The sequence below is a fragment of the Odocoileus virginianus genome, chromosome 18 (genome assembly GCF_023699985.2).
Source record: "Odocoileus virginianus isolate 20LAN1187 ecotype Illinois chromosome 18, Ovbor_1.2, whole genome shotgun sequence".
NCBI lineage: Eukaryota > Metazoa > Chordata > Mammalia > Artiodactyla > Cervidae > Odocoileus > Odocoileus virginianus.
Window position 1 is genome coordinate 29,016,040 of NC_069691.1, and position 72,089 is coordinate 29,088,128.

The following is a 72,089-nucleotide window of genomic DNA, read 5'->3' on the forward strand; positions in this document are numbered from 1 at the left end:
AAAAAATTTAGGAAGAGAAAAAGCTAGACTATTCTTATGTGTATCTAAATGGAGCCATTTAAAAATTTTTATTATTATAGCACTCTTAAGAAAGCCCTTGATTACCAAAAGACACATGAGGTCTATGACTGTAACATTAGTGTACTTCTAGAAAGTCCTGTCACATCATTAAATCATATCTAGATATTTTATAAGACTGGAAATTATTTACATTAGACTTGAACCAAATCATCTCAGGGCAGGACAAGGTGTGATCTAGTAAACTATTTTCAGTGTGAAAGACAGGCACCATCTCTTACAAGAACTTCAAATAACTCCTTAAAAATGAACCTATGTAAAGAATACTCTTTTAGACAGGCCTTAGGTGCTGGGAACTGTCCTTACTTCAGATGACCTAGATGGGGCCTAAGCGGTCCTTTTCTGGAGGAGAGATACTAAAGCCTGAAGTACAAAAGCGTATTTGCTGGAAAGTCAAGTTGTTGAATCAGTCTCTCTTCCATCCCAAAACAAAGCAAAACTTTTCTAAATCAGAACTGGTCTCCTAATAGTCTACTGTTCTTTCTTTTTCCTAAAAACTTTTCACAGTCTCCACATGAATGCACTTCAGTTCTATCCTTTAGGGTTTTAGATTAAATATTACTCCTTCAGGGTAGTTTTCTATGGCCCTCAAACTAAAGGAGTGTGTACTTTCATTATTTTCTATCCCAAATACATGTGTTTTAAAGCATTCACATATGTATGGGTCAGCTAACTGAAAGAATTCACAAGCTTCTATAACATATACTAACCTAAGGCTTTAAATAAAGATAAACTGTGTACTGCTGCTAGTGGTAAAGAACTACCTACCAGTGCAGGAGATGTAAGAGACACAGGTTCAATCCCTGAGTCAGGAAGATCCCCTGGAGGAGGGCAAGGAAACACATCAAGTATTCTTGCCTGGAGAATTCCATGAACAGAGGAATTTGGTGGGCTACAGTCTAGGGGTTGCAAAGAGTTGGACATGACTGAAGTAACTGAGCATGCACAAAAAGGATGTTGTATAGCAAGGACAAAGAAAGCAAAGGCAAACATCAATGTAATTTGATATGTTCAGAAGCCATGTCCTGGACCATTTTGTTGCCTTAATCCCCATCCTTTTTATCTTCAGATTATAAACCACCGTGATCCATGCAAGATACTCCTGTTTCAAGAAACAAGTTAACTGTTCTTTTAGTGGTCACTTGGCTAAAGCCAGTTTGTGGAACCCAACTGCCAAATATCAATCTATAAAATTTTAACAAATAATGTACATAATATGTTATAAAATGCCTCCAGAGGAGTCCTGGATTTCATACTGCATACTATAAATCACTATTTGGTACATTGCATTCTTATCCTGGCAAGGTTCAGTGCCAGACTTCTGTCATCCCTAAAGATAAGTATAATGCTACCACATACCAGCTGCAAATTAACCACATCCATACATATCAGCTTTCAATTATCTTGTTATTTTTGGGTCTATATATAAATCCTATTATTTATTGTTTGTAGGACTTATTGTATTATCCATTGTTTGTAAGGCCTAGAACCAGAAAACAAATGAAGGCCTCAGGCTCATGATCTGTCTCATGCTTTTTTCACTTCCAATCCTTTGAATACCAGATCCATGGCCCATTAACATCCTTAGGTCTCAGAGTGTGAACATCATTGGGTGCTGGGTGAACCTCAAAGTACTGATCCAGGGGAGATTCTGAAATAGGCATTGGAAGGAAGCAGTTTAAGGTCATTTTTGTGGGGAGTATTGGAGTCCTAATTATCCACAGTATGATCTCCTTTGTACTAGGCATGTGGTTCCATACACTTGACTCTGTATTTTCCACTGAAGTGGGGGCAGAGCCAAAGGAAGACCTAGGTGTAGTTCTCTAAAAGAATAGGAATTAAAGTAGGGGCCCTAGGTACCCAGGTCTATTACCAATAATATTTGTTTCTTGTGTTTTAATATTATCAGCCTACATAGCAGCCAGGACTATGATAGTTTTTTGGACAATCACGAGTCCTGTGTTTAGCATGTTTTATAGTGGGCACCTAACTAAGGATGAATGGATGCATGGTTGGAAGGATAGATGGATGAATGAATTGACAGCAGCAAAATAACTTCTGAGAATATAAATCTGTTCCAGTCTTGTCATTTTTTAATGTGACATTGGAATAAAGAATATAGTTAGGAATAGAAAAACTATAGATTAACATGTAAACTCAGTTCTTATAAACAAATTGCTATTATTAATAGAGATATTTATGGATTCAAATCAGCTGTATGACTTGAGAAGTTAGTTGTATAATTCATGTCACTGACAAACCTAATGAATTAATGATGTAACTTGAATATTGGAGATACAACTTAGAATTTCACTGCATGTTTTATTTAAAATTCAATGCACTCTGCAAATAAATCTTTAAAATATACTCCTAAATCAAACTGTAAATAAAAATGTAAAGAATAGCAGTCTGTAGGAGTGAGGAGGAAAGATGATTAAATCACCATAGGTATTCAACCTGCATGGAAAAGAGAGGAAGTTTGAAATGAGAAGGACAGAGAAAGACTAACAAGAGAGGAAGCAGGAAGAGAAATCTATCATTATCTCATGTCACCACCATCAATATTTACTATGCTGGGGCACTCTGTATTTTGCATTATCCTAGATGCCGTGAGACACAGTTCTGTCAACTCCAGTGTTGATGAATCATCTGGAGATAGAAGTAGGCCAGATAGGAGAGAACTTGGTTGTCCAGAAAAGTTACTTGGGCTATTTATGATGAACAAAACTAAACCAAAACAAACAAACAACAAAAAAAAAAACTTTCTAGGTGAGGTGCTACTGTAGCAATGATTCAAATGGTTCAGGCTCTAAAAGAAACCTTGTGAATATTGTTCCCTATAGTCTATACCTGTTCATCTCCCTCCAACTTTGACTCTCCTTGGGATATTGCCCCTACTTCTTCCAACTACCTCTTTTGGAAGCCAAAATTTGAACATTCTACAATTAAGATCAACATTTTCTCTACTGATTTCTTTCTTCTGTAATTTGCTCATTCTCATCAATCATAATTTCATTTTCTGTTTAAATCCAACCTCCATTCTGCTATTCCTTATACAGCTCACATTCACCAAAGAGGAGAACAAAGAAGTCTTGAAGACATTCAATAAATCTTTATTATTTTTTCAGGTACTCAGTACAGATATTTCACTCTAAATTTCTTACAAATGCCACAAACCTGATATAATACCCTTAGTGAAATATAATAGTAAGATTTTCCTGGTTTCGGTTTGTTTTCATTTTTCTTTTTCTCACTTAGTTTTCTCTAGTTGGCTTCCTGGATTTAGCTCCAATGTGGAAGGAATATAAGAATTTACCTTCATGAAATATGTTACCTCATTTTTTTGTTAATTTAAACTTATTTGTTAGCAAATAAACTTTTGAAAACACAGAATGAGATTTTTAAATCATTAAAAAGATTGGTTTCCTATTTAGAATGACATAATTTTTCTTAAAAAATATATTACCACTTGTAATCCTAGACACAGCTAGGTAAAATTGAGAGGTCCAACTAAAAGACTCTATTTTCATCTGCCACCATGCTAATGCTTAAAGCCTTTCTTGGTATGCAAGGCTTTAAACCACATACTCCTGGCCTACCCAATTCCACAAGGTCCAACGGATTCATCTCATTGCAAAGCCCATTTCCCCCCTCGGGAAATAACCCTTATTACCCATATCATCATTTATCATCATTTGTCTACTCAATACTGATTACCAATTGACTTCCCTTCTACTCTTGTATTACAAGTGTTTTCAAATGCTGTCCTCACAAATGTATTCTCTCTCCTGCTGTGCTCCATTGCTCAGTCTTGTCAAACACTTTGCGACCCTATGCACTGTAGCCCACCAGACTCCTCTATCCATGGACTTTCCACGCAAGAATACTAGAGTGGCTTGCCATTTCCTGCTCCAGGGGATCTTCCTGACCCAGGGACTGAAACTGTGTCTCTTGAGTCTCCTGCATTGGCAGGTGGATTCCTTACCACTACACTTCCTGGGAAGGCCATTTATTTTTCTTACTATATCATAAGTACTGTTTCATTAACCAGATCATAAGCTATATCTTGGGACCTTACTTCCTATTTTTTAATCCTACATAACAGTGAAAAAAGCCACAAACACAGTGGCAAATCAACTTTTAAATTTTGACATTTTAGTTACCAACACATTTGGAAAATGGTTTATATTTTGAAAATTGACTTTATATAGACTAGCCTATTCAGTCCTTTTTAAAACTTTTTATCAGCCACATATTAGAGATCATTTAAAAAAAAGAATTCTAGGAAGGTTGGGTTACACAATAAGTGAAAAGACAAGAAGCAAATCAAAACAGTAAGACTCCCCGGGCAGTGACCTTTCTGCACTATTTGGGAAAAACACAAGAACTACCTACCTCTGTACTGGGGTTGGATATGAAAGTAACAGCAGGGCTTAATGAAGTTCCGCCAACAATGCACAGGTGTGGGCTTGGTGAGTGGATGAAAATAACACAGTCAGAGAAGGGGCAGCCGCTGTGTCTCTATCATACACTCACTTTGCAAGTTACAGTTGTATCTCTGCTACCTTTAAGGTGATTGTATTAATATTTAGTGATACATATGTAAGACCTAAAATACATAGAATACAAAAAAAAAGAGAGAAAATTCACCAGTGGGGGGGGGGGGGAAATGGGTGACATTTATGGCACATGGTATATATACCCACTCAAATGTTTATTTATTGTCTTGTGTGGATCTCTTCTAAATAGCTATGAGGATGAATACACTCATTATAAAGAAAGGCTGCAGGTATATTTGGAGATGGGAAAGCCATATAAAACCTGCATTATTTATAAAGATGAAAACTAATTTTTCACTGGTGTGTGTTGCAAGATAAAATGGTCATCACTGTTTTTTCTCTGCATGGCACAGGCTAGTGCTGCTTTCTTCATTTATCAGATAATAAAATTGTTATGCCTCAGGTGATAAACAAAACTAATGGCACAAATAGAAAGGAGCCTGGACCATTTAACTGCCAGTCGTCTATTTCTGCTATAAAATAAAATTCCATTTTTGAAAGCAGCATCCTGACTCAAAGGCATCCTGATTACATATACACACTGATGTCTTTCTTTTATGCAAAACTGACTGGTGTCAAGTCAAGCAAATACACCCTAAAAACACTCTGCTGTTCCTTCCGTCTTGATTGATGAAAAGCTATTTCACTAAAGCTAAAAGTTTTCTTATTTTTCTATAATCCAACCTTATGTGTCTGAATAAAAGAAATACAGTGGATGGTGTTTAACACACTGGGGATTTAGCTTTCCCTTGAAAAACAATTACCATATGAAACCACAGAAAGTTCTCCTTTAAAAATGCCTTTGATTAAAGATAATACATAATGATGAATTGATGTTAAATTTCTGCTAAATGTTTCATTAATTCTGTATTGCTATTAAGCTAATACCAGCAATCATGTTAAGGTTCTGCCTGATTATCCATCAAAGTGCTATATACCACTTCTACACTGTTAAGCCCCAGAATCATGCTTTACTAGGTCCATTATAGGTCTTTACAAGGTCCATTCTCTAGTCCATGCTTGGCTTTTCTCTGATAAGTAATTTCTCTAATTTTTAGACTTATTTATTGTATCTATTACCCAGAACATTCATTTGCTTTCTCTAGTCTGTAATTTTCAGTCATCCAGTTGGCTTTAGCTTTATATCCTTATGAGCTCCCCTGGTGGCTCAGATGGTAATGAGTCTGCCTGCAATGCAGGAGACCAGGGTTCGATCTCTGGTTCGGGGAGATCTCCTGGAGAAGGGAATGGCAACCCACTCCAGTATTCTTGCCGGGAGAACTCCACGGAGAGAGAATCCTGGTGGGCTACAGTCATGGGGTCACAAAGAGTTGGACACCTGAGCAGCTAACACTTCACTTGACTTTATATGTTTTTATTATATTTCTAACCCTGCCTTTGCTGTCACGTGAAAGCCATGTGTAAAACTCAAAGCAGAGGTTAAATGACTTTGCATAACAGAGCGCTTAAAGTTCTGCTGTGCTAACTAGATCAATTTAAACTAAGATTTTAAAATAATATGTGTATAATGCACAAAACTACTAAAACACAGAAAAGCAAATAATAAAAATGTCACAAACACCAGAGATAATAATCTGGTACATGGTGTGTCTACAATATGTATTGACAGTCTTTTACTTATATTTGTACATCTTTGGATTTATATAACACATATTATCATATAGTTTTATTTGCTTTTATACACAGCAATTAATTGTTGAATATTTCACATACTATATTATATTTTCCTTTATCACTGATGCAAAGAATTGACTCATTAGAAAAGATCCTGATGCTTGGAAAGATTGAAGGCAGGAGGAGAAGGGGATGACAGAAGATGAGACGGTGTTTGGATGGCATCACAGACTCAACGGACATGAATTTGAGTAAACTCCGGGAGCTGGTGATGGACAGGGAAGCCTGGCGTGCTGCAGTCCATGGGGTCGCAAAGAGTCGGACACAACTGAGTGACTGAACTGAGCTGATTTATCACAGGCTTTGCCTAATTTCAACAAGCATTCTTCTACAGCACTGTATGCGCCAGTATCTTATTGGCTTCTTTGTCATTCCTCCAACATATTTCAGTCTCAGACTTTTGAACTTGCCATTCCTTCAGCCTGAGATTCTATTTTCCATGAATATCATCATCCCTATGGTCTCTTGCTTCTTTCAGGCCTCTGTCAAATATTACATTTCACAAAACCCTTCCTTGGAGAACGCTATCTAAATGATGAACTCCAATATGCTATTCATTCTCACTGCATTCTTCACCATGACACTAGACACTACCTGACATTGTATATTGTTTATTTTCTATTATATGTCATATAATCATTGGTTTATTTCCTACCTCTCTCATCAGAATGTAAGATACACAAAGGTACAGGCTTTGTATGTTTTGTTTACTATTCTTTATCCAGTGCTTAAGACCATTTACAGCACAAAGTAAAACTTAATTTTATACATCAATAAATGAATATATTATTTCAACACACTTTGATAATTAATTTCAATAGTCCAAACACTTACTTTCCTGTAGAATTTCCCAAATTATTTTCTAATGGAAAGTAGGAAAAATTACAGCATCAAATCCCTCCAACAATCTCTCCACTTGAACAGAGTTTAAGTGTTTTATTGTGATTAAAAAGGGTTAAGTTCATCTGTCACAGAAAATGGAAGTTTAGAAACTTTCCCTAGTGTGGCTTATTTTTCCTTGATAACTTGCTGGAGGATGAATAACAACTATACCAATAGTTGTACAGGCTGTTAGCTTCAATTCTAGTTTCCATATATCCCTGTGTTTTATTAAAGATTATTCAATATTTTTGCAAGCACCTTGAGGACAGTTCCTGTAGGGTTTTTCTTTTTTAAATTACTGTTATATTGGCTTATTATTCTTGTTCTTTTTTAGAAAAATGAAAAATCAGAATAATAGTAAATGCTTAACAAATATTTAGTTATTTATCACTTGCTAATTACCCCAACTCTGGTTCCAAAAATTCAGTAAATATAAAAAGTAAAAGAAGGTAGAAGACAATGTATCTCAGCAGAAAATTTCAGGAAATTTTAGTTGAGTTGTAAAAATTATCTTGCTCAGATATACTTCTCCCTATACTAAACTGTAATATTCAATTCAGCAGGAAATAATCCATTATCCATGATACACAGATTTTTAAAATTTATCACTATAAAATAAGTACATGAGGCAGTTTCCTTTAACTACAAAAATGAAGAGTGAGGCCATATAATGTTAAACTCAAGGTTTTTGGATATAGACTCCTTGGGTTCACATTTCTCTGTATCTATTATTCAGAAATAATAATCTTACTTATTCCTGACTTTGAATAAGTTACCCAACAATTATCCTATTTTCTTAGGAAATTTAACAATAATTTAAGTTGTCCCAGTTTCCTCATCCAGAAAATATTAATATCATCATTAATATGAATATTAATAGTACTTGCCTCAGAGGGTCATTGGAAGATGAGTTAAAATATGTAAAATGCTTAGAATAAAATACTACACCTGAGACATAGTGTTTACCAGTACATCAATTAAGTTTAGTTCAGTCACTCAGTCGTGTCTGACTCTTTGCAACCCCATGAATCGCAGCACGCCAGGCCGCCCTGTCCAACACCAACTCCCACAGTTTACTCAAACTCATGCCCATTGAGTCTGTGATGCCGTCCACCCATCTCATCCTCTGTCGTCCCCGTCTCCTCCTGCCCCCAAACCCTCCCAGCATCAGGGTCTTTTCCAATAAGTCAACTCTTCACATCAGGTGGCCAAAGTACTGGAGTTTCAGCTTCAGCATCAGTCCTTCCAATGAACACCCAGGACTGATCTCCTTTAGGATGGACTGGTTGGATCTCCTTGCAGTCCAAGGGACTCTCAAGAGTCTTCTCCAACACCACAGTTCAAAAGCATCAATTTTTCAGCACTCAGCTTTCTTCACAGTCCAACTCTCACATCCACACATGACCACTGGAAAAACCATAGCCTTGACTAGACGGACATTTGTTGGCAAAGTAATGTCTCTGCTTTAAAATATGCTATCTATGTTCATCATAACTTCCCTTCCAAGGAGTAAGCATCTTTTAATTTCATGGCAACAATCACCATCTGCAGTGATTTTGGAGCCCCAAAAATAAAGTCTGCCACTGTTTCCACTGTTTCCCCATCTATTTGCCATGAAGTCATGGGACCAGATGCCATGATCTTAGTTTTCTGAATGTTGAGCTTTAAGCCAAGTTTTTCACTCTCCTCTTTCACTTTCATCAAGAGGCTTTTTAGTTCTTCTTCCCTTTCTGCCATAAGGGTGGTGTCATCTGCATATCTGAGGTTATTGATATCTCTCCCGGCAATGGTAAATGTTTTGTGCCTTGTACCAAGTCATTTCAGTTGTGTCCAACTCTTTGTGACCCTATGGACTGTAACTACCAGGCTCCTCTGTCCATGGGATTCTCCAGGCAAGAATACTGGAGTGGGTTGCCATGCCCTCCTCCCGGGGATCTTCCAGACCCAGGGATAGAACCTGTGTCTCTTATGTCTCCTGGATTGGCAGGCGGGTTCTTTACCATTAATGTTAGCTATTATTTAAAGTTGGCAAGATATATGCCTTGTGTCCTCAAATTAATCTTCCCATTTACAAAAGTTCTAATGTGTTTTATGTATGTAGGTGAAAAATAACTGCTTTGAGAATATTTGTGAATTCTTCCCAATGCCCTTGTATCTTCCTTGTGAAACAGTCAGTTAAAAGCTTAAACCAAAAGAAGATGTCAAATCCACTTAATAGCTATAAGAAAAGGTGGAGAGAAATATATTAAGAACCAAGTGAATAGGGGTTAGAGAAAATGAACTATTGCAGAGAAAGGGCAGTTTGTACTCCGTCTGACAAAGAAGGTCCAGATTGTGTTGGAGAGAAAACTGCATAAAGTTAATTGGGGGTAGAGAGCCAGGAAGCCCAGAAATTTTTGCTAGGATTCTCATCTAGTTTCCTTTTAATGCACTTTCAGAGTCTGAGTAAAGAATGGAATTCTCTCCCTCTCATCTCCTCTCGTTATACATCTTCTCCTATGAATTGTTGTTTTTGCATGACGCACTATCTAGGAATGAAAGAGTCTAACATTTAAATAAAGTCCACCTAAAATATTTATATTTGCTTCAATCAAAGCTCACCCTATTTCTTCCCCTGTTTTCCTAAAAAATGGATGTATCAATATTTATGCTACGTACCTGCATTAATCTCTTTCAGTCCTCTCTACCACTTCTGGCTCTAAGTTCAGTTCAGTTCAGTTGCTCAATCACGTCCGACTCTTTGCAATCCCATGGACTGCAGCACGCCAGGCCTCCCTATCCATCACCAACTCCTGGAATTTACTCAAGCTCATGTCCATTGAGCCAGTGATGCCATCCAACCATCTCATCCTCTGGCTTTTAGCTATATGGAAAAAAATAATAAATATTAAGTTAAAATAAAGAAGCTGCTTTATTTTCTCTATCTTTGTGACTCTATTGTGTTAGAATCCCTGTTATTGTTTATTGGCTGATTTTAGGTGCCAAGAATAAGAACTAATGCTCATTTTCATGGATCCAAAGGCATTGTAGTGACAAAGCTCCACATTAATTGTGGTGTTTTTTTAGATGTTTAGCTGATTATCTCAAGATAATTTCTTGAATTAGACAAAGATTTTCTAATAGGGCTCCACAGAAATCTAGATATCCTTTCCCTTTTTTATGACTGTTAATTTTTTTTTTGCAGTATAATTGCTTTTCAATGTTGTGTGAGTTTATGCTGTACAACACTACGAATCAGTCGTATGTATGCATATATTCCCTCTTCGCAGAGCCTCCTTCCCACCACCTCCATTCCATCCCTCTAAGTCACCACAAGGACCAGGCTAAGCTCCCTATGTTATATAGCATCTTCCCACTAGCTATATATTTACACATGGTAGTGTATATGTGTCAATGCTACTCTTTCATTTCATCCCCTCACTCTGTCCCCTTCCCTGTTTCTAGAAAGTCTACACATCGCTTCCATATTAATCTTTAAAATGTACATTACTGATCAGGTAATGTACATTTTCTTCTCAAAAACTTAAAAGTATTGTAAACAAGACTCATCTCCCAGTTTGAGTATTAAAACGCTGTTCATCTGGCAGTATAAACAGCAATTACTATCCCTAGGGCAAAATATTAGATGAATATCTAGTAATATGGTGTCCTTGCTCTCTTTTTTAATCAAGGAAATTGTGTTTGGCAAAGAAAGACTGAGTTTTTTGTTTTTAATAAACTCAAGTTTAATTTTATAGGCTTAGCAATATCACCTAAATATATCTTAATAACTGATATTAATTACCAGTAGCTTAATTTTATTATACATTTCATTTGATTGCAACCCTAGCTTTTCGTGATGTGAGAATTTTTAGAGTGATTATTATATACATATTAACGAATTTTTCATCACTTTTCATTCCCAAAGAGGAAAGGAACATGACATTTTTATTCTTTTCCTTCATTCTCATTGTGTTCTTAAACCAGACTTTTTCACATCCAAATGCAATTCCTTAAATTCAGGCTTTTGTCTGCCCCAATATGTCAGTCTTGTGTGTGTGTGACTGAGCAAGTGAGAAGGTGATAGAGGTTGTCGCCATCTTATTTTTAGCTTAATGTTGGAACTCCTACTGCAGAACCCTCTAGAAGCTGTGATTTAAATTGAGAGACCAAGCAGATATTTACCTTCTCCCTACAGCCAAGTCTTAATCTTACCATGAGATAAGCACTGAGCTCAAAAGAAATGACTGAGCCTTGATGTCATCAACAGAAGTGAGGACCAAATAGCAGTGTTGCTAGGATTCAGTCAGTACTTTGTAAATTTGACATATTGGAAACAGAGAGCAAAAGAGTGAACAAAAGAGCTCTCTGGGCTTGTTCAGAGATAAGACCTGAGTTCTCTAACAGAAATAATCTTATGTGGTATAATAAGATTCTCTTATACACACTTTGATGCCTCTTCCCCACTACTCACACACACATACATTTCCTGCTCCAGTCACTGCTGCAGGAACAGCTCCAAAGTGTGGATCCGTTTTGCACAGGTGCAAACTGTCAGTTCTTTTGCATCAGGCTCATATCATAGAACACTTCCATCTTGCCCCAGGGTTCATTTCCTCACACTAGCTTAGCAGAGCATCTGCCTAAATGCTCAGGGCTCACATGAGAGTGTGTGCAAGGAAATACTCATGTGCTTCTCTTGACTAATGGAGGTAGGGAAACACTGGAGATAAATGCTTTCCCCTCTCTTCCTCCAGGGAGACAATTCTGAGGTAAATTTCACTGCTGTTGAACTGCTAAGTCATGTCTGACTCTTTGCAACCCCATGGACTGCAGCACACCAGGCTACTCTGTCCTCCACCATCTCCTGGAGTTTGCTGAAATTTGTCCGTTGAGTTGGTGATGCTATCTAACCATCACATCCTCCAGCTGCCCACTTCTCCTTTTGCCTTCAATCTTTCCCAGCATCAGGGTAAAAGTTACACCAGATCAAGGACTAGTTATCCATTGTGTTAGTCAACTTGATAATGTATCATTTCATTGTTTTATTTTTTTCCTTCCCTATTTCTCTTCACCTTATAATTCAACCCTAACCTATGGAAACCTATTCTCACATAAAATACTTATATATTATCCTTTGACACAAGCTCTACTTTGAAGGGAAGCCAGGCTAAGTAAACAGAACAAAAACACCAATGGCTAATTAATCTTTAATGTATTGTCACCATATACTGAGGAAAATATAATGCAAATCATGTTACAGAATATGACCCCATTAGATGAGCACTTTTCTCCTAAAGTAAGAAGGGGAGGAAAGAAGTTAGTTCTTCATCCCCACCCACACATAACTCTGAAGAAAACTAAAGTTTGGTGGAGGTAAAAACCTACTATGGAAAGAGTTAAAAAATATGACTAATTTAAAGTATATAATATTAACCATTTACAATAACAACGTGTATAAGTACTGCAAACATATTCAGGGAAAAGAGCAACTGGCCAGATTCATACTGGGGAAGGCTTTATGATGAAGGGATGCGTGTGTGCTCAGTTGCTAAGTTGTGTCTATGCGACCCCATAGACTGTAGCCCACCAGACTCCTCTGTCCATGGGGGAGTTCCCAGGCAAGAAGACTGGAGTGTGTTGGCATTTGCTTCTCCAGGAGATCTTCCCAACCAAGGGAGCAAACCTGTGTCTCCTGAACTGCTGGCAGATTCTTTACCACTGAGCCATTAGGGAAGCACCATGACAAAGTGCTGGATGTGACCTACTTAATCGGTAGGGTTTTCCCAGTGGTCACATATGGATGTGAGAGTTGGGCTGTGAAGAAAGCTGAGCACTGAAAAATTGATGCTTTTGAACTGTGGTGTTGGAGAAGACTCTTGAGAGTCCCTTGGATTGCAAGGAGATCCAACCAGTCCATCCTAAAGAAGATCAGTCCTGGGTATTCATTGGAAGGACTGATGCTGAAGCTGAAACTCCAGTACTTTGGCCACCTGATGTGAAGAGTTGACTCAATGGAAAAGACCCTGATGCTGGGAGGGATTGGGGGCAGGACGAGAAGGGGACAACAGAGGATGAGATGGCTGGATGGCACCACCGACTCGATGGATATGAGTTTGAGTAAACTGTGGGAGTTGGTGATGGACAGGGAGGCCTGTTGTGCTGTGATTCATGGGGTCGCAAAGAGTTGGACATGACTGAGCGACTGAATTGAACTGATATAAGCAGAGAGGAGACTGGAAGTTATTCTGGGAAAGAGGTCCCGAATGGGAAAACAGAAGCATTTTGTGCAAAGGTGAAGAAATGAATGTACATATACACTGAATGTAGAATGAGAATGAGTCATATAAATAGGAACATTGGTTTGTGCTTCATTCCTGTCCTTTTATAAGCAATTTGTGATTTCTCCCACTTTCCTTCACCAACTATGAACAATGTATGCTAAATCCTTAAGCACTTTTCTTTTTTCTACTTCTGGGTTCTTGATTTTGACTCCCCACTAAGACTTCCTCCCTCAGTTGCTATACCTGGCAAGCTTTGTTCTATCCACTTCTAACTGTGAATTTCTACTGTCTGAGCCAAGCTCTACTGTCCCTTCCTCAGACAAGAGAGGACAGAGTTAGATGAATATAGTAAAGTTGTAGGATATAAAATTAACACACAGAAATCCCTTGCATTCCTATACACTAACAATGAGAAAACAGAAAGAGAAATTAAGGAAATAATACCATTCACCACTGCAACAAGGACAATAAAATACTTAGGAGTATATCTACCTAAAGAAACAGAAGACCTATACATAGAAAACTATAAAACACTGATGAAAGAAATCAAAGAGGACCCAAGTAGATGGAGAAATATACCGTGTTCATGTATTGGAAGAATCAATATTGTGAAAATGAGTATACTACCCAAAGCAATCTGTAGATTCAATGCAATCCTTATCAAGCTACCAACGGTATTCTTCACAGAACTAGAACAAATAATTTCACAATATGTATGGAAAGACAAAAAACCTTGAATAGCCAAAGCAATCTTGAGAAAGAAGAATGGAACTGGAGGAATCAACCTGCCTGACTTCAGACTCTACTACAAAGCCACAGTCATCAAGACAGTATGGTATTGGCACAAAGACAGAAACATAGATCAATGGAACAGAATAGAAAGCCCAGAGATAAATTCATGTACCTATGGACACCTTATCTTTGACAAAGGAGGCAAGAATATACAACGGGAAAAAGGCAACCTCTTTAACAAGTGGTGCTGGGAAAACTGGTCAACCGCTTGTAAAAGAATGAAACTAGAACACTTTCTAACACCATACACAAAAATAAACTCAAAATGGATTAAAGATCTAAATGTAAGACTAGAAAGTATAAAACTCCTAGAGGAGAACATAGGCAAACACTCTCTGACATAAATCACAGCAGGATCCTCTATGACCCACCTCCCAGAATATTGGAAATAAAAGCAAAAATACACAAATGGGACCTAATTAAACTTAAAAGCTTTTGCACAACAAAGGAAACTATAAGCAAGGTGAAAAGACAGCCTTCAGAATGGGAGAAAATAATAGCAAATGAAGCAACAAAGGATTAATCTCAAAAATATACAAGCAACTCCTGCAGCTCAACTCCAGAAAAATAAATGACCCAATCAAAAAATGGGCCAAAGAACTAAACAGACATTTCTCCAAGGAAGACATACAGATGGCTAACAAACACATGAAAAGATGCTCAACATCACTCATTATCAGAGAAATGCAAATCAAAACCACAATGAGGGACCATTACACGCCAGTCAGAATGGCTGCTATTCAAAAGTCTACAAGTAATAAATGCTGGAGAGGGTGTGGAGAAAAGGGAACCCTCTTACACTGTTGGTGGGAAGGCAAACTAGTACAGCCGCTATGGAAAACAGTGTGGAGATTTCTTAAAAAACTGGAAATAGAACTGCCATATGACCCAGCAATCCCACTCCTAGGCACACACACTGAGGAAACCAGAACTAAAAGAGACACGTGTACCCCAATATTCATTGCAGCACTGTTTATAATAACCAGGACATGGAAGCAACCTAGATGCCCATCAGCAGACAAAAGGATAAGAAAGCTCTGGTGCATATACACAATGGAATATTACTCAGCCATTAAAAAGAATACATTTGAATCAGTTCTGATGAGATGGATAAAACTGGAACCCATTATACAGAGTGAAGTAAGCCAGAAAGATAAACACCAATACAGTGAACTAATGCATACATATGGAATTTAGAAATGCATATATATGGAATTCTAAATATAGAATTTAGAATGATAACCCTATATGCAAGACAGAAAAAGAGGCACAGATGTATAGAACAGACTTTTGGACTCTATGGGAGAAGGTGAGGGTGGGATCTGAGAGAATAGCATCGAAACATGTATATTATCAAGTGTGAAACAGATCGTCAGTCCAGGATGGATGCATGAAACAAGTGCTCAGGGCTGGGATGCACTGGGATGATACAGAGGGATGGGATAGGGAGTGAGGTGGGAGGGGGGTTCAGGATGGGGAACACATGTAAATCCATGGCTGATTCATGTCAATGTATGGCAAAAACCACTACAATATTGTAAAGTAATTAGCCTCCAATTAATAAAAATAAATGAAAAGAAATGAATACAATGTGTAACCAGTTTATAGAGGATCTCTAAGGTAAAAAAGAGGAGTCTGAACATTATCCTAAGGACTGATTCAATTTCTGATGAGAAAATTCATAGACTTTTTCCAATTCAATTATCAAATTCAACTCTTTCTTTTACAGAATGACTTCCTAGAGCTTTAATAGATAATAAAAGTTATTAGAGATGCTTCAGGTAGGAATACAAAAAAAAAAAGAGAGAGAGAGAGAGAGAGATTCAAGACCTACTTCTATGGAAGAATAAACACAGATTAGTAAACGATTAGAGGTAGGTGGTGAGGGGAACTGAAAAAGCATGAATCCTAGGTTTCCAATTTTGGCAAGTGGCTATCTTGAAAAGGGAAAGTAGGAGAACATAATATTGAGCTCTGCACGTCAACCTCCAGGGAACTTCAGTTTGGTAACACTTCTATGCTGGGCTCTTTTTTCATTTGTGACCTCTGAATCTACTTATTCTGCATCCTGAGTGTTCTATAATTATGGGCTTATGTTTGTAGCTCAGTTGCGACCCCATGGACTCTATAGCCCGCCTGGCTCCTCTGTTCAAGGATTTATCCAGGTATGATACTGGAGTGAATTGTCATTCCCTTTTCCAGGTGATATTCCTGACTCAGGGATTGAACATGGGTCTCCTGCATTGAAGGCAAATTCTTTATCATCTAGCATTTGTTTAAAGGCACAGATTCTCAAGTCGGCCTAGGTGAAAATCCTGATTTCACACTGTTTGTTTGACCTTCACCAAGATGCTTACTTTCTTTGTGGCTCAGTTTGTTTCTTATCTGTAATTATACACAACTCATAGGGTCTTTGTGAGGAATAAAAGATGACCCACACAGAAAACACTGGAACCAGTGCCTGGCTATGATAAATACTCAGTAAGTGTAAATTATTAGCACCTAGATTCCAAAAAGGGGCTTCTGGTGGGTAAAGAATCTGCCTGCAATGAGGGAGACTTGGGTTTAACCCCTGGGTTTGGAAGATCCCCTGGAGAAGGAAGGGGCTACCCACTCCAATGTTCTTGCCTGGAGAATTCTGGGAACAGAGGAGTCTGGTGGGCTATAATCCACCAGGTCACAAATAGTCAGACATGATTGAGTGTTCCAAAAAACAAAAAAAAATTTATTTGCAAACTCCAAGCCTACAAAACCCAACCCAACCTAGCTACTTAAATTAGTACCAGTCACCCTGTTGACTAGAGGATTAAAACAGATTGAAGAGGACATAATTACTTTTTTATTTTTTTATCTCGAATTTAGTTAACATTTTTAATATATAAAAGTTTCTACCTTTGGGAATTTTGAAGGTCACTTTCCAGCATTAATTCTTTATAACAGAATGCACTGGTTATTATCTGGGCAATAGCTTAGCAATAGGGTTACCTGGATGCCAACTCTAGGAAGCAGCCCCGAGAAGGACCACACAGTGAGTCACACTGGGCCATGCAGCTAAACAAGGAAAACTGGCAATGGATCCATAATGATTTATTTATACAAGGCACCTTCTATCCACATAACATCAGCAGGAACAGAAATCCTTGTTTCTCTTGCTTAACATGATTTACATGTACAATAAGCTAAGTAGGCCCTATTTTCCTTAAGAACCACCATTCCATTGGAATTAGAACCATTGTTACTTTAAGTTTTTTAAAAAACCCACCAATTTGAACATGTTTTTCCTGCACTGAAAGCGTGAATTATTCATTTCTTTGGATTCTTCTGAATTTTTTTAGTGTAACTTTTAGAATATGAATTTATAACTGAATATTGAGATATGAAATCATGATATCAGAAATATTAACAAATCAGTATAAGCAAGAACTGTGAATTGCCAATCATCACAAGACAGGTACAAAGAAATGTGAGGTTATTGTTGTTTTTATCTACTTTTCAAATTGCTTCATAAACAATATGTAAATGTGCTAAAAAAAAATCTTTAAAAGTGTTTTATAAGGAGAAGATATTCCAATGTGGAGTATACAGCTAGAATTTATCTCTTGAAAGTATGAATTTCATACAGCTCAGGGACCATCCTGGCACAGTTTGCACAAATTTTTCTCCCTAATATAGGCTGATTTCTGTCTGAATTTGTAGATTTTATGTCAGCATAACAGAAAAAAAAAAGAGGGGGTGAAGCAGTTATTTATAATCTCCATTGCCTTCTCTGGAGGACAGATTCCAATAATTGGAAGTTCCATTGTTTCTGGGGAATGCAATGAGTGAAGTGATGCCCTTATGAGGGGCATAGGTGATGCAATATATAGATAATTTACATACATTAAAGATTTACATTTTAAAAAGATCTGGAAATATGAAACAAGACCCCTCCCCCAAAATTAGAGATGCAAGACTTTCAGCAGAGCGAAAATACCTAATGGGGATATTTTAAAGCATGTAAACTCTCTTCTTTATCTTCTTCCCCAGAATTTCTGTAAAATAGGACGTGATCACTTCTGCTCTACTAGGCTGAATTTACAGCAATGCACTTGTCCTTCCCGAAGATCAATGGAAAAGAAAAATGTTGCAAACAGTAACAGAGGCTGGGAGAAGACTGCCACATAGAGGTTACACTAACAAAAGACAGACAAAATGAATCTGAACATGGGGGTGGGGAGAAATTAAACAGCTTCTCCCAGTATTGCATATCAGAAAATTCGAATATTTTATAGAATGGACCTTTCTCCCACAACAGATTTCATTTTTTTTTTAAAGATAGGATATCAGTGATTGCTTAAGAACATAATACAATCTGAATGAAACAGAATACATTGTAAATCAATAGCTGTTAGGAAATACCACAGAACACATTGGAAACCAAGGTGTTATATGAAGAGTGAATGAACACACAGCTGGTGTATCTGAACACTTGGCTGTTTTCCTGTGATTACTGTTGGCAGCTAAAGGCAGGGGTAAGCAGGACTCTAGGAAAAAGTGCTAAAATGGCAATTTCTGTTTTTAGTCACAAACCAAAATACTTTGTTTTGTGTGTTTGTTTGATCTAGTTTCACTGGGTACAAATAAAGGTCAACTGGTTAAAACAATGTATTCAAACACCAAAAGGAATTTAAACAGGCCAGCCGCTGGACTCAGGAGAGTCACTAATTGCTGCTGTAAATACTATTCAGGAAGGTCATAAGGAGAGGCTGCAGACGGACACAGGTTGGAGGGATGACCTCTGCCCGCAGGCTGTAGGGCTCCGAGTCCCAGGATGGCTGCAGTGCTGGGGTCGCTGCAATCTGCTGCCAGCCTGGCCCTGTGCGACCCACAGGGGGATGGACTGGGGAGAAGGACAAGCAGAACATGGCTGCTGACCAGATGGCACTCAAACCTGCCTCCTCTGGTGAGAGAAAAGTCTGCCAAAACCAGGTGTTTCACTTTTTTTTTTTTTCCTTTTTTCTCTGGCATTTTTTTTCTGCAGGTCCATTGCAAAGACTCCGACATCAGCACAGCTATCTAGGAATTATCTAAGAAAATGAGTTTTTGATTTTGTTTTTTTTTTTTTGGTGTAAGAGATTTGAGAAACAGCTTTTGGGGGCTACCCCTATGCGGTGCACACCAAGAGTCCTTTCATCAGGTCACTGACAGGCACAGCATAAGCGTGAGAGGGTTTCCCTGGTGGCTCGGAAGGTAAAGAATCTGCCTGCAATGCGCAAGGTCTGAGTTTGATCCCTGGGTTGGGAAGATTCCCTGGAGGAGGGCATGGCAACCCACTCCAGTATTATTACCTGGAGAATCCCATAGACAGAGGAGCCTGGCGAGCTACAGTCCATGGGGTCACAGAGTCAGACATGACTAAGCTAGTAAGGACACACACACACAAGCATGAGAGGAAGTTTCCACCATCTCCCTAATAAGAAAAAGAGGCTCCTCCTTTAGCTGGCTCTGTTAGGAGCCTGAGAACCATCAGATTATTTGTATCAATCATTTTGCATGGATATTCAGCACACATTCTTTGCTCCTTTTTTTTTAAAGGAGGGGGGCTCTTGTCTTTTTATGGAAAGAAGGACCCAGATCTGCTCTCTTCTGATCATGATGCAGTAAAAGATGACAGGGAAACATTATACAGTGACAGGTAGGGAGTGTAGGATGATTCTACACCTATTTTAAAGACCCTCTGCCTTGGCCCAAGGGAAAAGAAAGTACAGATTTCATGATTCAAAATCCAGGGCGTTTATGGAGTCACATTTCACTGGGGTAGGTGCGAGGGCAAAGGAAGAAAACTCCAAATATTCCATACTCCCTCATCTCAGAGAAAGCTGATGTTTCCACCTCTTCTCCATCCCATGCTTCTGGCTAGGTGATTTGATTCAGGGACTTTATGCCTCATCATGTCTCCTTAAGTAGACATGAGCAGGAAGGCATGAGCAGCCAGACTGCCTGGGAGCTAGATGCAGCAAACAAGAGAGTCCCTTGGGGACTTGAACTGTTTCACCAGCAAACCCTGAATTTGGAGTGTCATGAGACACTGACAATATAAAATAATAAAATTTACTTACTCATCCACCAATAGGTTTCAATAGGTTCCAAATGCTGTTCTAATGTTATCATGTTTTGTAGTCCAATTAACCCATGACTTCTTGAACACTGAGTGGCTTCAGATAGACTTAGCCACATAGAAATTACTTTTTTTTTTTGAGAAGTACATGATTTAAATTATGCACAATATTGGGGATTAATAGGCACATAGTCATTGCTAGTTTCCTAGTTTCTGTTCCCTTCACTTTGGAGGGAGAGTGCTACTGGGCAGTGAGCATCCACGTATTGGTGGTGGACAGCAAGCTGGGTTGTGTGGAGGTGACTAAGGCTGATGCAGGGATGGGGAGAGAGATGAGGGCTCCATGTCAGCGTCTTCTGTGCAACCTTGGGCTCTGACTTTTAACCGTTTCCTATGTTATGGTTTGGTATGAGATTGTACTGAGCGGGAAAACCTGGAAGCAGGGGGAGAGATGGAGAACTATTTAAGATCACTCAGAAGAATAGAAAAAACACTGGTTGGAACTAAGAGAAACCTAACTTTTAATTCTGAGATAGCTTTTTACTAATTTTATGAGATAGACATATCATTTAATTTCTTGAGTATGAAGGTCCTCAAGACATTGAGGGTATGGATCACCTCTATGAATCAAAGTGCATTACTGTAATGAAGCAAACATTTAGATTTTCTATTTTTAATCATAATACATAGAGTTTGTGCAGTTAACCCAATTTTTTGTTTCCACTTAATAACTAGACCATTCAGGTATGACCTAAATTAAATCCCTTATGATTATAAAGTGGAAGTGAGAAATAGATTTAAGGGACTAGATCTGACAGAGTGCCTGATGAACTACAGACGGAGGTTCATGACACTCTAGAGGAGACAGGGAGCAAGACCATCCCCAAGAAAAAGAAATGCAAAACAGAAAAATGGCTGTCTGAGAAGGCTTACAAATAGCTGTGAAAAGAAAAGAGGCGAAAGGCAAAGGAGAAAAGGAGAGATATAAACATGTGAATGCAGAGTTCCAAAGAATAGCAAGGAGAGAAAAGAAAGCCTTCCTCAGTGATCAGTGCAAAGAAAGAGAAGAAAACAAAAGAATAGGAAAGACTAGAGATCTCTTCAAGAAAATTAGAGATACCAAGAGAATATTTCATGCAAAGATGAGCTCAATAAAGGACAGAAATGGTATGGACCTAACAGAAGCAGAAGATATTAAGAAGAGGTGGCAAGAACACACAGAAGAACTATAGAAAAAAGATCTGCATGACCCAGATAATAATGAAGGTGTGATCACTCACACTCACCTAGAGCCTGCCATCCTGGAATGTGAAGTCAGGTGAGCCTTAGGAAGCATCACTACAAACAAAGCTAGTGGAGGTGATGGAATTCCAGTTGAGCTATTTCAAACCCTGAAAGATGATACTGTGAAAGTGCTGCACTCAACATGTCAGCAAATTTGGAAAACTCAGCAGTGGCCACAGGACTGGAAAAGGTCAGTTTTCATTCCAATCCCAAAGAAAGGCAATGCCAAAGAATGCTCAAACTACTGCACAATTGCACTCATCTCACATGCTAGTAAAGTAATGCTCAAAATTCTCTAAGCCAGCCTTCAGCAATATATGAACCGTGAACTTCCAAAGGCAGAGGAACCAGAGATCAAATTGCTAACTTCTGCTGGATCATTGAAAAAGCAAGAGAGTTCCAGAAAAACATCTATTTCTGCTTTATTGACTATGCCAAAGCCTTTGACTGTGTGGATCACAATAAACTGTGGAAAATTCTGAAAGAGATGGGCATACCAGACCACCTGACTGGCCTCTTGAGAAACTTGTATGTGGGTCAGGAAGCAACAGTTAGAACTGGACATGGAACAACAGTCTGGTTCCAAATAGGAAAAGGAGTATGTCAAGGCTGTATATTGTCACCCTGCTTATTTAACTTATACACAGAGTACATCATGAGAATCGCTGGGCTGGAGGAAGCACACAATCTGAAATCAAGATTGCTGGGAGAAATATCAATAACCTCAGATATGCAGATGTCACCACCCTTATGACAGAAAGTGAAGAACTAAAGAACCTCTTGATTAAAGTGAAAGAGGAGAGTGAAAAAGTTGGCTTCAAGCTCAACATTCAGAAAACTAAGATCATGGGGTCTGGTCCCATGACTTCATGGCAAATAGATGGGGAAACAGTGGAAACAGTGGCTAACTTTATTTTCTTGGGCTCCAAAATCACTGTGGATGGTGATTGCAGCCATGAAATTAAAGACACTTACTCCTTTGAAGGAAAATTATGACCAACCTAGACAGCATATTAAAAAGCAGAGACATTACTTTGCAAACAAAGGTCCATCTAGTCAAGGCTATGGTTTTTCCAGTGGTCATGTATGGATGTGACAGTTGGACTATAAAGAAAGCTGAGCGCCAAAGAATTGATGCTTTTGAACTGTGGTGTTGGAGAAGACTCATGAGAGTCCCTTGGACTTCAAGAAGATCCAACCAGTCCACCCTAAAGGAGATCAATCCTGGGTGTTCATTGGAAGGACTGATGTTGAAAGCTGAAACTCCAATAGTTTGGCCACCTCATGCGAAGAGCTGACTCATTGAAAAAGACCCTGATGCTGGGAAAGATTGAGGGTGGGAGGAGAAGGGGACAACAGATTATGAGATAGTTGCATGGCATCACAGACACAATGGACATGGGTTTGGGTGGACCCCGGGAGTTGGTGATGGACAGGGAGGCCTGGCATGATGCAAATCATGAGGTTGCAAAGAGTCAGACACGACTGAGCAACTATACTGACTGAACTGGCTGACTGACATGCAACCTTTTGTCATTGTTTTATTTTTTATTATTATTTTATTCCAAAGATCCTTATACAATTTTTCAGGTTTATCATTATAGATGAGTTGTTAATATGGATAAGAATCTCATAATCACCATCATTAATGATAATAGGAATTGATATCCCTCTATAATCAAATAACAGGTTTTTTAAATGGTTAGTCACCACAGGATTAGTATACGTGGACCGGGAATCAGTATAAATAAATGAACCATTGTATAAACATCTGAGCATTGAAATATGGTACTTGACATTTCCTTAAAGTGTTATTGCATTTGGTACTATACACCCTCACATTTTTCCCAGCACTCAGATACCTCTAATCAACATTTCTCTAACCCACCCCCTCATTTTTAAGCAGCTCATTCTTCTGTCTGGAGAACACTTTGCCCCTCCCTGTTATAAAGTTCATGAGATACCTAAATATTCAGATTCTAACTTGACCGAAGTATTAATTGGGTCTAGGGGCTTCCCTGGTGGCTCAGAGGGTAAAGAATCTGCCCAGAATGTGGGAGACCCAGATTTGATCCCTGCGTTAGGAAGATCCTCTGGAAAAGGCAGTGGCTACCTGCTCCAGTATTCTTGCCTGAAGAATTCTATGGACCGAGGAGCCTGATAAGTTATAGTCCACTGGGTCGCAAAGAGTTCGACATGACTGAGCGACTTGCACTTTCACTTCTAGCTTAATATATGCGTGTGTGTATATGCTCAGGAGAAGGCAATGGCAACCCACTCCAGTATTCTTGCCTGGGAAATCGCATGGATGGAGGAGCCTGGTAGGCTACAGTCCATGGGGTCGCGAAGAGTCAGATACGACTGAGCGACTTCACTTTCACTTTTCTCTTTCATGCACTGGAGAAGGAAATGGCAGCCCACACCAGTGTTCTTGCCTGGGGAATCCCAGGGACGGGAGCCTGGTGGACTGCCATCTATGGGGTCACACAGAGTCTGACACGATTGACGTGACTTAGCAGCAGCAGTGTATGCTCAGGTACTATATGCCAAAACTCTTTTATGTCTACTCTTAAGTTACATTTTGAAACTTAACTTTTTTCTGCCCTCTCTTTTTGTAAGTCAGTTATAAACTAAACTAAATCTGAAAAGGAAATTGCATTTCCATAAACTAAACTAAATCTGAAAGGAAAACACCACAGTTTCAGTTCAGTTCAGTCATTCAGTCGTGTCTCTTTGCAACCCCATGAATTGCAGCATGCCAGGCCATCCTGTCCATCACCAACTCCCGAAGTCCACTCAAACCCATGTCCATTGTGTCTGTGATGCCATCCAACCATCTCATAATCTGTTGTCCCCTTCTCCTCCCACCCTCAATCTTTCCCAGCATCAGGGTCTTTTCCAATGAGCCAGTTCTTCACATCAGGTGGTCAAAGTACTGGAGTTTCAGCTTCAGCATCAGTCCCTCCAACAAATATTCAGGACTGATTGTCTTTAGGATGGACTGGTTGGATCTCCTTGCTATCCAAGCAAATCGCAAGAGTCTTCTCCAACAACACAGTTCAAAAGTATCAATTTTTCAGTGCTCAGCTTTCTTTATACTCCAACTGCCACATCCATACATGACCACAAGAAAAACCATAGCTTTGACTAGATGGACCTTTGTTTGCAAAGTAATGTCTCTGCTTTTTAATAAGCTGCCTAGGTTGGTCATAGCTTTACTTCTGAGGAGCATGCGTCTTTTAATTTCATGGCTACAATAAATGCTGGAAAGGGTGTGGAGAAAAGGGAACCCTCTTACACTGTTGGTGGGAATGCAAATTAGTACAGCCACTATGGAGAACAGTGGGGCGATTCCTTAAAAAACTGGAAATAGAACTGCCATATGACCCAGCAATCCCACTCCTGGGCATACACACCGAGGAAACCAGATCTGAAAGAGACACGTTCACAGCACTGTTTATAATAACCAGGACATGGAAGCAACCTAGATGCGCATCAGCAGATGAATGAATAAGGAAGCTGTGGTACATATACACTATGGAATATTACTCAGCCATTAAAAATAATTCATTTGAATCAGTTCTAATGAGATGGATGAAACTGGAGCCCATTATACACAGTGAAGTAAGCCAGAAAAATAAACACCAATACAGTATACTAATGCATATATATGGAATTTTAAAAGATGGTAATGATAACCTTATATGCAAAACAGAAAAAGAGACACAGATGTACAGAACAGACTTTTAGACTCTGTGGAAGAAGGTGAGGGTGGAATGTTCAGAGAGAACAGCATTGAAACTAGTATACTATCAAGGGTGAAACAGATCACCAGCCCAGGTTGGATGCATGAGACAAGTGCTCAGGGCTGGTGCACTGGGAAGACCCAGAGGGATGGGATGGGGAGGGAGGCAGGAGGGGGGATCAGGATGGGGAACACATGTAAATCCATGGCTGATTCATGTCAATGTAAGGCAAAAACCACTACAATATTGTAAAGTAATTAGCCTCCAACTAATAAAAATAAATGGAAAATAAAAAAATAATTTCATGGCTGCAGTCACCATCTGCAGTGTTTGGAGCCCCCCAAAATAAAGTCTGTCACTGTTTTCACTGTTTTCCCATCTATTCGGCATGATGTGATGGGACCAGATCCTATGATCTTAGCTTTCTGAATGTTGAGTTTTTAGGAAATTTTTTCACCTTCCTCTTTCACTTTCATAAAGAGGCTCTTTAGTTATTCACTTTCTGCCATAAGGGTGGTGTCATCTGCAGGTTACTGATATTTCTTGATTACATCTTGTGCTTCATATAGCCCAGTATTTCTCATGATGTACTCTGCATATAAGTTAAATAAGTAGGGTGACAATATACAGCCTTGACAGACTCCTTTCCCGATTTAGAACCAGTCTGTTGTTCCATGTCCAATTCTAACTGTTGCTTCTTGACCTGCATACACATTTCTCAGGTGGCAGGTCAGGTGGTCTGGTATTCCCATCATTTGATTAATTTTCCACAGTTTGTTGTGATCCACACAAAGATTTTGGAATAGTCAATAAAGCAGAAGTAGATGTTTTTCTGGAACTCTCTTGCTTTTTTGATGATCCAATGAATGTTGGCAATTTGATTTCTGGTTCCTCTGTCTTTTTTAAATTCAGCTTGAACATCTGAAATTTCATGGTTTACCTACTGTCAAAGCCTGACTTGGAGAATTTTGAGGATTATTCTAGCATTTGAATTTGCTAGCATGTGAGATGAGTGAAATTGTGCAGTAATTTGAACATTCTTTGGCATTGCCTTTCTTTGGGATTGGAATGAAAACTGACATTTTCCAGTCCTGTGGCCACTGCTGAGTTTTCCAAATTTGCTGGCATTTTCAGTGTCGCACTTTCACAGCATCGTCTTTTAGAATTTGAAATAGCTCAACTGGAATTCCATCACCTTAACTACCTTTGTTTGTAGTGATGCTCCCTAAGATACACTTGACTTCGCATTTCCAGGATATCTGGCTCTAGCTGAGTGATTATCTGGGTCCTGAAGATCTTTTTTGCATAGTTCTTCTGTGAATTCTTGCCACCCCTTCTTAATATCTTCTGTTTCTGTTAGGTCCATACCATTTTTGTCCTTTATTGAGCCCATCTTTGCATGAAATGTTCCCTTGGTATCTCTAATTTTCTTGAAGAGATCTCTAGTCTTTCCCATTCTATTTTTCCTATTTCTTTGCACTGATCACTGAGGAAGGCTTTCTTATCTCTCCTTGCTGTTCTTTGGAACTCTGCATTCAAATGGGTATCTCTCCTTTTCTCCTTTGCCTTTCAAGTCTTTTCTCAGCTATTTGTAAGGCCTCCTTGGACAAACATTTTGCCTTTTTGCATTTCTTTTTCTGGGGATGGTCTTGATCACTGCTTCCTGTACAATGTCATGAACCTCCATCCATAGTTTTTCAGGCACTCTATCAGATCTAATCCCTTGAATCTATTTGTCACTTCCACTGTGTAGTTGTAAGGGATTTGACTTAGGTCATCCTGAATGGTCTAGTGGTTTTTCCTACTTTCTTCAATTTAAGTCTGAATTTCACAATAAGGAATTCATGATCTGAGCCCAGTCAGCTCCCAGTCTTGTTTTTTTTTTTACTCTGTAGAGCTTATCCATCTTTGGCTGCAAAGAATATAATCAATCTGATTTCAGTATTGACCATCTGGTCATATCCATGTGTAGAGTCTTCTCTTATGTGTTGGAAGAGGGTGTTTGCTATGACCAGTGCATTCTCTTGGCAAAACTCTGCTAGCCTTTGCCCTGCTTCATTGTGTACTCCAAGGTCAAATTTGCCCATTTTCCATGTATTTCTTGAGTTACTACATTTGCATTCTAGTCCCCTATAATGAAAAGGACATCTCTTTTTGGGTGTCACCACATCCTTGTCTAACTCAAAGAACTATACAATTATAATATTTAAAAAATTTTAAATATCAATTAGGAGAGCATTTTTCTCTTCCATCTTGTTTAGACACCAAATTATCACAGTGAAAGCTAATTTTAGCCTTTTTTTTTCAGCTCTGAGTTTAGCCCTAAACAACAGTAGACAACAGTAGCTGTGTTATACCTTTCTTCTTGTAAATCTGTTGCCCTACAGCATGTAATGGGGCTGATTCTACTATTTACATCCTGTCATTCATAATGTCCAACGTGTTATTAGTAATGTGAACTATAAAATAAATGCCACAGTTGGAATATTACAAAAGAGCGTGCAGATTCAGCCTTGACCTACATCCAAATTTTACTGAAAATAATGAGGAAACTATTTTGTTGGCCAAAAAATCCTAAAACACAAACCTAACAATAAACAAAGCTTTTATGGGCTATTGAACACTAGAGAATTTTGGAAACACAAATATAGATGGTGAAACAGAAGAATAACCTGAAAGGAGGAAAGGAGCAATTAAAATGTAATTTATCCAGCTGGAAAGACTTTAAAAAATAAAGGATTAGGATGAATTCTTTCAAAGCTGAAATCCTATAAAACCTTAACCATACATTTTCTGTCAAAACTAGATTTGCTATGTCACACTTCCAAAACTCAGACCTGCAGTGCTTGGAAAATAGCTTGTTGAGACTTACTCCATAATGATTTCTTAGCACTATTTTAAAATGCATGTTTCCTAACTTGGTAAAAAGTCATGGGTTGTTATGAAGTTGTTTTTTTATGGGTCAGTGAGTAATCAGTGAGTAGTGAAGCAAGAAATAACCTTTCAGAATGGAGTGAGGATTCACCTGTCTCAAGATAATAAAAATAAACAATATCATAATATTCATCACTACTAGATTAAAAAGGATCCAGGTACCTCAATTAATGTAATATGGCATGGTTTAAATTATGTTTTATTTTGGAGGTGGGAGACCCTGAATTATCACTGACATGGTTTCAATAGAGGAAAATTATATGCAGGTAAAACTGTAATGAAACAGTCTCCTTTGGTAGCAAAACATCTTTAAGTGGTTCAGACTTATCCCCCTCATGAATTCTGATGACTAAAAGGTTCAAGATTCATTGATTAGAATATATGCTTTTATTGGAAATTCTGCTTCATATAATTAATTTTATTTTTCTAGAATTTAAAACAACTTACTTATTTCTATTTGTCTGACTGGAACGCTGTCTCCTCTGTTCATGAAGGCATTGGAAACTGTTTTCCAAAAGCCTAGATACTTTCTTAAGGTAACAACCACAAAACACTCATAAGATAATATATGACACCTAGGAAAATAAATCATGTTGTCATTGTCACTTCTCAAAACCCACATTTTCCTCAACAGCTACCTAAGCAATTTTCAGGGTGAACTGTTAATTAGTAACTTTGCCACCAGAGTTAACACTGATCTCAGACAAATAACCAAGACTTAAATACTGCAAAATCCAGAATAATGTTTTTTGGTTTTTGGGTTTTTTTCTTTCCTAGCTTCTGACTTGATAAGACTCAGTTCCTGGATTTAATGGTTATATGAATTGTGAAAACCACCCAATCTCAGGTAAAGTTAATTATTGTGACAGATCTTGGATTTTATTCTGATGATTTAAAGAGCGTAAATATCCAAGGAGCTCATAACCTCTTACAAAAATTTCATTCTGGTTTATAGAAACTTCAGTAGCTTGTGTAAGGGTTCAAAATGGCATGTTTTCTAGGGGTTCACTTCTGAGTTCTACAGATTTAGTTGAACACATCTCTCTGTTAGCATATTATTAGAATGAATTGTTTGTAGTAGGTGATCCCTTAATTTCTGGAACATTTGGCTATATGTATTTTTGATACATTTTAAAGTGTTAAAGTTCATAATTCCACACATTTGGATGCATTCTCAGTTAGTACAGTGTTTTAATAGGTCTTTGCATCAGTAAAGTAATGATACAACCGTAGTGTTTAAAAAAAAAAAAAAAAAAACACCTGGAATCTCTATAACTTAAAACTGCAATCCTCTGTTTTTTCTCATCCATCTGTGGGATTGCTAAGCTAGACTGCAAGTGATGAGTTGGATTCAGTTTGACCCCATGTGCCTCCCACTGTCCTTGAAGCAAAGGGCCAGCTGAGTCATATTCTTTTCATGCCAATGGTAGAAGTACAAAAGGCTGAACAGAACTGGTAAGCTCTCACTCCCATCCACATTCTATTGGCCAAAGAAGACCACGTGGTCAAGCCCCAAACTAAAAGGGTGGAGAAACACATTCCATCACTCAAGGCATGTAGCAAAAAAAGGGAGAAGCATTTCAAACAAAGACATAATCTTTTAGTCTTTTAACATATGATACTGTAAGTTCTCTCACGCTGCCTTAAAAGTACCAAAGGGCTGAGGTAAAGAAACATTTATAAAATAGACATCAGACCATCATATTATCTGTTTCATTCGTTTGTAAAACTGAATTTCTGAAAAATGACTGGTTCAACTAGTCAAAACATGCCTCTTTAGTAATATAAATATCGGGTTTTAAATGGATGTTAGGAGGACTTAAAATAATTTAGGAGCCCAAATTTAACAGCATAAACCGCTGTTCAGCCCATGCTGATTACAAAATAGAAGGAATATATCTTAGTGTACAATTATTAAGATTCAGAGTAGGCCCTTCATCCTTATTCTGCAGTTACAGGGCTGGCAGTCATTTAACCATGATGCACTGGTATCTCATGTTGGTTACTAAAATACGAAAATGCCTCCACAACAGCTGGGAATGAAGCGACACTCTGAGCCTCAAACACCAAGCATCCTCAGCCCAGTTCAGCCAGATCCCTCTGCTGGCCTCCTTGCCCACAAGCTCCTCGCAGTCCAGCCACCAAGGGCTTCAGGCCCAGCTCTGCAGGGGTCCACAAGACCTTGTTTGAGTCCGGATAGATAGCATTCATCCTGTTTGGACAGTGCTCACTCTCACTGACCATGGTATAGTGGAATTGAATATTTTTAATATCAGCTCCTCAGTTTAATCAAGAGCAGATATTTTGGATTTGCAATCTATCTTGAGAGAAGACCGGATTTCAATGCTCATAGTAAACACTAAAAAGCTGGCTGACTGTTCTTGCTGTTATCCTGCTCACTTTGTCTAACAACGCAATCCTTGCTGGAAAAAAAAAAAAAAAAGTGGTACTTTTAAGTTTAGAAATAATATCAAAATTAATCATAACATGTACTTTTGAATTTTTCTAACAATTAGTTTTCCTATTTTTTGCCTAAAATAAGCAAATAATATTTTACTGTGGAAAATAAACATATTATTCATTATAAAAATTACTATAATGTGTGACTAAGCACACACACAGTGTTTGAAGTATTAGTAACAGCCAAAGATATGGCTATTTTAAAATGGCAATAATTAAGCTAAAAACTAGGTATCTTCTCAGAGTCTTCTACTTGAGATATAAAATTATAGAGAGATGTATGTAAAGACAAGCCAGGGAAAAGAAAATTCAATGATATTGGATTGGGAGTGGAGGGTGGGGATCCTAGCATTTGTAACCCATACCAACTAAAAACAGAGAATGCCAAATTTCATTATTTTGATAATCCTGGCTGAAATATAGCTTTCTCTTTTGGACAGCACATTTTTCATCATTTAAGAAGAAAAACAATGTCATATTATAGTGAACAGGAACTTCAGCACAGACCATCCCTCTATGTGTTAGTTATTCAGTAGTGTCTGACGTCTGACTCTTTTGTGACCCCATGGACTGTAGCCCACCAGGCTCCTCTGTCCATGGGATTCTCCAGGCAAGAATACTGGAGTGGGTTGCCATTCCCTTCTCCAGGGATCTTTCTGACCCAGGGATCAAACCTGTGCCTCCTGCTTCACAGGCAGATTCTTTACCATCTGAGCCACCAAGGAATTCCTATGTGGGGCACACCCATAGCCTGAATTCTATGGTCACTGAGGATTGAGGGAAGGAGGAAGGGGAAAGTCTGCAAAGTGGGTGTGCTTTGTAAGGTCTGACATTCCATGTGTTGCCTTGATATCTGTGACCCTCACTGGTTCCCAAATGCCTCGCCGTGAGAGCCCCTGCTCTCACCAGATATGCCCCCCTGCCCAGAAGGGAAGGTTCCCCATCCCTACCCACTGGTTCCCGTCTCTAACTCAGACCTGCTGCACGCCCCTTGGTCCTTAATCTAGTGAATTTCACCTGCCTGTCAGCCACAAAACTATACAAACAAGCCAATCACAAGCTCCTGAGGAAATCCATCACCGCGCCCTCTAGTTACCACACAGCTTGTCCCCCACAGTGCCCACGGGTTCACTCTGCTTCTGACTACAGCCCCCACACGGCCCTGCGTGGGCTGCAGTGACCCCCTCTCCTGGGATGTGAGCACACGGGGCCAATAAACTGCTGCCAATCTCATCTGCCCAGTGATAGCTATCAAGGCATTCAGTCATTTCAGGCTATTTAGAACAGAAGATCCTTCCATCATTAATAGAGTGAATGAGAGGTGATCAGAATATGGCAAAATAGACTGAAAGTGATAGCTATTTCAGGAGCCATATGACAATTTAAAAGATGTAGGGGTCATTGGTTATGAAATTCCAGTCCATTTTATTTGTTAGACTCAGTGCTTAAGTTCTGTGAGCTTTCCCAGTGCCTGCAAAATAAATTTACTATTAGAAAAGAAGCATTAGCTCCAAAGGCAAAAATAAAACTGTGAAATTAAACTTAATGAAGGGTTGATTCAATGCTTATAATACATAATAACTAAACTTTTATAGTTACATATAAATTATATTTAATGTGGACCATGGGTACATTTTAGTGTGTTTAATATGATGTGGGATGAATGGATTTGACAATAAAATTTATTCAGAACTCAGAAGGCTATAATTTAATAAGTAAATATTACTTTCTCAATATTGAAAAATAAAACAACTAGAACTGGTCTGAAGATAAAAAGACTGAAATAGAGTAAGAGAATAAAGGAAAATCTGCAGTAAGGAGAAAGGATTGAGTAAAAGACAAAATACATCAATGCAGACACATGGTGAATTGTTTTCTGGAGGACTAAGGAAGGGTCGCTTTGCTTGCTATGGAGTACCTGGTTATATCTGATAGCAAACATTAAGAGAAAGAAAATATACATTCCCTTTTATCTAATGAACTCTTAAGGTAGAAAATAGTGAGACTCCCACATTAGGCCACAGTTTTGTTATATGTAACATATATTTAAGTCTTCCATCCAACAGCCTAGTTCAAGGAAACAAAAGTAAACTGAACTAACTGCATAATGGCATAGGGTTATGTTTAGAGGGCTATTAATCTAGCTCCTTTCAAACCAATTCAACTGAGAGTAAACAAATAGAAAATGAACAGTGCCAGAATGCACAGCAGAAACCCAAACTCCCAGCATCTTTTTCTAACTCATATGGAATAAAAGATCTGTATTTTTGCAAAGAGTAATGTGATATTAGTCAACACCAGGAACCTGAGTGAATGTACATAATATGTCATATTATTTTTTGTTACAGATTTGTTTTCACTTATTTTCTTGTGCTTTGAAACCAATCTTTACTTAATTTTTTTTTCTTTTTTTCTTCTTCTATTTGGCATCATTCTTTCTTGTTTTCTCTTTCTTGTTGTTGATAATTGTGATTGCAATTTTCTCAAGCTGAAGGAAAGTATTATAATCTATTAAAAAAACATCAATTCATCACACATAAAGTATCAGCAGTGATAATTATTGATATTCATCAGGCTAGAATATGGTACAAAGAAATCACATATAGCACTCATTTCAAAATTCACACATAAAAAAACTTGTACTTCTATGGTAACCATAATGTTTTTCTTAAACTTTAAGTGTTTGAAGATTTTTAGTCATTTATTTAAATAGCATGACTATTGTAAATATTGAAAAATAATAAAATAACCAGCTCTAATAGGAATTGTTTCAAATTGAATATGGTGAACATTAGAGGGAAAATATGAGAAAAATTTTTTTAATTTTTAAAGAGTTTACTCCTATATATTTAATATAAAGCTTTCCTTTTTGTGACAGATACTGTGCTAAGTAGAAATGCATATTTTGGAAAGTTAGGCCAATAAACAATTTAAGTCACCGAAAGGTTGACTGCTAACTTTAATTTAGCCTCATTTATTTAAATGGTTGTACTATAGCTGACAATATTTTGTGACATATACTGTATATAATGATTCATTTATTTTTTCTGCTCTAGTAGCAGCATCATAAATTATCATTAAAGCCTACCTAAAACACAATAAGAGATCATCCTTGGCATATTAATCTATATTCTAGTAATAGACAAATTTCAATGTCCAGTATAAATTTTCCGCTTTCATTTTTATAGTGCACATGCATGCTTGGAACACACATGAGATTCTGGTACCCTTTTGGATATACAAAATAGTGAACAGATTACATCTTTGAATCTATGTTTTCACTTATCCATATACATAGAGTATTACAATTTTGGTTCTGTTGAATTTTTAACTACTCTAAATTTTTGACCTTTGTATTCTGAGTTTTGACTTATAATTTTTTTAATTATGTATTTTATAAATGAGTATGAATAACTAAGGTAATGGAGTAATAATGGGTAACTAACTCTGAAACTATTAAAACATATATAAAGACATTGTAATTTTAAAACTATTGCACAAGTACGAAAAAGGCAGGCAGATAAACCAAAAGGAAAAAGAGAGAGACAGAGGAAGTGAAAGCAACAGAGCCTGAAAACAGCTCTGGTCTCGTAAGAATTAGGAAGGTGAGTGGAGTAAACATTAAATTATTGGGGGAAACATGGACAAGTGGGAGGTACCAAAAAAAAAAAATACTGAAAGGAAATAGAGGTGAACATGGCCAAAACTTGTTAATGGGTGAGTAGACCTTATAATACAAAAATGACCAGAAATGTCAAATGGGACCTAATTAAACTTAAAAGCTTTTGCACAATGAAGGAAACTATAAGTGAGATGAAAAGACAGCCCTCAGATTGGGAGAAAATAATAGCAAACAAAGCAAAAGACAAAGGATTAATCTCAAAAATATACAAGCAACTCCTGCAGCTCAATTCCAGAAAGATAAATGACCCAATCAAAAAATGGGCCAAAGAACTAAACAGACATTTCTCAAAGAAGACATACAGATGGCTAACAAACACATGAAAAGATGCTCAACATCACTCATTATCAGAGAAATGCAAATCAAAATCACAACAAGGTACCATTACATGCCAGTCAGGATGGCTGCTATCCAAAAGTCTACAAGCAATAAATGCTGGAGAGGGTGTGGAGAGAAGGGAACCCTCTTACTTACACTGTTGGTGGGAATGCAAATCAGTACAGCCACTATGGAGAACAGTGTGGAGATTCCTCAAAAAACTGGAAAATAGAACTGCCATACGACCCAGCAATCCCACTCCTGGGCATACACACCGAGGAAACTAGATCTGAAAGAGACACGTGCACCCCAACGTTCATCGCAGCACTGTTTATAATAGCCAGGACATGGAAGCAACCTAGATGCCCATCAGCAGACGAATGGATAAGGAAGCTGTGGTACATATACACTATGGAATATTACTCAGCCATTAAAAGGAATTAATTTGAATCAGTTCTAATGAGATGGATGAAACTGGAGCCCATTATACAGAGTGAAGTAAGCCAGAAAGATAAACACCAAAACAGTATACTAATGCATATATATCGAACTTAAAAAGTAGGTAAAGGTAACTCTATATGCAAAACAGAAAAAGAGACTCAGATGTACAGAACAGACTTTTGGACTCTGTGGGAGAAGGTGAGGGTGGGATATTCTGAGAGAACAGCATTGAAACAAGTATACTATCAAGGGTGAAACATCACCAGCCCAGGTTGGATGCATGAGACAAGTGCTCAGGGCTGGTGCACTGGGAAGACCCAGAGGGATGAGATGGAAAGGTAGGTGGGAGGGGGGATCGGGATGGGGAATACATGTAAATCCATGGCTGATTCATGTCAACGTATGGCAAAAATCACTACAATATTGTAAAGTAACTAGCCTTCAACTAAGAAAAATAAATGAAAAAATAAATAAATAAATAAAAATTAAAAATAAATAAAAATTTTAAATTCTTGTCAGGCAAAGGGTAACACCTTTAAAGAACTTTATAAAACTGAATATGTCAATAACTTATCAAAACAATTCACAAAAGAAGAAATATAAATAAAAAATTAACATGAAAAGTATTCAAACTCTGGTGATTCAAGTAAAATTGAAAACAGTAAAGAGCCTTTTTTTTTTTTCATAACTGAATTGGCAAAATGGAAGAAAAAGTAAATAAAGGTACAAGTGTAAAAGGAGAAGTGAGGAACGAGAAAGAGGGAGGGAGAAAGGAAGGGAGGGAAGAAGGAGGGTAAGAGGGAGAAAGAAAAGAATACATGATGGAAAAGAAGAGGAAAAGAAAGGAAAAGTACTCCCCAGTTTCAGCCAGGGTATTTTAAAATGCAATGTCTTACAATGTTAAGGGCCACAGAAAGTTACACAAGATGTTTGTGGAAAAATTTAGCAGGGCACATAATGTGTTTCTTAGGCATGTGTACATCTCAGCCCTCTAGAAATTCATGCTAGAGAAATCATCTTGTACAAATATTTAGTACTAGATGTTGTTACAGCATTGTATACATGGGGGAAACGTTGTAAGTAATCTAAATGACAAATTCAAAAATATAGGTAAATTATAAATTGCACATATAAGAGTTTCAGTCTTTTGATATAATGTTATTAAAGAATAAAGAAAGATGGACAAGATATATCATTTAGTGGAAAAGCCATAAATTGCTTATGAAACAACTGCATATTATCAAGTTATCTCATTTGGTAATATACAGTTATTTGTTAGATGTATATGAAATTGCTAACAGTGAATTGAACTGAATGAAACATTCTGGTTCATTTTTCTACTCTTATACATGTATTTTCTATAAATTATTTAGTATTCAAATTTTAGGCAAAGAAAAGTTGTCATAGATTTTGGTGTAGCATTGATAGATTGTGTGTATAGCCTAAGTTTTGTTTGTTTATAATCTTAGCTAACATTTTCTATACAAAAATCTATTCTGATTTTTATAGCTCAAAGTTTCTAAAACTGGAATGTAATACTTTACTTAAATATCTACCAATAGAGATATAACTGAATAACATGTATTTCTTACTAAAAATGCTATTTTATAGCAATTAATGATAACAATAAAACTGATGTTTTTAGAGTGTACCAAGCATCTGTCTAAAAATTTTACATATATTTTCAAAAGTTCTCAAATTATTACATTTTTTTTTATTTATTCAACCTGATTTCCTATCAATATCTATTTCAAAATGAAACTTCTTTCTCAGTAAAAATACTGGATTCCCAAATTTTATAAAGTTAGACTTAAGAGTAGAGGAACCTTTGTTTGTTTGTTTTTTTAATAGGAGGCTAATTACTTTACAATATTGTGGTGGCTTTTGCCATACATTGACATGAATCAGCCATGGGTGTACATGTGTTCCCCATCCTGAACCCCACTCCCACCTCCCTCCCCATCCCATCCCTCTGGGTCATCCCAGTGCACCAGCCCCGAGCACCCTGTCTCATGCATCCAACCTGAACTGGTCATCTATTTCACATATGATAATATACATGTTTCAATGCTATTCTCTCAAATCATCCCACCCTCACCTTCTCCCACAGAGTCCAAAAGTCTGTTCTTTACATCTGCGTCCCTTATGCTGTCTTGCATATAGGGTCATTGTTACCATCTTTCTAAATTCCATACATATGCGTTAATATACCGTATTGGTGTTTTTCTTTCTGGCTTACTTCACTCTGTGTAATAGGCTCCAGTTTCACCCACCTCATTAGAACTGATTCAAACACATTCTTTTTAATGGCTGAGTAATATTCCATTGTGTATATGTACCACAGCTTTCTTATCCATTCATCTGCCGATGGACATCCAGGTTGCTTCCATATCCTGGCTATTATAAACAGTGCTGCGATGAACATTGGGGTACACGTGTCTCTTTCTGGTTTCCTCAGTGTGTATGCCCAAGCATGGGCTTGCTGGGTCATATGGCAGTTCTATTTCCAGTTTTTTGAGGAATCTCCACACTGTTCTCCATAGTGGCTGTACTAGTTTGCATTCCCACCAACAGTGTAGGAGGGTTCCCTTTTCTCCACACCCTCTTCAGCATTTATTGCTTGTAGACTTTTTGATAGCAGCCATTCTGACCGGCATGGTTTTGATTTGCATTTCTCTGATAATGAGTGATGTTGAGCATCTTTTCATGTGTTTGTTAGCCATCTGTATGCCTTCTTTGGAGAAATGTCTGTTTAGTTCTTTGGCCCATTTTTTTGATCAGGTCATTTATCTTTCTGGAATTGAGCTGCAGGAGTTGCTTGTATATTTTTGAAATTAATTCTTTGTCAGTTGCTTCATTTACTATTATTTTCTCCCATTCTGAAGGCTGTCTTTTCACCTTGCTTATAGTTTCCTTCATTGTGCAAAAGCTTTTAAGTTTAATTAGGTCCCTTTTGTTTATTTTTTCTTTTATTTCTATTAGGAGTAGAGGAACTTTTAAAACGAAAATAAGTTAACAGTAAGATTAGCACTCAAAATACAACTAACCTATTCACTATACTATCAATAATAAATTATAGCTATATTTAAAAAGACCAAGAAGAAACATCAGCCAAGGAAAACACAGGAAATCTTATACTAATTCATCATACACTAGTCATATATATAATATATTCTATATACTGAACATCATATATTAATCCACTTCCCCTTGGTCACAAGTTGTTCTTTCCCTAAAATTAGTCAGATGTACTGAAGCAACTTAGCATGCACTCATGAAGAAAATTAGTACTACTTCCAAAATAAATATTTTATAACTGATGAAACTTTTCACTATTCTCAAAACCTTTAAGTATTTCCAACCACACACTTTTTTTTTACAGGTTGTTTCCTCTACCACTTCAGTTCAATGGCTTCTTTCCATTAATCTTTGCCCATCAGAAAATAACTACATACTTTGTTCTAGTATCTTTGTGTATTAATATGTGCTTAGTCACTCAGTCATGTCCTGCTCTTTGCAACCCCATGGACTGTAGCCCACCAGACTCTTCTATCCATGGAATTTTCCAGACAAGAATACTTGAGTGGGTTGCCAGTTCCTCCTCCAGGGTATGTTCCCAACCCAGGGATTGAACTCAGGTCTCTTGTATCTCCTGCATGGGCAGGTGGATTCGTAACCACTACACCACCTGGGAAGCCCCTCTAGTATTCTTGGATAGTAGCCGTCTGAAGCTCATGGAAAAAAATTACTAAAGTGCCAGATACTTGGTTTTCAATATATATAAACCACAGTCATTCCTGAAATCTGAATATAGAGGGACTACTCATCAGTACTAATGCATTAACTTTCATTCATTATTGTCAAATGATCAGGATCCCACAAAATTCCCCCAAAGTATCTGTGAGGTAATTTATTTACCAGAGTCTGTCCTATTAGGGTCTATATATTCTTTTAGTCAACAAGTTAGTAAATATGCAACATCAGAAGCCTTTTTGAGAAATGAATGAAAAATGTGAAAACGTTCCCTATAAAAATGCACTGCATCACTGAAAAATAAGCTAAGGATGAAACAGAATTCAAAACAAAAGAGATAGAGGATCATTTCTCTTTCATGCAGATAAGCAGTCCAGGGGTAATTTGGCATCCACATGGTGGTAAGGAGCCAAGCTAGTTCCATCTTGTGGTTTTACCGGGCACAGTTGTCATTTCTGAGACCTCTCATGGCCCCAGGGAGTGCTCTTGCCATTTTGTCTATATCCGAGGCAACAGAAGGGGAGGAAGGATAAAGAAGGATATCCTCTATTCTTTAAAAGGCACTTTACAGAGTTCTCATCTTCTACTAACATTTCATTGGCTGAAATGAATGACCACATCAACTTCAAGGGAGGCTGCAAAATCTAAGGAATGTTAGGAAGATGGAAACTAAGAGACCACCAGCAGACTCTGCCACGGCACTGCACATGCACCCACATATTTTGCACTCATATTCCAGGCGGTTTATGAAGCGCTCCTCCTGAAGCCTGTCCCAAGAATTTGTCACATAGATTCAATGTCAAGAACCCCTGTTCACATGGTAAAAATTCCCACAGTCTAGGATGCTGGGCTTATGTCATCATCTATGACCTAGTTGGGTCGATCCCCATAGCCCTGACAAGTATAAGCTCTATGGTGACTATATGGAACATCTAATGTTAACTCATGTCTATTTTCTGACTTTCATTTTATCCTATACGGCAAGAATTCAGCCTCACTAAAATATCTTTCTCATTTATTTCTAGTACAATGCAGGATACCTTCCACATATACCTGCCACCAAGTCCTCTCGGCTATCTTCTGATGATTGCTTTTATCCCCCTTCTCCTATCTCAGCCGTTGTGAAGATTTCTCCCCCAGAAATGACAATTTCAAGCCTTTGGCTGGTTGAAGGGGCTTTTTTCTTTTTTCTGTTTCTGTGGAGAAATGGCTTTTCATAGAAGTTCTAAGGATTTGGAGACTAATCTAGGGGAAAAGGGGGCTTCCCTGGTGGCTCAGACGGTAAAGCGTCTGTCTGCAATGCAGGAGACCTGGGTTCGATTCCTGGGTTGGGAAGATCCCCTGGAGAAGGAAATGGCCGCCCACTCCAGTATTCTTGCCCGGAAAATCCCATGGATGGCGGAGCCTCAGGCTCCATGGGGTCACAAAGAGTCGGACACAACTGAGCGACTTCACTTTCACTTGATAGGGAAAAGATCTGACCATGAGGTGGGGGAGTCCAGATGCTATGGCTGGGGGTATAGGGGTGTGGTGAGGTTAGGGGAGGGGGGGAGGGTGGAAGTATTACTACCCAGAGGGGAAGAAGGCAAGGGAATTCTCTCAGGGAGAGGAAGACTAGAGAGGGGGCTTAAGTACCTAGGTGATGTCACTTATCAGGACAGCAGGGCATCTCTGGGTCAGAGAACTTTGAAGGGGAGCAGGGACTTGGGTCCTTATAACTACACTAGGTCTTTTCAACAGGTGATAGCTATCAAGGAGAGGTTTCACAGGGCACATAAATAAGCAAGCCCTGACAAGGTAACTTTTTGCTTGTTTGTACTATATTTTTTAAAAATGTTATGTGTAAAATCTGACTTTGGCATCAGTGGGATTTCGAGCTAATGAACTAACAGTTCCAGCCTGCCGTGAGGAAATAACCTAGGAGCCGATACACACAAGCCACCTTTGACTCACTCATACAACACTTCTCAACCTCATGACAGATAAGAACTCTGCTGAAAACCGCCCTTGCCCCTTGTCAACTGAAAAAACATGCACTACCTTTATTCAGGGGACATTCTTAGGACTTTAAACCCAGGGGACAGCATCTCAGATGCTGAGATGAGAAAACACTGAGAAAACTCTTTCAAAGAGTACAGGTGGGAAGCCAGGATACACAGGAGTTTTTGCAATAATATCAGGTAGTCAGAATAAAAGATTACTGTTAATAAAAGAAAACTAGATATATCAAGTTAAGGAATCTAGCAATTTTCAACGTGTGAGAAGACACAAGAGTCTGAACTCACTGAAATCATTCCTTTCCTATGTACCTCAGCTATCTGGGACCAGCACCCTTCCTTTCTCCTCTGGAGTTTCCTCAAGCTGCTCCATCAGGGGAGGCTGCAGTCTGATGACTGCTAGATGACAGGCATCCTTTGCTCCCATTCTCAGAGCTCACCGTCGGGGCAGCAGTAATGTGCTGGCTTGATGGTTGCAACATCCTTTGTTTACTGACACGGTAGGCAATATTTTATCTCTCAACCCACAGAACAGTTAATGAGCTAAGGTCTCTAAGTATCCTAACGGAGGGGAATTTTTTGGAGTCCTTGGTCTATTCATGCTACCTGGTGCCCTGGGTAGAAATGGGGAGAATGCTGATGAAGAAGAGGCTTGTGCAAATTTGTGATTTACCACACAGTTCAGGCTGGAACCCACAGGCAGAAAGGCTGGCAGCTTGGACACAGTCTCCCAGCCTCTGAACAGTCTCTTTCTATAGTGCCTCTAACAGAGCATGTATGGAAAGAAGAGTCTTAGCAGCAAGCTTCTGGAGAATGCCTCAGGAAAGAAAGATGGTCTGACAAATGGAACACTCGGTATCATGTTCACTATAGCAAACAATGGCATCTGATAAGTCTAAAATGTAAGGACAAATTTCAAGAGAAGCTGATTAAATGCCAAAAGAGTTGCAGATAAGGATTTTCACCTGTATTTCTGAAACCCGTGAAATGAATGCTAAAGTTGACCACTAAGAACAAAAATGATTTGATAAAGATTTGTATGCTTTTAAAATGAAATGTACATTACAGTGAATGAAATGACATAGGAAGCTTGCATATATTTCTAGGTTGATAACATCCTAGTCTGCTTTTTGACAAATACTTTTATCAATTTACAAATGACCCTTTCCATGAGCTTCATAGAGCATCCTGATAATTTAGTCATGCATCTTGACTACAAAGTTATATAATTATTTGTAAAATGTTTTCACCATTTGAGGAAAATGGTATCTTTATTCTGCCACAATCTATTTGTTGATTCTGAATTTAGATGTGCTATTTTGGAAAGATAGGCATCTGTATAGGATTTAAATTATACCCTTATGTCCTTTACCTGGAGATGTAAAGGCCTCTACAACCTTGGAGATTAACAGGGGCCAGAAATTTTTAGAAGTTATAAGTAGAGGAAGAAACTTATTTCAAGTGATATACACGGATATATTTCTGATAAACTCTTGAGAAGAAAAGATTGCACTCACTTTTCTAGAAATTCAAGGGAAGTTCTATTGATGTCTTGACCTTCTATCTTATCTCAGGCTGAAATAGAAGTCTTATAGTGAATGCAGATAGAGGCAAAATGTAATATGAACTAGAAAAGTAAAGCATAGCATATAGTTAACAGCAGTGGTTGGCATTAAATAATATATATTAAGTTTGCACAGATATTCATTTCAATTTTTACTGCTATGCTGCCAATAACTTTTCAAGTGCTGAAGTATTTTTCCTAAGCTCTTTTCAGATAACTTTCTGTCATCTATGTGCCCTATATATAGATAGGTAGGTTCCTTAGGATGAGATTATCTTTAAATAAGCACAGAAATACTTATTCACCAGAAATAAATTTCAGCCAAGTCTTCATGACAAAAAATTCCCTATCTTCCATTATTTAATCTACCAAGTTTATTTTTAAAACATACTGTCTCATGTGTGCATGCTAAGTCTCCCCAGTCGTGCCCGACTCTTTGAGACCCCATGTATTGTAGCCCACCAGGCTCTTCTCTCCATGGGATTCTCCAAGTAAGTATACTGGAGTGGTTTTTCATGCCCTCCTCCAGCGGATCTTCCCAACCCAGGGATCAAACCCATATCTCATATCTCCTGCATTGCCAGGTGGGGTTTTTTTACCACTAGCACTACCTGGGAAGCCCATTTAACCTACCAAGCTTATTTTTAAAACATATTGGCTCACTAAATGCTAAAGAAGTGCTGCATACACTGGTCTGTGTGTTGTTTGATGTCAGGCACCATGTCCTCTTAATCCACGCCATCCCAACTTTTAGCATAGTGACTACTTTCTAATAGTATTCAATAAACATGGTAACACGTGCAAGGCTGAAAAAAAGATACGTGATTAATGGAAGCTCTATGACAACAGGAAATATTCTTCTGTGTCATTTACGTGAACACAACTAGGAAAAATAAATATTTTCTAAATGAATGAATGAAGCAGCATTAATTATTTGTATATTTATATGCTAATTTCAAATTTCTAAGCACTTTGGTCTCAGAATTTTTTTCCATCTCCCTATAATCAAATTTGGCAGTTGGAATTTTGAAAGAAATATAATTTACTAGAGAAAGGTAAGATATTATGTTGGTGCAAAAGTAGTTATAGTTTATGCTTTGTTGAAATTTGCTGTTTGATACTGGAATACATTCTAAACAAATATGATTATGTTATATATCATTTTACTGCACATGTCTCACTTTATGCTTTTTGCTAATGACCTTTACTTGCTGTTTATTAATATTTTATATTTGTTTTAGACTATGGAGATGATGTTAGACAAAAAGTAAATTCAAGCAATTTTCTTATTTCAAATGGGTTATAAAGCAGCAGAGACAACTCACAACATCAACAACACATTTGGGCCCAGGAACTGCTAACAAATGTACAGTGCAGTGGTGGTTCAAGAAGTTTTGCAAAGGAGACAAGAGCCTTGAAGATGAGGAGTGCAGTGGCCGGCCATCGGAAGTTGACAACAACCAATTGAGAGCAATCATTGATCCTGAGGATTGCTGTAAGCTGATCCTCTTACAGGTACATGAGAAGTTGCTGAAGAACTCAACATCTGCCACTCTGGTCATTTGGCATTTATTTGAAGCAAATTGGAAAGGTGAAAAAGCTCGATAAGTGGGTGCCTCACGAGTTGACTGCAAATCAAAAAAAATTACTGCTTTGAAGTGTCATCTTCTCATATTCTACACAACAATAACAAATCATTTCTCAATTGGATTATGATGTGCAACGAGAACTGGATTGTAACATGATAACCAGTGATGACCAGCACAGTGGTTGGACCGAGAAGTTCCAAAGCACTTGAAAAAGCCAAACTTGCCCCCAAAAAATGGCATGGTCACTTTTTGGTGTTCTGCTGCCTGTCTGATCCACTACAGCTTTCTGAATCCTGGTGAAATCATTCCATCTGAGAAGTACGTTCAACAAATAAATGAGATGCATCAAAAACTGCAATGCCTTCAGCTGGCACTGGTGACCAGAAAGGGCTCAATTCTTCACACCAATACCCAACCACACGTCCTACAACCAATGCTCCAAAAGTTGAATGAATTGGGCTATGAAATTTTGCTTCATCCGCCCTATTCACCTGACTTCTTGCCAACCGACCACCACTTCTTCAATCATCTCAACAACTTTTTGCAGGGAAAATGTTTCCACAACCAACAAGAGGCAGAAAATGCTTTCCAAGAGTGCGCCGAATCCTGAAGCATGGATTTTTATGCTACAGGAATAAACTCTTATTTCTCATTGGCAAAAATCTGTTGATTGTAATGGTTCCTATTTTGATTAATAAAGATGTGTTTAAGCCTTGTTATAATGATTTCAAATTCACAGTCCGAAATCGTAATAATGTTTGCACCAACCTAATATCTGCTCTCATCCACTTAAAGACCCCAAATTACATATATTCTCAATGGCATCAGTAAGAAAAATGAATACAAACTGCAGGTTCATAGATGAGAAAGTGGTGAGAAAATAGAGTTTAAGAGTGTTAAATAAATGATACTTCAAATTGTCAGCTGCCAGACAGAAATGATATGCAATTAGTCTAATAAGGTCAATATGTAGTCCAAAGTTAGTAATTACAATTGTAATGGTTTACTGTATTGAAACATAATCTTAATTTCAGACAAATTTTCTCTGAACTGCAACTCACTCTAGCACTAAATTATAAGTGTGCTTTCATTTTCTCATATACAAACTCTGTAATGTAATGAAAGCATTTCCCAGACATTTTGTATAGTATTGACCATTTTTATATTAGTAAAGGAACTACCAAAGAAAAAGATTCCAGTCAATAATGTTTACACTTATTTAATCAGTCTAAGAAAAGGCTTTAGCGGGCAAAAGTACTGAAAATGATGATTAAGTCAATACCTTCTTCAATATTTCTGGTTTGGCTTTACTTGCCCTATCCTTAATTATCACATAGCAAAGCATCAGCTGTGTTTGTTTCCCACTCTATATTTAGTAACTTGTTTTTAATATCATTTGTATAACTTTGTGCACAGAAATACTAATCTCAGAAACATCTGTTTCCACTTCTACATATACCCAGCACTCTTCCTCACATCACTAATGGTACTAAAAATAGGGCATGGTATTGTTGTTTGTTCACTAAGTCATGTCTGACTGTGACCCCATGGACTGTAGCAAGCCAGGCTCCCCTGTCCTTCACTATCTCCCAGACTTTGCTCAAAATCATGTCCATTGAGTCAGTGATGCTATCTAACCATCTCATCCTCTTCCTCCTCCTTTTTATGTAATTTCTGTCAACTGATTCTAACAATAAGCTTTTAGAATATCATGTACTCACTGATTCATTCATTTATTCAGCATTCAATAACTAGTGATGTTTCAGATATTGGGAAAGTTGATGCTGTTTTAATCATGAACAGTAAAATAGAGCTCTTTGATGACAGTTGTGGCATTACAGAAGTGAAGGCCCTTGCCACAATGAACACAGACAATAGAATGTGACCTGACAGAGACTTGCATAAGAACACAGATCTGGGAGTTAGTAGAAGCAGAGAAGTAGTAGGAAGAGCCCTTTGGGAGAGGGAAGTGAAAAGGACATATTCTCCATCACAGGAGGAATATGTCACCGCCAAGGAACTGAAGGGAAGTCTGTGCCCCTGGAGCGCAGAGAATGTGGGAGAGGGTGGCAAGATGCTAGATGCACCCCAAGATTCACTTCCCTTTCTTTCTGTTCAGAAGCTAGGTCATATGTTTCAGTCACTCTTGGAGCTGCTGCTGCTAAGTCACTTCAGTCGTGTCCGACTCTGTGCGACCCCATAGACTGCAGCCCACCAGGCTTCCCTGTCCCTGGGATTCTCCAGGCAAGAACCCTGGAGTGGGTTGCCATTTCCTTCTCCAATGCATGAAAGTGAAAAGTGAAAGTGAGGTCGCTCAGTCATGTCCAACCCTCAGGGACCCCATGGACTGCAGACTTCCAGGCTCCTCTGTCCATGGAATTTTCCAGACAAGAGGACTGGAGTGGGGTGGCATTGCCTTCTCTGACTCTTGGAGCTAGTTTTGGTAATATGGCTGAAACTGTCCCAAGGAATACAAGGGTATGTAATGTGCTTTTTCCAGGTCAAAGATCTTAAGAAGAGACTATCCCTTCAAGTTCTCTTTTTCCTGATTGGATGGAAATGATGAAAAGGTTTTGCTATTGGTATCTCTATAAGAAAGAAAGGCTGGGGTCTGTAAATTAATGAATAGGGGGAAAAGGCTGTCCAATCAGAATACCTGCTTTGAACTAGTAAAAGTGAGAAATATATTTTGCTAATTTGCTACATTATACAATTTGGAGTTATTTGTTGCTGAAATTTAGCTTAATATAGCTAGTACAGTGCCAAGGCTGGAGGCTTTTCCACTGCCTGCCCAAGGCATTTCCACCACTGGTATAAACCTGTGACTGCTGTATGTTTCACACTGTTGTGTGTGTACATAAGTACGTATGTATTTATGTACTTGCAATAATCCTGTGCTAACTCTATCATTATAAATTAGGAGTTTGGATTATGGAGGGTGAGGACAAAAAGTTCATTTGATTGACTAGAGGATGAGATGGTTGGATGGCATCACCGACACAATGGACATGGGTTTGGGTGGACTCCAGGAGCTGGTGATGGACGGGGAGGCCTGGCGTGCTGCGGTTCATGAGGTCGCAAAGAGTCGGACATGATTGAGCAACTGAGTTGAACTGAACTGAACTGAACTGAGAGGTTGCCAAACTATAAGGAAATGCAACCTTAATAAATGAACAGAATCATGCCTCTTCAAGACATCTTAAACTTTGAGGTGGATGCAAACATTCTACACACATTCAATTCACCTTCAGTTTATCATCTCCTAGGACATGAAAACGTGTTCATGTCTGACAAGGAGATGAAAAGGTATATTTGGTGATTAGAAAGCACCAAAAACATGAGAAAAATGTCACTACTGCCAGTGACTTTATGCACTAAACAAAACCCATAACCTCCTTTTCTTGAGAGTGTCCTGGGCTGCATTTCCTAAGCTCCTTTGCAGTGACTTGGGGTAAGCTTTTAATATATAAAGTATTTACCTGCAAACCATAAAACACTGAAGTAGCAAGTTTAAAATATGCCTTACTCTCCATCTCTGTACGTGGAACTTCAGAGCAATGTGAGAAGAATATAAACCATGAAATGCTTGTACACTAAATACAGTGATAAACTATCCACAGAACTGTATCATTTACATCACTCTCTAGAATAAAGGTTACTACCAGTCTACCCCTGTATAACCTGTGCCAGGGCCAAGCAAATCTTTTTCTTACTTAATTCCTACTTAACCACTGGGTGGCAGAACTGCTCTCAAACCTGTATCTGTTTGATATCCAAATCTTTCATTTTCCACCGTTTCATACAAGTTCCCAACATTGACACTGGTAAACCAGCTGTACTGAAACTGCTGAAGCATAATTACTCTACATGGCACTTGGGCTAAAACTACTGCTGAGCAGCACTACAATATGTTGTCATGTAACTTTTCTTCAGGAAGTTTTATAGGAAAAAATAATTTCCTCCATAAACCTAGGTCTCTCTTACTATACATTTTCGTTAGTCATCAATCATGCTTTAACATCATTTTCTTGAAACCATTCTTTATGCCCATTCTGTTTGTAATCAATTCACTTTCAGCAATCAAGTAGGACCATCAAAATTCTACAAAAAATATTCTAAGCATGTGACCTAACCAATCGTTTTGCCATAACATAACATAGGCTGTCTGTATTCCAGATTCATCTTAGTGAAATGGGCTACCACCAACTATGTTCTAGTATGAAATTTCAAAGTAGCCCCTCATATCCTTAACAGCAGCCAAGAAAATATTTCAATAAATAACCCATTCCCCAACATCATCCGTTCTCTTCCACCTTTCTTGATTCATCCATAATATTGTAGTATATTTTTGCCTTTCTATGCTTAGTAAATCCTAAGCTTCTCTAAGACTAGGGAATTTGAACTATTCGCTGTTGTAACTATATTTTCTACAACAGTGCCTTCACCACTACCACTGCTATGACTTCCACGCTATAGCCAGGATTTTTAAATCTCCCAAGTGTCTTGGTGTTTCTGCCTTTATTTCTAGTTTGATCAGTTATCCCCTTTAATTCCAATCCTTAGCACATAGTCATGTTCTTCCCTTGCCAAGAATGATCTCTTTCCTGTGAGTAAAAGTCACACAGTCATGTCCAACTCTTTGTGACCCCATGGACTGTAGCCTGCCAGGCTCCTCTGTCCATGGGATTCTCCAGAATGAATACTGGAGGGGGTTGCCGTGCCCTCCTCCAGGGGATCTTCCCAACTCAGGAATCAAACCCAGGTCATCCGCATTGCAGGCAGATTCTTTACCAGCTGAACCACCAGGAAAGCCCAAGAATACTGGAGTGCGTAGCCTATCCCTTTCCTGCACACCTACTCAAACAACATACATCAAAATCAGGGTCCCATGCTAGACTAGACTCACCAAAACATGATTTTTAACATTTTACTTACTTGATACCAAAATTATATACAGTTCATCTTGAGATAAAAATGTAGACACTTCTAGGAAAATTAAAATGTAAATATGAAGTCAACAAAACTTAGTGACTTTTTACTTCACATTAATTGTAAAGTAAATCTTTATTGTCAATCACTGTTCTATTACTGAACAATAAATATATTGACATAGCTGCCCCAAAGAATATAATGTATGTAGAACAATTAGTCACTTTCTTAGCTTAGATATCTCTGAAATCATAAGCATTTAACAATTAGTTGTCCATTGTCCATAATGTATATTGAGGTTTGTTTTGTTTTGTTGACATGTTTTTTGATGTGGACCATTTTAAAAATAATTATTGAATTTGTTACAATATTGTTTCTGTTTTCTGTTTCCGTTTTTTGGCCACAAGGCATGTGAGATCTTAGCTCACCAACTAGGGATCGAACTCTCACCTCCTGAATTGGAAGGTTAAATCTTAACCACTGGACTTCCAGGGAAGTCCCTGTTTTTTTAATTGTGTATACTTCCTGCTTTGTTAGCTTTAATGTAAGCTTATTAGTAAATTTTAAATGTAGACTTTATAATAGAAATGTAAGTATTTAATTTACAAAGAGCTTCAAGCTTGAATTTTTACACAATATTTTTTAAAGAAGAAAAAAGAAAATGGAAACAATAGAAAATAAGCAGAGCAGAAGCGCCTCCGGATAACCTCTGGATAGAGATTTCCAATATGACCTTGGCCAAACCTTTATAATTTACCTCTACTTTTCATATCTAGCTGGAAGTTGTTTTTGTTTTGCTTGTTTTGTTTCTGTGAGAGAGTTTTTAAATTTATTTCAATGGTGTATTGTTACTTTTCCTTGAATCTGAGGGGCAAAATGAATCTAAAATTTGCATAATGCTGAGCAGATTTTATTTCTCTGCAGATACTTCTTGAATATTGTGCCTTTAAATGGGGGGACTGGTGGAAGTTTTATAGTAAAAATAAAAACTTATCAGGTCTCAAACTACATATATGACTTACTACATAAATTTGAAGGTCAACAGGAGGTAGTGGGACATTACCTATATCTCCATCTTTAAAACCTGATGTTTTTTCCTATGCATGAGAGTGTATTGCATCTGAGTTGCTGTTGACTTTAAATGATCACACAAGTGGCTGGCTTTTAAGTTTAGCTTATTTTGATACTTTCTGCTCTCTTTAACTTGTTCCTATGATTTATATCATTAAAAATAATTCTTAATGTATTTATGAGAGGACAGACATATAACACCTCTTCCATTTCTACTGAAAAAAAAAATAGCAAATGTGTACCTAACATCTCTTTTTTCCTTTCAGGTGCAGAGATCTTAAGGTAGCATTTCTTTAAAAAATCAAGCAAGCTGAGTGACTAAGAAATGACATCATTTTACTGTTAATAATTCCACTCCTAGTCATTTTTAGCAAATTTGAAAAAAGAGGTGATTTTTTTTTTGTTCATCAAGTAGTTTTAAAAATAGATCAGATGCTGTTAAAAAGAAAAAACTGCACACTTCAGAAAGATAACTGAAAATTTTTTTTTTCTTTTTAAAAACATGTTGATTTCTGGAATTTAGAGATTTTTTTTTTTTTTTACAGTTTCATGGAAGTTGAATATTGGGTACTAAAATTAATGCTCCATATTGGGAGTTGACCTGTTCATGAATTTTAATTTGACACTCATTGTCAACTTCCTATCATTGCAAATATAGAATTAGGAAGTGAACATAAGAGGATGGATGTGGCATTAATGACTCAGGATCAAGTGTTAAAACCATTCACATGATAGAAAAAATATTATTTTATGGAATCCAAGTGGTCCAGCAGATCATAAGTCATCTGAGTGGTCATATATAAGCATCACTTATATTTTCTTTGTTCATTGAGCAAGTCATCATTAAATGCCTACTTTGTGCAAAATGCCTTACTAAATCCTGTGATAAGTATATGAATGAAAAGGACACAGTCTAAAATTAATAACAAAGAGCAGTGATGTAATCTGTATGGACCAGAAGATTTTTCAAGGAAGAGATATTTAAAGTGCAATATAAAGAATATGTATGGCATCCATGGCCATTGACCACTATTTGGCCATCTGTAATCCCTTCAGCTATATCACCATCATGAACCACAGAGGCTGTGTTCTGCTCTGGTCCTCTCCATCTGCTTTCCACATCTCCACTCCTTCCTCCACATTCTCCTGACCAACTAATTCACCTTATGTGCCTCTAATGCCATTCACCACTTTTTCTGTGATGATCAGTCAATGCTAAAATTGTCCCATTCTTCCCATTTTGTTAAAAAAAAAATCACAGTAATGACAGAAGAATTGGTGGTCATAATGCCCCCCCTTTTTATGCATCATCATCTCTTATTTGAGAATTCTCACCTGTTCTGCAGATCCCTTTAGTTGCTGGGATGCACAAAGCATGTTCCACCTGCAGCCCTCATCTCATGGTGGCGACCCTGTTTTCTGGAAACATCAGCTATGTCTATTTCCAGCCCCTGTCCAACTATACTGTTATGGATAGAAGAGCAAAAGTTGTCTATAATGTCTATAACATACTGACTTCAATGCTAAACCCATTTATCTAAAGTCTAAGAAGAAAAGACATGAAGCAGGGCTTGATGAAGCTTATGCACAGGGTGATATGCCAATAAGAGGAGCTGAGGTCTTTCGGGAATAAGAAACCTCTTGCCCTTGACTGCAGGTTTTTAATATATCTATGATTAGATTCTGAAGGATGCTATTTTCAATGATGCTTCCTCCCTGATAGAAGAATGCTTATTTCATTCTAGTGCAATGCTTATTGCAATTCTAGATGATGCTAGTATGTTGAAGTTTCTCCTGAGTATGATGCCTCCTTTCAAGTGGTCTCTAATATCTGTCTGGGACAAGATCTACCTGAATCTTATTCTCTGTGCTCTGATCTAAATGTCAATCAAATTTCCAATCTCCTTACTGGGAAATGACGTTCCTTTTACTTAAGCCTAAACCTGTTGAAATCCCTCTTGGCCTTGATTTTAATCACTATAAACTACTGAATGTCTTGAAAAAGAATATGTATTAATTAATGATATAACCTGATGGGGTGGGAAAGGTCCTTTCAGACAGTGGGAACAGCTCTGATACAGAAGGATTGTGAAACATTAGAAAAACTAAAAGAAGTCCAGTGCAGACAGAAGGTATACTGGGTGGGCTGTGGTGGTGACAATTTATATAGCTCTCACAAAAGGAAATCAATGACATTAAAAAACTACTTTTTGGCAAAGGTCAATTCCCATACTAATTCTGAGTGTGCATGTCTCTTATTCTTGGGTTGCTATTTGAAAGGCCCTGCATACAATGCATAGCTTTAAGATGGACACACTAAAGGTTATTTTAGAAAATTAAAATATTTTTCAAACTTATTTCCAACAGCTTTCTCTCTCCCCCAGCTTGCATGTCCATGCACACACACACAAACATACAAACAACGTGATTGAGTTTTATTGTCTCTTGTTTTCTGGGGCTTTAAATCATCTCTGCTTTCTTCCTTTTCCCATTGTACTAGTTTTAAAGAAAACATTCATTTGATGAGAGCAAAGACATTCCAAATTCCCCAATAACCACAAAACTCCTGAAACTGAGTAAATGAACATACACAAGATGCAGTCAATTTCATTTTCTTCAGGCCTGTGAATTTTATCTCTCTACAGGGTTTGATTATTGCTTCCATGTTCATTTTTTTAGACTGTAGGCCTTGACTGTGGGAATATTACAGCTTCATAGGGAAGGAATGGAAATGAAAATATCTGCATACCAAACAACACACAGTCACATTTTATATAACAGCTCCACAAGCAAGACTATTTTAGTGGTAATTTGTGAACTATCAGTCAGATCTATTTCTATTATATCCAAATATAAATTGCCAAATAGATGTGGGTGGTAAGGTGATATAACAAATTTGTCAGATAACAGAATACATTTGAAAGATTGTACAATACCTTGATAGATCTGGGAAAATGAGGCTTACAAAATTTTAGCAACTCACCCGAGTTCATAAGTGATGGAATCAGGATTCAATCCTAGGATTTTCTAATTGCAAACTCTCTGCCCTTAAGCACTTCATCATGTACCCTAGAAGATGCTCACTCCTTCTGGGTTTTTTTTTTTTTCCATTTATTTTTATTAGTTTGAGGCTAATTACAACATTGCAGTGGTTTTTGTCATACATTGAAATGAATTAGCCATGGATTTACATGTATTCTCCATCCCGGTCCCCCCTCCCACCTCCCTCTCCACCCCATCCCTCTGGGTCTTCCCAGTGCACCAGGCCCAAGCACTTGTCTCATGCATCCAACCTGGGCTGGTGATCTGTTTCACCCTAGATATACATGTTTCGATGCTGTTCTCTTGAAACATCCCACCCTCGCCTTCTCCCACAGAGTCCACAAGTCTGTTCTATACATCTGGGTCTCTTTTTCTTTTTTTGCATATAGGGTTATTGTTACCATCTTTCTAAATTCCATATATATGTGTTAGTATACTGTAATGGTCTTTATCTTTCTGGCTTACTTCGCTCTGTATAATGGGCTCCAGTTTCATCCATCTTATTAGAACTGATTCAAATGAATTCTTTTTAATGGCTGAGTAATATTCCATGGTGTATATGTACCACAGCTTCCTCATCCATTTGTCTGCTGATGGGCATCTAGGTTGCTTCCATGTCCTGGCTATTATAGACAGTGCTACGATGAACATTGGGGTGCATGTGTCTCTTTCAGATCTGGTTTCCTCAGTGTGTATGCCTAGAAGTGGTATTGCTGGGTCATATGGCAGTTCTATTTCCAGCTTTTTAAGGAATCTCCACACTGTTTTCCATAGTGGCTGTACTAATTTGCATTCCCACCAACAGTGTAAGAGGGTTCCCTTTTCTCTACACCCTCTCCAGCATTTATTGCTTGTAGACTTTTGGATAGCAGCCATCCTGACTGGCGTGTAATGGTACCTCATTGTGGCTTTGATTTGCATTTCTCTGATAATGAGTGATGTTGAGCATCTTTTCATGTGTTTTTTTGCCATCCTTATGTCTTCCTTGGAGAAATGTCTGTTTAGTTCTTTGGCCCATTTTTTGATTGGGTCATTTATTTTTCTGGAATTGAGCTGCAGGAGTTGCTTGTAAATTTTTGAGATTAATCCTTTGTCTGTTGCTTCATTTGCTATTATTTTCTCCCAGTCTGAGGGCTGTCTTTTCACCTTCCTTGATCTTAGATTTCAAAGTGCTTTGATAATTGTATACCAATTAGTTTACTAAAATGTGTGTTGTCATTACTTAGTTGCTAAGTCATGTCTGACTCTCCTCTGTCCATTGGATTTCCCAGGCAAGAATACTAGAGGAAGTTGCCATTTCCTTCTCCAGAGGATCTTCCCAACTCAGGGATTGAGCCAGCATCTCCTGCATTGCAGGCAGATTCTTTACCATCTGAGCCACCTGGGAAGCTCACCAAAATGTTAATCTATCTATAAATTATATATGGTGTGATTATAAAGTGGAGAACCATATTGATTCTCCTTTAATGAGATGTTTCTCTTGCTCTTAAGGGGAAAAATGAAATGATCACCTTTTTTGCCATGTTTATTATTTCCTATTTCCTTTTCTTTCTCCTAAATATAACAAACATTAATCTTTGACTTTGAACTCTCTCTTAATAATCTTATCTAAATGCATCATTTTAAATGTGACTATAATATAGCCAGATGCCAAACTCTATCTCAGTCGTCTGTCCTAAACTTCAGGGCACTATTTTAAGTCACTGGAATCTCAGCCAGATTTTACAGTTTTATAACCTTCCGATCATTTGACTCCTTCTCTCCTGCTCCCTATTGATAACAATGATTGCATTGCTACACCATTGCTTGTTCTGTTCTTATTTTTAAATAATTCCTGGATTCAAGGAAAACAGTGCATCATCAGTTAATATATACTGTTTTTCAACAAATTATCATGTTATTTGTTGTTATCATGTTGTTGTTCAGTCACTCAATCGTGTCTGACTCTTTGTGACCCGGTGGACTGCAGTACACCAGGCTTCACTGTCTTTCACTATTTCCCAGTTTCTCAACAAATTACCATAACTTTTCATAAAAGAAAATTTGTAGGTATTGAGCTAAAACATACCATACCTTGACCATGTACTTTTCATCATCATTTTAATATTATTATTTTGATCAAAAGGAGAGTGATGTTTTCCTGAGTCTATGGCCTGCTAGGTTTTACGAAGAAGAAAAATATAAGAAAAATGTGATCCAATATATTAATACCACATTTGGGAATGTCATTTTGTCTTATAATTCCTTGAAGAGTTCCTAACGTAATCAGAAGGCTTTAATTTCTTTTGCTCTTTATCCACTTCTTTTCTCCTTGTCCACTATCCTTTTCTTGGGTAAAGCTAACTTTTCACTTAGTTCATTTTGATAGCCTCCGAATGCTTTCTGTTCTTACAGTAGATATACATCTTATGGCCCAGCCACATTTTGGCATATAACTCAGCACTCTCCTGCCCTCTGTGGGCATATCTTAGGAGAATTATATGACAAGATTCTCTAGTCTTCTTCATAGCAAAGGGGTACACCTGTGATGATCAAGAAGGTATTTCCATTCTGCTGCATGATGTTCCTGTGCTTCCTGGGAGTTCCACGCCGGCTTGTTCAGCCTTCCTGTCAATTCTCCAAACTAACCTGAGATCCATATATTAAATTCCTTTCTGTTTAAGTTAGAATCCAAAGAGCCACACCTCTAGGACACCCTCTACCATCCATTTGGTGCACAGCTCCTGACTGCATTGACTTACTCTAACTGGAGTCAAAAGCTGAATAGCCTATCAGACTTCAAAGACAAGAGTAGTTTTGAGGAACATATGTCAAATGCAAAGACAGAAGCATAGATATGAACCTGTGATTACATAAAAAAATCACCTTTTCATTTTTATTCACAACACTGGACAAACAACTGCAGCAACACTAGCATTTACCACCAACGATAATAAGTTCAACATGTTCTCTGAACTACCCCTCTAAGAACATTCTCCACCAAGAGGAAAGGGGGATAACTCCATTTCCTGAGGTAGGAAAATTCAGATCAGGTCTGTAACTTCCACTTGCTACATGTTAAGACTGCTTTCAGGAATGACGAGGACACTGCTAGAAAGCAAAATCAGCCATTGGCAGCTGTTGCCTGTTGAGGCCTATGCCTGATCAAATTAAATCATTTAAAAATTAAAAATAATTACAGATCATTAAAAGTAGTTGAAACTATTAAAGGTCCATAAGTTCATAATGCTATTGAAACAAATAATTAAATATAAAGCATTCAAAATAATAAGTTAATATTTGAGAGTGATGCTTATGAGAGGATATTCTTATGCTGTCATTAATTTTAATTAATAAAATAGTGGCCATTGACACTGCTGCCATTGCTGTTCAGTCATGTCTGACTCTTTGTACCTCCCTGGACTGCAGCATGCCTTGTCCTTCACCACTTCCCGGAGTTGGCTCAAACTCATGTACCTTGAGTCTGTGATGCCATCCAACCATCTCATCCTCTGTCATCCCCTTCTCCTCCTACCTTTAAATTTTCCCAGTATCTGAGCCTTTTCCAATGAGTCAGCTCTTCACATTGGATGGCCAAAGTATTGGAGCTTAGCTTCAGCATCAGTCCTTCCAAAGAATATTCAGGGCTGATTTCCTTTAAGATGGACTGGTTGGATCTCCTTGCAGTCCAAGGGACTCTTAAGAGTCTTCTCCAACATCACAGTTCAAAAGCATCAATTCTTCAGGGCTCAGGCTTTAAGTGTCTTTTAATTTCAAGGCTGCAGTCACCATCTGCAATGATTTTTGAACCCAAGAAAACAAAGTCTGTCACTCTTTCCATTGCTTCCCCATCTATTTGCCATGAAGTGATGGGACCTGATGCCATGATCTTAGTTTCTTGAATGCTGAGTTTTAAGCCAGGTTTCTCACTCTCCTCTTTCACTTTCATTAAGAAGTCTTTAGTTCTTCTTCATTTTCTGCCATAAGGGTAGTGTCATCTGCATATCTGAGGTTACTGAATTTCTCCCGGCAATCTTGATTCCAGCTTGTGCTTCTTCCAGTCCAGCATTTCTCATGATGTACTCTGCATATAAGTTAAATAAGCAGGGTGACAATATACAGCCTTGACGTACTCCTTTCCCAATAGAACCACTCTGTTGTTTCATGTCCAATTCTAACTGCTGCTTTATACCTGCATACAGGTTTTTCAGGAGGCAGGTAAGGTGGTCTGGTATTCCCATTTCTTTAAAAATATTCCACAGTCTATTGTGATTTAGAGAGTCAAAGGCTTTAGCATAGTCATTGAAGAAGTTGATGTTTTTCTGGAATTTTCTAGCCTTTTCTATGATTCAACGAATGTTGGCAATTTGGTCTCTGGCTCCTCTGCCTTTTCTAAATCCAGCTTGTACATCTGGAATTTCTGTTTACATACTGCTGAAGCCTAGCTTGAAGGATTCTGAACATTACTTTGCTAGCATGTGAAATGTGTGAAATTGTGCCACAGCCTGAACATGTCCATATGCATATTTTTTAAAGATGCATTGTATGTAAATTTACATTTTTATGTATAAAGACATATATTCATGTATATATGAAAATATATATGATTTATAAGTAGTGTTTACTCTATAACTAGGGAAGCTTAACCAAAAATTATTCTGAGTAAGAAAGTATGAATATAGGCACTGAATCAAAAGCAAGAATGATAAACACTGATTACATAGGATATTTCAATGACATTATATTGGTTTATTATAACTAAAGTACCACATACTGGGTGGCTTTAACAACAAAGTTTATCGCCTCTCAATTCTAGCGGCCAGAAGTCTCAAATCAAGCTATCTGAAGGGTGGGTTTCTTTTGAGGGCTATCAGAAAGAATCTGTGCCATGCTTCTCCTGTAGTTTCTGATACATAGGTGACAATCTTAAAAATTCACAGCTTGTAGAAGCATCACCATGACCTCTGTCTTCATGTTCACATGGGGTTCTTTCTGGGGTTCTTTCTTTGCATGTGTGGGCCTCTATGTCTAATTGCCCTTTCTCTATAAGGACATCAGTCACATTGGATTAAGTGACCCCAGTGACCTAATCTTAACTTATTATATCTGCAGTAAGTTTATTTCCAAATAAGGTCACATTCTGAGGTACAGGGGGTTAGGAATTAGACATGTGAATTTGGGGAGGAATACAATTCAACTCATAACAGACATTCAGTACCATAATCCATATAGAAGAAACAATATAATAATAAACTGCATGTTGAATATAATTAAATGATATATTAAACTACTGAAGCAGCCTGCATCAATTAAAATCATACAGATGATGAACTCACAAAATGAAATTGTTTGCTTTTAAATAAAGAATATTTCCCTGGCATGACTGTTAAAACTACGAAAGCTGTAGATATGTGATAAGTGATTGAAAGGAAAGGTGAAGAAAAAACATTCTTAGTGGTTTAAGGAAAGGAATTAGGGATAAATTATTAAAATTCATTTTATAATGCTTATTTAACAGTACCATAATATTGAAAAGGGAATGATCAGTCCTGGGTGTTCATTGGAAGGACTAATGTTAAAGCTGAAACTCCAGTACTTTGGCCATCTCATGCGAAGAGCTGACTCATTGGAAAAGACCCTGATGCTGGCAAAGATTGAGGGCGGGAGGAAAGGGGGACGACAGAGGATGAGATGGCTGGATGGCATCACCGACTCGATGGACATGGGTTTGAGTGGACTCCGGGAGTTGGTGATGCACAGGGAGGCCTGGCGTGCTGCGGTTCATGGGGTCGCAGAGTCGGGCACGACTGAGCGACTGAACTGAACTGAATATTGGAAAGGGCATGATTGCGGTAAACCACGAAACCTGATTTTCCTGAAAGCGAGCCTATGTTAGGATAACCCTCACTAAGCCACCCTTGTTGATACCTAAATCAAAAAGCAGTCAACCGAGGAGCATGGGGAATAGATTTCTAACAGCAGGAACACAAATTGAATCCATTCAATATTGGAGAAGAATGTGTTATTCTCTTGAAAACTATCTGCACACATAAAGCTCAATACAAGTCCCAGCAGCCAGTGTGCACAGGGGGGCCACTGTCCTTGCCACAGGGCAGAGATGTGAACATTTCAGTGTGGAAGTGATGTGGGCACTAAAGGCTGTTCCTGCCAGCTTAAGGAAGGATGATAAGCAGAAGTTTCAAAGGAGGCTGCCTAACAATCTTGCTATTACAACACCAGACCACACGGGAGGGTGAACTCATGGTGACAACTGTTACTGAAACTGTGGTTGAGGAACAAAGATCACCTGAGTAAATATTACCCAAGGCTTCTTCTCACAAAATGAATGTGTCTATTGAAAAATATTGCTCGTATTCTTTCCTGAATGAAACACATCAGTTCTCCAGCACTAGGAGTGGTCCTTTTACCAAAACGTAACAAGTCAAGTTCACCACCTCTGTTACAATAGTACTAGTGGATATGCATGAATAGCTTGAACTTTTGTATTATCCACAGAGGGAAAATGTACATACTTTTACATGTATACATAATTTTAATACATTAAAAATTTTTGAAACAGTATTTTATATTTAGAGAAGTGTTGACAAAGAGTTTTCCATAGGCCCTTTATTCAGTTTCCCTTAATGCCAATGTCTTACACAACTGAGAATTGGTTAGAGTGAAATATTAACATCAATGGCTTACCATTAACTAACCTGAAGACTTTATTTGGATTTCACTCGCTTTCCAATAAAGTCTCTTTGCTGTTTCAGAATCTTATCCTGGATACTCCCCTGCATTTAGTATACATAAATTAAAAACATATACACTGTACCACTTTAAGAAATAACTTTCAAAAAAATAAAATTAAAATAAAAATTAAAAAAGATATAACTTTCAGCATAATCAGAATGCCAACTTATGTCTATCATTAATAAGTTACTTTAAAAATATATTCTATTTCCTCTGCTGTTATTATACTTTGTACCTCCATTTTCTTCTAAGAATAGAATGTAAAACTACCCCAAACATTTGATCATTTTCTAAGTCATTCTGTTTTCCTATCCTGGATAAAATATGTTTCTTTACAGGTTATATGAATTCTAAATATAAGGAAAAGTCTTACAAGTCTACGAAATTCTCAAGTGTTAGAAGAAAAATCTATGATGATGTCCAAATACATCTCCTACCTGACATAAGGGTTAAATGCATGACTCATAATGCATCTGGCTATAAGTAACAGAATACCGAAGTTCAGTGGCTTACATAAGTCACAGAAATATATTTTCCCTTCCTCTTCTTAAAAAAAAAAAAAAAACCCAGATCTATGGTTATAGAACTTCTGACATTAGGTCACCAGTAAAAATAGTGCTGATGTCACTGATTCTCTTTCTCTTTCCTTTTCTGATCCTTCCTTCCTGCAAGGTAGCTTCTGAAGATCCCACCATGATGAGTGAACTTGAGAAGGAATGAAAGAGAGAGAGGTTGGGTGACATATGCTGCTTACATCAAGAAGTAAAAACTTTCTTAGCAGTCCCAACAGGCTTCACTGACATCTCATTAACCAGAATATATATCACACTGACACTCTACTTTGCAAGGGTAGCTAAAAAAGAAAGTGTTTTGCTTTCCTAGCTACCACAGTGTAAGCAGGCAAAGAAAATCCTGTAGGCAATGTACAATTGTAGAATAAGTACAGTCATCATCATATTCTAGAAATATTCTAGGTCAGAAAGCTATAAAATACTGACAGCTTAATAATAGGAAATTCTTCTCAATTGTTTTCATGGCTCTTTTTTCTCAAGACATGTCCATGAATATCTGTCTGTTCATTTGCTAAAGCAAACACTCTTTACAATTAAACAGATAAAGTTAGATAAGTTCACTTTTTCTTTAGGAAAATGTAAAGGTGAGGGTCAGATGCATATGACTTTACATACAATCACATATAAATTGTGAACTGAACTTCAGTACTGTCTTAACTTTTAGAATTGCTTGAAATCTATTTATAATTGCCTATTTTTATATCTGATAGTGGAAAAATATCATCCAGACACCCTGAAGTGAATTTAACATATGTTCAAAATATGTTAAGAAGAAATGATTAACAAATTATTAGAAGACTATGTAGTAAGCACTGCAATGAGTATATCTATAAGATATAATAATGGAATTTTTCCATATATTCTAATACTACTCTCTTATGACCAAACATAATAGCAATGGAATATGTTAGAAAAATAACTGATTCCATTATTTTGTTCTATGAATGACAGAAAATAACTGCATCTATTGACACATGGATATTGAGAGGGCCTTAATATGGAATGCATGATCATTTGGATTTGGAAGAGCTTATTGGTCCTCTGCGTAAGAATTGGAAGAGTCCAGGGACTTCCCTGGTGGTCCACTGGTTAAGACTCCATGTTTTCACTGCAGGGGCAGAAGTCTGATACCTGGTGGAAGGACTAATACCTCATATGTCATGCAGCATGGCAAAAAAAAAAAAGGATTAGAAGAATCTATAAGAGACTACAATAGGCTCATCTTAAGACATCTTTGATCTCTTAGTGGAGACACCATGGACCTCACCCATTAGACCAAATAGTTTTTTAAAAATGAGCATTTTCATAAATCACAGAGTACTTTTCAGTTTAACTTTTCCAAAGCTGATATGTAATTTGACACTTACTGAATCAATTAATTCAATATATGAAGTGAAATCCAAATGAGTCCCATGGTGTCATGGCATACAGAAAGCCTAGAAACTACTGGAGTGTTTTCAGTGCCCACTGGTCATTTAAAAAATTCTGAAGTTTCAAAGATATCAAGAAAAGATTCCTGAACAAAAACATGTTTGTATTCAAAGCTTTTTTAAGTTTCTAAAACATTTTTAGACTTTTATCTCCTATTTTTCCTAATAAAATCCTATCTATTCCCATATCCCTTAACAATATCTCATGGGGTTAATTTTTTTTTTTTTATGGTGAAGAGAAAGGTGACAAAGAAAATAACAGAAAGGTGGACACTAACAATAGGGCCTACCAAACATATAATTCTTTATAAAGCTATTCATTAAACTAGACGAGATATTCACATTGCTTTTTTTTTTTTTTTTACGTCAAATGGTATCAATTGGTCCATATGCTTTTGGAAGATTCTATAATCTAGTCTTCTATGTTCTCTGCATTGCCTTCTAGAACTCAAAAGGCTACAGTAACTAAAGGAATTATAGGAGAGTTCTGGTAGCTAATGTCATGGACAATTACTTGATTGATTTAATATAAAAGAAAATTAAACTTCTTACTCCAGTATTCTAAAATATGTTCAGAATCTGATGTGAAATTTACTTACTGAGCACCAACTATCTGACACTAACCTGGGAAATGTAGAAAATGAATAGATATATCAAACATGACTCTTTGAAGGGTGGTTTTAAATTATACTGTGCATTAGATTTATTTGGGACTTATATTAGTAAGACAGATTCTGTCCTCTGCTAAGATTTTACAATTCGATGGCTCTAAGACCAAAAATCGGTACTCAAACACACAGTCTGGGTGAATTTGATGCTGATATTCCAGGAGTCATGCTTTGAGAATTATTGATCTAAAAAGGAGAAATAATATACATATAAATAATGAAAACACAAGGTAACATAGAATGCAAAATTATAAAAGTAATCTTATTAGTGAGAAGTTGCAGAGGATGGAGTCAGCAGACCGAGACTTAAATCCTGATGGTGTCTTATCAGCTGTAAGATCTGGAACCTGATATTTAACTTCTCCAAATTTTAACTAACTCCCCTTGAAGGAGGGCATGGCAACCCACTCCAGTTTTCTTGCCTGGATAGAGGAGCCTGGTGGGCTATAGTCCATAGAGTAGCACAAAGTTGGACACAATTGAAGCAATTTAGCACAACACAAATTTTAACTAACTCATCTAGACAGTGGAGATAGTGATAGATGTTTTTAGGATCATTATGAGAATTTTATGAGGAAATGCATCAAGTGCTGAACAGACAGAGAAATCTAATTCTTCCTCTAAAAGTTCTCTTCATTCCCTTTCCCCATACAAAGAGAGTAAGTGAAGCAGAAAGGTTATAGACAGTGAATATCACATTGTTTTTCAGGTTTCATGTATCCCCTAGAGGCCAGTTGATTCTGAAGATACAGAGAATTCAATAGTCATGTATTTACAGTGAAAGCTAACCAACCTGGATTAATTGTTAATGCATTTGACTTACTAAGGATCTAAAATAGAAAATGACAGTTAAATAGACAAAAAAATATCTTATAAGGATATGCTGAAACACAAAAGCACATCTTTATATTAGTCTGACAAATCATATTTTCTCAGAATTGTAATAATTAGGGAATTAAAAGATAAGGAGTAGGGGGTATGATGGATTTAATCAGGAGAACAAGATTTTAGGAAGCAAAATGGCACCTCTGGAAATACAGATATCTGCAAGTAAAAATAGATCAATGTCTTGTGACTCAAATCAATATGTAATTTGGTAAGCTATCTAAATATTTTATTCCTTGAGGTGAGAAAGAGACAGATAGGAATATAGATGAATTCCCAAGCAATCTCTTCTGAGGCAAGTTTTGTATCCATTAAGTCACTAAGGATAAACCACGGCAGCTTGTAAAATAGGATACAATGGATGTGATCATCTACATTAATTCTCTAAAGTATGTAAATTCTTATCAACAAAGTCAACACCAGACAGCTTTAATAAAAACAAACATTAAAATAAATGCAAGTGTGAAAGCAAAGACATAGTTTAGTTTGAGAAGCTAAGCAGATATACCATGAAAAGCATATCACAACCAGCCACCTGACTTATAAACATGGAGAAAATAAAGATCAGTTCAGTTCAGTAGCTCAGTCAAGTCCGACTCTTTGCAACTCCATGAACCACAGCACAACAGGCCTCCCTGTGTAACTCCCGGAGATGACTCAAATTCATGCCCATTGAGTCGGTGATGCCATGCAACCATCTCCTCTTCTGTCTCCCCTTCTCCTCTTGCCCTCAACCTTTCCCAGCATCAGGGTCTTCTCAAATGAGTCAGCTCTTTGCATCAGGTGGCCAAAGAATTGGAGTCACAGCTTCAGCATCAGTCCTTCCAATGAACACCCAGGACTGATCTCCTTTAGGATGGACTGGTTGGACCTCCTTGCAGTCCAATGGACTCTAAAGAGTCTTCTCCAACACCACAGTTCAAAAGCATCAGTTCTTCGGCACTCAGCTTTCTTTATAGTCCAACTCTCACATCCATACATGACTACTGGAAAAACCATAGCCTGACTAGATGGACCTTTGTTGACAAAGTAATATCGATGCTTTTTAATATGCTGTCTAGGTTGGTCATAACTTTCCTTCCAAGGAGTAAGCATCTTTTAATTTCATGGCTGCAGTCACCATCTGCAGTGATTTTGGAGCCCCAAAAAATAAAGTCAGCCACTGTTTCCACTGTTTCCCCATCTATTTGCCATGAGGTGATGGGACCACAGGCCCTGATCTTAGTTTTCTGAATGTTGAGCTTTAAGCCAACTTTTTCACTCTCCTCTTTCACTTCTCATCAAGGCTCTTTAGTCCTTCTCCAGGGTGGTATCATCTGCATATCTGATATTATTGTTATTTATCCCAGCAATCTTGATTCCAACTTGTGCTTTCACCAGTCCAGCATTTCTCATGATGTACTCTGCATATTAGTTAAATAAGAGGGTGATAATATATAGCCTTGATGTACTCCTTTTCCTATTTGGAACCAGTCTGTTGTTTCATGTCCAGTCCTAACTGTTGCTTCCTGACTTGCACACAGGTTTCTCAAAGGGCAGGTCAGGTGGTCTGATATTCCCATCTCCTTCAGAATTTTCCACAGTTTATTGTGATCCACATAGTCAAAGGCTTTGACATAGTCAATAAAGAAGACATAGATGTTTTTCTGGAACTCTCGCTTTTTCGATGATCCAGCAGATGTTGGCAACTTGATCTCTGGTTCCTCTGCCTTTTCTAAAACCAGCTTGAACATCTGGAAGTTCACAGTTCATGTATTGCTTAAGCCTGGCTTGGAGAATTTTGAGCATTACTTTACTAGCGTGTGAGATGAGTGCAATTGTGCAGTAGTTTGAGCATTCTTTGAGATTGCCTTTCTTTGGGATTAGAATAAAAACTGACCTTTTCCAGTCCTGTGGCCACTGCTGAGTTTTCAAAATTTGCTGACATATTGAGAGCAGCACTTTCACAGCATCATCTTTTAGGATTTGAAATAGCTCAAATGGAATTCCATTACCTCCACTAGCTTAGTTCGTAGTGATGCTTCCTAAGGACACCTGACTTCACATTCCAGGATGTCTGGCTCTAGGTGAGTGTGAGTGATCACACCATCATGTTTATCTGGGTCGCAGAGATGTTTTCTGTACAGTTCTTCTGTGTATTCTTGCCACCTCTTCTTAATATCTTTTGCTTCTGTTAGGTCCATGCCATTTCTGGTCCTTTATTGAGCCCACCTTTGCATGAAATATTCCCTTGGTATCTCTAATTTTCTTGAAGAGATCTCTATTCTTTCCTATTCTATTGTTTTCTTCTCTTTCTTTGCATTGATTGCTGAGGAAGGCTTTCTTGTCTCTCCTTGCTATTCTTTGGAACTCTGCATTCAAATGTGTATGTCTTTCCTTTTCCCCTTTGCTTTTCCCTTCTCTTCTTTTCACAGCTATCTGTAAGGCTCCTCAGACAGCCATTTTGCCTTTTTGCATTTCTTTTTCTTGGAGATGGTCTTGGTTCCTGTCTCCTGTGCAATGTCATGAACCTCTGTCCATCAGGCTGTCTATCAGATCTAGTCCCTTAAATCTATTTCTCACTTCCACTGTATAATCGTAACGGATTTGATTTAGGTCATACCTGCATGGTCTAGGGGTTTTCCCTACTTTCTTAATTTTAAGTCTGAATTTGGCAATAAGGAGTTCATGATCTGAGCCACAGTCAGCTCCCGGTCTTGTTTTTTGATGACTGCATAGAGCTTCTCCATCTGTGGCGGCAAAGAATATAATCAATCTGATTTCAGTGTTGACCAACTGGTGATGTGAATGTGTAGAGTCTTCTCTTGTGTTGTTGGAGGAGGATGTTTGCTATGACCAGTGCGTTCTCTTGGCAAAACTCTATTAGCCTTTGCCCTGCTTCATTCTGTACTCCCAAGGCCAAATTTGCCTGTTACTCCAAGTGTTTCTTGACTTCCTACTTTGGCATTCCAGTCCCCTATAATGAAAAGGACATCCTTTTTTGGTGTTAGTTCTAGACGGTCTTGTAGATCTTCATAGAACCATTAAACTTCAGCTTCTTCAGTATTACTGTTCAGATCATAGACTTGGATTACCATGATATTGAATGGTTTGCCTTGGAAACAGAGATCATTCTGTCATTTTTGAGATTGCACCCAAGTACTACATTTTGGACTCTTTTGTTGACTATGATGGCTACTCCATTTCTTTAAGGGATTCCTGCAGATAAAATCATTTAAAGTTTGAAACAGAGACACTAAGGCAGGGAAGCAATCTTTCATACAGGGATCCTCGAGAAAGGGAATTGGATTGTGAGTGGGCTGTCACCATGGATAGACCTCTACAAAAATGGGAAACACACAGCTGTTACATTTTATAAAAAAAAAATACTTGAATTGAGCACGAAATACCTAGAGTTCATTATACTGTCTAAATGACTACTCTCTGTGTTATGAATTTCAAGTTGTTATCGTAGCAAATAACCAGATATGTGAGTACTGAGTACTCCCTTTGGACTTACTAACTGAAATTTCAAGCAGCTGGTAATTGGTGCTGACACAAAGGATTCAACTAAATATCCTTGAAATAGAAAAGCCAGGAAAGCATTACCAAAGAAATCAGGACCCACTCTAAACCATGATGTTTAGAAGTTTCCCTGAATGATATCATCATGATAGCCATTATTTTACATGCCTTAGTTCAAGAGATGAAAATCTAGCCATGAATCTGAAAGTGCTAGAAACTGCACTACTTGGAGATTGGGGTCTACTTATCCAAATGAGAAATCTCTACAACTGTCCTTCCTACTACACAAAGTGAACAGTTTAGGCCAAATCATGACTGGATATGCCCTCCATGCTAAATAATTATATGGAGGTATGCTGAGACTGCCATTCTGATACACTGTTAGAAGATGGATTTATCTTACTTAGGGTTGTCTTTTTTGTTGTTAAAAATTAGACACACAGTTAGCAGTGATGTCCTGATGTATAATTAAACATTTGCGTACCCTGGAAGATCTGATGTCTGCACTAAAACTGGCAAAATGAATATACTGTAAAAGATTAAATAACAGTTAAGTCTTGATTACAGGGGAAGAATGGCTTTTGGAAGAGTTTTTTCAATTGGTCCTTTATGTTTTAATATAGTAAGAATGGGTTTATGACCAAAATATAAGATAAGAACTTGAGAACGAAAAAGATACTTTATGCATCATCTGTTTCAGAGCAGTTATATACTATTTGCTTTTAACAATTAGAGCTTTTAAATTGGGAACAACTTGACAAGTACTTGTCATGGAATTTTGAGACCATTAAGACAAAATACAATGAAAAACAAGGAAAGAACACTGCTCTTCAGTACACGTAATTAGAGGAAAGAGTCAACTCTTAAAGATCATCATCTTAGTACAAAATTGTTCTCTTATTTAGGATTGGGTTATTGGAGCAACCAATAATGTTTAGAAAGTTGTTGAGAACAAAACTCCTTTGTAGACAAAGTGATTGAGACCTTGGTGAAAGAATACTTGTTTAAATTTGAATATGAGGATTAACAAAGGTAAAGCAGATTAAAAAAAAAAACACACACAGTTTTGATTTCTTTTTTTGGGGGGCTCTAGAATATAACCTGTGAAGAGTTATATACAGAATGTTCAGAGGCATTTCATAAACAACGTCCCATTGAAATCATTAAAGTTTTTTTTAAAAAAATTAAAAGATGCATCATATTATTTAAACTTTGAAATCTAAGACAAAATGTGGATTTCCTGACTCCACTGGCACTGCCCTATCAATTGGTTTATGTACTACCCTTACATTATGTCTATCTCTGAATAATCAAATATCAATATTTAACTTTATAGATAGCTGCTAGGAATTTGTCACATTCTTGATTTGCCTGATACCTCAAATATCTAAAAAAATGAAGGAATATAAGAATGAATATTATATTACCTAAGATTGCTTTTTTTTGTACTTAATTTTTCAAAATTTCCGCAATGAACATATATTACTTTTATAACCTGATAAAAAATATATCATTTTAAAAAGTGCCATGTGTGTCACTTGGAATATGATAGGTATTCAACAATAGGTTGCCTCTGTGAGCAGTAAGTTAGATCGTCTGCTAATACTGTAATATGAGAATGAAAGCAATCCATGAACCTATTTCTAACATACCCCTTCAGCATGTAACTTAGACTGGTTTTTATTTAGAATACTTAATATTTGCTCATTATCCAGTCTCATCATTCAACTTAGAAACTGTAAAACAATGTGCTACTGAGATTCTGTATATCCTAGGAAAGTATTCCTCAGTCTGTGCACCACAGACTTGTAGCATTATCTCAGGGGGAAAAAAAGAAAAACTGCAGTGGAATAAAATTTAAAATTTGTTGAAATTGATTTCTAATGTTTCAAAGAATTTTACCTTTATTCTTAGGAATTTCAGTTCAATTTGTCCATAAATGACTCTGTGAAAATTTTAAACTTTCTTGAACCATGTATCTCCTCAAAATGTATTTAAATATAAGAACTTTAATGCATGAAAAACAGCTAAAAATATACAATGAACTGGTAGTTTGAGATACACACTTTTCAAATACTAACTTTAGAGAATGGTTAGGAAAAGGATATGAACTTTCTGTGAAAAGCAGTAAAAATCTTTTGTCTTGTGTTCTATCTATTCAAACTAGATAAAAATATCTATTTAATCAATGTGTTCATTCTTTGAGCTACATTTAATACTCTATCAAATTTAATGTAAAGTAAGCAACCGATTGCATCACTTTAAGGCCTTCTTCTCAATCATATTAATACACGAAAACCAATCAGCGTTGGGGTTCTAAAAAGTTGGTGACATGACAGCATAAAACAAAAAAGTAGGCGGGCTTCTGAATTACTAAATAGAGTTCACCACTGAACAGAATTACAGTTAAAAGGCAGAAATGATTGAATAGTATAGGCTGGGAATTTCATACCTAATCACTATAACTAAGAGTTTACAATCATTACTGGTAATCTTTGCATTAAGTAAACAAACTGGTTTTTGAAGTAAACGTTTTCATTTTGTTCTTCTAAATACTCCTGTGTTAGGATTGGTATGTCCCAGACTTAGCAAAGGATTTGCCTTGATCAATAACACTGGAGCAAGAGGAAGACTGGTCCACTGATTAATTTCATGTTGTACACATGGGAACAAAACAGCTGAGTATATTTGTCTCTATAATCCCTTTTCCCAGATGTAATTACAAATGGAATTGATCAACTCATGTGTTTCTACTGAGGCAGAAGTGGGCCTATTAGAATTGCTAGGCTGTGTAATAACTTAGTACAGATCATCGGTCCTTGGGGCTGCAGGGGATTAGATATTAGAATCTTATTTTAAAAGAAAACACTTTTTCTTCTTCAAGTTCCTTCCTTCTTGTCAAGGTTGAATAAGTTTTTCCTCTGGCATCTTTGTAGAGTCTTATGAAGGAAATCTAAGAACTGGATGTTTATCAGCAGCATGGTAGAGTTTGGGAGACAGACAGACTTCCTTGAAGATATTTATCAGCTATACACTCCCCTTCTTGGAACCTCAATTGTAACCTCTTTCTAATGTAGATAGTGATATAGAGATTGCAGAGCTGTTACAAAGATTGCACAAGATCATCTGTATAAAGCAATCAGACATTTCCAGAGAAATGGTAAGCAATTAATAAAAGCCAGTATTCAAAGTTTTATATTATTTTTGCTGTGTAATTTCTACTATCTCATCATGAAACAAACTGTATTTCATATATATGCCTTACAGAGAAGTAATTAAATCTAACAACTTCCAAAAATATCTGTCACAAATATCAGTTTGTGAAACTGGGCTTGTACACCAAACTAATAAGGAGAAAATGCCAGTGAACTAAACTAAAATTTACCCTTGATATCTACAACCTCCCTAGAAGTGCATTCATTCTAGCATGATTATATATACTGAAATCACAAAATCAATCTTGACTCCAGAATGTGATCAAATGTATGTCCAATACAGAGAGTTAAGGATGAAGTATTTCAACTATCTAATTACTTTTTTGACATTTTAGAAAATGAAAGTGATCCAAATATCTTGATTAGTTAGTCTATATTTCTGAAAACTTAAAAACAGGTTGTTTGCTTTTCAAATGAATATATACTGCATTTAATAGTAACTTGCCTAGCTCTGGTTCACTACAGTGCCACTGTCTCTGACAAGTTTCTTAAAATATTTGCATGTGTGTGTGTGTGTGTGTGTGTGTGTGTGTGTATCCATTATATATTTTCCCCAGATTTTGGGGAATAGAAAATCCTCTTATCCAATGAGAGTCATAGCTAGTATGGCAGGATTCTGTTGCAAATTTTCTGCTAAGGAGCTTTAATGCACCACTCTGCAAACACCTTCAGTCAAAGGGCAGTTCATCACAGGACTCTGATGTGAGCCTATTCTGCAATGTGTGTTTTTATGCCACAAAAGTCTTCCTTTCTGACACTTATTTTGGACAGGCCAACAGTTTTGATTTCAAATAGCTGATAAAAGCTGTACGGATGAGAATTTGGACTTGCCACAAAGAACCATTATTCCAGGTGTTATAATTCAAGTTGTACAAAAGCTCATGATGTCTTCAAGAAGATGATTAATGAAGCAGAGTGAAAAATTAGTAGGCAATCAGCTAGCAAGTAGAAACACTCTGACACTGTACAGTGCATCATAAACCTCATTGAATCCTGATATAGAATGAAAAAATATGAAAAGAAGACATGGGTGTTTCCTGTCACGCTTTCCAGGGATCTGAGAAGAATGGCAGAGTGACTGCCAATGGAGGAAAAATGTATCTTTAGTGGATCCTGTGTTACAAAACCATCCACAGTTGTAATTCAGTAAACATCCATTGTCAGGTTTCATCTGTCTCTCCTTTTCTCTCTCCCCCACCCCTTCATCAAAACACATACCCATTTCACTCAGGTTTCTAAGAAATATGTATAATTATTACATAATTATACTCATTAATAGAGTAGGAAATGGCAACCCCACTCCAGTATTCTTGCCTGGAGAATTCCATAGACAGAGGAGCCTGGTGGGCTGCAGTCCATGGGGTTGCTAAGAGTCGGACATGATTCAGTGACTGTGCATATACTCACTAATTTTACTTTGTAAAATCTGAGGGAAAAGATGAATGCTGTTTTTATTTACCTCTCATTTTCAAGTTTTCTTTGAAACTCCAATACTTTGGCCACCTGATGCAAAGAGCTGACTCATTTGAGAAGACCCTGATGCTGGGAAAGATGGAGGGCAGGAGGAGAAGGGGACGACAGAGGATGAGATGGTTGGATGGCATCACTGACTCAATGGACATAGGTTTGGGTGGACTCTGGGAGTTGGTGATGGACAGGGAGGCCTGGTGTGCTGTGGTTCATGGGGTCGCAAAGAGTTGGACACGACTGAATGAATGAACTGAACTGAACTTACAAACAAAATTATATGAAACCATGAATACATCTTTCTATTCTTAATTGCCCTGATAATTACCCAGCCACTTCTATTTCTTTTGGCTATGATTAATTATTAATGCTTTTCATTCTTGGATGTCCTCCTCTTGGAGGGGCTGTGTTACAAATGAAGATGAATCTGAAAAACAGGA